Consider the following 72,089-nt stretch of genomic DNA (forward strand, 5'->3'; position numbering starts at 1 on the left):
CACCAGGCAGTCCTTTAGGTGTGAGAGTTGTCCCTGCTTGGTTTCATTTTGTCACCTACCACTGGACATGATGGAGCCTCGATTCTTTTGACATTGTCATATTAATTATCTTCAGTCATACCAAGTTGCCATAGCTGGGTTATCAATGTCCCTTTTATGATTTAGTATGACCACAATGAAATTAAAAATATTATTGCTGCAGAATGCAGCAATTAGCAGTCACCTGGATCATGCGAAAAAATAGTGCTTCCTATATAGATCCTAATATTGTAACATAATTTATAACTAAAGCTTGTCTTAAAATAGACTAGGTGTTTAAAACCTTATAGGGGCTATTCACACTATTAGCTGCCATTTGAAGTCAGTATGATTTCTTGTACAAAACAAAGTAAGCACATTTACTGGTGTCATATGGGGATAGACAGTTGCAGGACATTCAAAAATCAGCCTTGTTAGTATCAAGGTGGAACCTCCATTTCCTCTTCTGATTCTGTCTCTTTCACTTTCCCCTTTGAGAAACCATTTCCCATTTAAATGAATAAAGTTATTAATGCAATTTATGTTACAATGAAGTATAGTCGGGAAAAGTACCTCAGGGAGAAGAGAAAAAATCTGCCTCACGGGGCTTGTGGTCTACAATGGTTTCCTCTCATAAAAATATTAATTTCTTGCACACATTCACACTGCTTTGGGGAGATGCTGAATGGACCTGTCAATGCAATAGCAAAGGGCTTTCAATTAAAGCAGAATCACACCTAGAAATCTCCCACTATACATAGGCCAAATCTATCCTTTTAACTAATATGGTCATCCTCAGAAAAGACAGAGTTTTCATAAGTAAAAATTCTCCCTTCTTGTTTCTCCATATTTGAACAACTATCTATATCACAGAACCATGCAATGACCTGGATTGGAAGAGACCTTAAAGATCATCTCGTTCCAACCCCCCTGCCTTGGACAGGGACACCTTCCACTAGACCAGGTTGCTCAGAGCCCCAACCTGGCCTTGAATACTTCCAGGTATGGTGCATCCACAACTTTTCTGGGAAACCTGTTCCAGTACCTCAGCACCCTCATAGTAAAGAATTTCTTCCTAATATCTAATCTAAACCGATGCTCTTTTAGTTTGAATCCCATTCCCCCTTGTCCTTGTCACTACACAGCCTTGTAAATAGTCTCTTTCCATCTTTCTTGTAGGTTCCCTTTGGGCACTAGAAGGTGGCCCCAAAGCCCTCTCTTTTCCAGGCCGAACAATCCCAGTTTTCTGAGCCTTTCCACCTAGGAGAGGTGTTCCACCCTTCTAAAGAATTTGGTAGCCTCCTCTGAATTTGCTCCAATGTATTGATGTCCTTCCTGTGCTGGGGACCCCAGAGCTGGATGCAATGTTCCAGGTGGGGTCTCACCAGAGCAGAGCAGAGGAGTGAAGCAGAATCCCCTCCCTCACCCTGCTGTCCACGCTGCTTTGGATGCAGCCCAGGACACGTTTGGCTTTCTGGGCTGTGAGTGCCCATGGCTGGGTCATGTCCAGCCTCTCATCCACCAGCAACACAAAGTCCTTCCCTGTAGGGCTGCTCTCAGTCCCTTCATCCCCCAGCCTGGGTTGACATGAGGGTTGCCCCAACCCAGGTGTAACACCTTGCACTTGGCCTTGTTGAACCTCATGAGATTCCCACGTGCCTATTTCTAGAGCTTGTTCAGATCCCTCTCGATGGCATCCTGTCCTTCAGGTGTGTCAGCAGCACCACTCAGCTTGGTGTCACCTGCAGATTTACTGGGAGTGCCCTCTATCCCTTTTTCTTTGTCATTAATACAATGGTCTATCTATAGATCATTACTTATGATTACTCCCAACAGCACAACTGCACAAGCGAAATTATGAGGAAGGTTCCTTCTTCACTGACCTGTAATTTGTCCACTTCTTTAATGAGGAAGAGATACGATTTCTTCAACTGATTTAGTTTCAACTTTAACGAGTTTTTAACAAAAAAAATTACAAAACTTTACAAGAAAATTGGGGGTTTTGGGGAAAAGGGCTGTATTTTTTATCACAGTCCATTTACACAGTCCATAATGTATCTTTGACTAAGTGACTAGGTAAATATTATCACTTGAAGTAAAGTTTCAAGCTTGTTTCTAATGTTATTTTTACATTAGAATACATCATAAAGAATAAAGAATAAATACGTAGAGAATATGTCATCCTAAAAGAGAAGCAAAGCCTTATTCTGGCAAATCTGAGGCTTAAGCCAGATCTAACACCTCCAATGTGTGTAGCTTTTATACACAGCCCCTTGCCTTTGTGCATCATAGGAGCAAACAGCAGGCTGGCCAATGTTAATTACAGCTAAATGCACCCTAGCAGGGAAAACGGAGTACAGATAGTAATGCTGAGATGAGTAATGCTGCCAGCTCTCCACGTTTCAAGTCAGCACACAATTGCTGTGTGAGTCATCTTAGCAGAACCTCTAACCTTTCAACCCAATGTGAGAGGGAGCCCTGCCCAGCACTCCTGGCAGGATGCTCACACAGACCTCGCACACACTGAACCAGCAACAGGGTCTTCTTGAATGTTTGTAGCTGCACTTGGGCTTCCCTTTACTGAGCCCCTTTCAGCCCTCCTGACGGTGTCTGTCAGGTCTCAGAATTAAGGAAAAGCTACAGCTCACATCACAGATGAGGTCAAAGATTAAACCCTCCAGATAGCCACACTCCCCTGTGGTAGCTCACACAGTGTGTCCTGCTCCTGCCTGGTGACCTGACATTCCCTGGAACTCCATAGTACACTGGATGCTAAAGTTTGTGGAAATCATGGCTTGTAATGCACTCTATTTCTTCAAATTGTAGAGAGGGTAGACCACACAACTCGATCTTCTACCAAGATTTCCCCTTGTCAGACTATGCACTTATCAAGGGGATGGAAGCAAAAAATCTCAGAAGCAAACTTCTGAACCAAATTCTTCTCCTGCCAGCCAGGTCTTCTAACCTCTCTTCCTCATTCTCCTTTAAACTAAAGCAGAGAGAACACTCCTTTATCCATGTCAAACCAGCTTCTTATTATTAGTTAATTAACCTTTGTATTCATAAGGTTCTAGAAAACCACACATAGAATTGAATGTGTGGGAGGACAGAGTATAATTTGAAAGAAAAAACTTATATAGGTAAAATAAATGTGACAAGAGAGTGGTACTACATGCAGTGAGGCAAGAACAGAGAAAAAAATTCAGTTGGATACAGGATGAAGTCAAGGATGTTTGTTAACCCAGAGAGGGATATTGAAGAATGAAGACACTATTTCTGAGTAGCAGTAATGTTAGGAATTTATAGCGAGAATACAGGCAAAAGCCCACATCTTTCCTAAAGCTGTAGAGAATTTCATAGTAGTAGCTTTTAAATGCAACAGTGGTTGTTTGGGCCTTTGACAATAAAAGGGCTTGAGTCTGAGTAATCTGAATGCAAAATTTAAAACTCATCCCAACCATTCATGGAAATTTTTTAAAAATGCCAATCCGCCCACTCACTGTGATCCTCTTGTCCAAAGTCAAGTTATCAACCCAAGGGACAGAAGAAGAAAAACAGAGCAATGAACTCTAAACCCAGTACTTTTAGAGGTGAGTAGGTCTCTGGGGTTGATAAAATATAGCTGAGTGTCCTTGCAAAGACAAGAGAACTGATATCATTATACTTGCAAACTATTTTAAATCACAGCAGAGTATTAATTTTCTAACCTTGCATCTTCTGCTGTTGTTGGCTTGGCTGCTTCTCTGAACTGGTCTCTGGGAATTAAAACTGCTGTCCTTAAGAGTGGTCCCAGGTCTGCTTACAGAAACATGCTCTGCTGTAAAGTATATACAAAACATTGTTTACTCAGAGTTCAAGGAACTTTTGGGTAGGTATTATTTGGCACAAGGAGCTGACTGGCTGCCTTTAAAAAAGGAAGAGAAAGGAGAAATGCTCCTTAAAATTTGGCTAGGCTGGATACTACGAAAAAGCAGTTAATTTCAAATTTCCTTTAAGAAGCCTTCATTAAATTGCACGTTTTTTTAACAGCACTGCTTATCTTTCTTCACACATATCATGATCACTGTTATCTGGTGTTTCCCAAATAAGTGTCTCAAGGCACCCAGTAAAGTCATCAATAGACATGCAATAGATCTCATTGTCTGTGTCAATGGAAACACAAAACATAATTCTTAGTTCATATTGTAAATACTGGCCCTTGAAAAGCATAAAATCAATACAATATTTGTTGCATTAATGAATGTGACAAAGCATTAATTACTAATAGACAGTTTATTTGTCCTTGCAGAATTTTTCATTCCACAGAATTTTGTTCCAGAAAAAAATCACTAAATCTTGATTCAAATAATCTGAAGTCATTAAAATCAGCTTTTGTGTCCCACAAAATGTTCCTGGTACAACAAAAACAGCATTTGGTTTTCAGAAATACTTAAATTATTAAAAAAATAAATAAATAAAATCAGATTAAGAGAGAAGAACCAGAATGATGTTTCACACTGAAAATCTCAGATCATTAACTCACTACTAAATTCCACTGCCAAAAGGGCAAGTGAGTAATAAAAAATTAAAATCTTGTCATTTAACCTTTCATCTAGAATGGATACTTACATGCTTTGCTTTAAAAGCGGGGAAAGTATACAACAGAACAGAATTCAACATCTTCCATTTTCATTTCATCATAGTGTACTTGATGATACCATATTTGCCAGTAGACATAGAATCTCAGTTGTCAAGAAAATAAAATAGATGTGACCATTTAAATGTACTGAAACACAGTATAAATTAAGTGAATTATGGGTATGCTACATCTTCAAACTGTAATCTCATCTAAAAATCACCATCATACACATAAAAGCAAGAAATCGAGAAGGAATGACATGATGAAAAGGTTTTATTGGTTTTGGGTTAAATGGGAGTACTGTCATGAGAAACAGGCAACTTATGAAGACTGCTGCAAATGAGCTCTAATTAAGACAGAACACTGTAGAAAGACAAGAAAGACATAAAATATATAAACCTAATAAGAAAAAAAAACATCACAGGATATTTCATTTTATACTTAGTAGGCTGTTTTTATATATTTCCACTTATAAAGATAGCTGTGCAAATAACAAGCAGAACTGACATAGAGAAGCAATGAGCTATAAATATTAGCAAAACTTTCCAAAAGGCATTTGCTAATTGATAAATCTGTTATAACTTCAAAGCTCCTATAGAAGAAGAAAATTCTGTCTTATTCACTCTCCTGGAAGCAAAAACCCCCAGTGTATGGAGACTCCTGCTTCCACTTCTGTAAAATGCCAGGTTAGAACCCAGCAACTATCTAGATTTTCATCTTTTCTGTTCTGAAGCTCCATGAACAGCAGTTTGTGCTAGAGCTAGAAAGCCTAAGAGCACCACAGCATATTCCAAACTGTTGTCCAATGGACCTTTCTCTCTCAGTCCTTTGCATGGGCACACTTACATCACAGCCTTGCAACAGAAATCTCAGCAAATTCTCATGTGCCTTCATGGCATTTCAGTGAACCACAGATAAGAGCAGAAAGGGAGGCTGTTTCTCAGAAGTTTTTAAGTCTGCATCTTCAAAGGTGCTTGGTCACTATAAATGCTTGAACAAAGCTGAGTAGTAGGGGATGTAATCAGTGACTCCCAATTTTTAACTATATACCAGACTACTAACAAACTTCAGTCTTTCTTGTAGTCATCTGACACTCGTATCACACTTTCTTTGACAACATTATATAATTTCTTTCTGTGAAGCGGGTGGGGAACACCTCCAACCTCAAAACCATTTTTGGAGAACTACAGCGAAGGAGGCAGAGCATCACTGAAATGACCAAATATACTTATCAAACACTGTTTTCATGTATGCACAACCATGACCATGACCATCTATATTTAGAAACAGTTTCAGAACCTTTTTATATTGGAATAAGAGATACTGGAAGCAAATTCACCCTTTTACCTCTGTAAATGGACAGTATCAACTGGCAGCTATCAAAACCTACTGCCATAAATTACATTAGATCTTTTTGGGGTTTTATATTACAGAAAAAAAAAACCAAAAATCCACAAAGTCCTATTTCAGGTGACTATTTCCAGTTCTGCAGGAAGTTTAAACAAGATTAAACAGATAAACATGCAGCAATAATACCACCAACTAAAATTAAGAAAACCAAACAGCCCCTATTTCATTAACCCATAACTTTCCAAAGAATTGCTATTTTTATCTGAGGTATTCAAATTTCAATCTTTCCTGCAATTGTCTTTATTTTAAAATTTGAATAAAATGCAAAGAAATGAGCTCTACTCTTTTTATGTTTTCCTCACAAAGATAAAGCCTAACCATGTATTTTGGGCAGCACCGGAGAAGAGGAGACTGTAGTGTGAAGCCCAGGGAGGAAATGACCATTGGTGAAGTGTGTATGCTTTGACTGTGTTGAAACAGAAGTATCAGCAGTTGAAAAGTTATTTCTGAAAACATATGAAGAATAGATTAAATTAATCTCACTGGTTTTTTCTTTCTTTTTCCCCTTACATGAACATCCTCCCTGCTTACTGGGAACCACCTCATTAAACTCACTTCTTACATGTGTTTGTACCTAAAGTCAGTTGCAATAATAAGAACTTGGATTTGCCCAATAAAACCTGTGAACAGTGCTGAATATTTTTGCACGCCATCTACTGGTACATTTTACCAAAACGATGACGTCTATGATTAAAAAAAAAAAAAATTGCCATGAAAGAATACTTGAGCAATTTCAACCTTGCATGGAGTTCAAGTGTTTGCAGCCAAGCTGAAGCAGTTCTTACCTGCAGCAAGCTGAATTTTGCTGCATAGATTACCAATTTTTATGTGCTAAAGCAACTAGTCATCGAGTGAACCAGCAGCAGCTTCCCTTCACAAACCCCTGCTCCTGCCTATGCAGGGATAGAGGAGTTACTACCTCTATCCCTGCTCTCCTCTGTGATACTCATCCACACACAGCCTTACTCCCAACACATCAGCAACCAACTTTATTCTCACCAGCATCTTCTCCCCACATTTTCACAGTCCTTTACTGAGGATCGGCAAACAAACTCACCCCCCTACACAAACAACCCCCGCACGTACAGAATGACAGAGGCTTTTTAAAGCCTTTTGAATAGTTATTTGATCTCTGAGCTATGAGACTTCACATTAATTTCAGGCCCTCTCCTTAGCTTCTTAATGCTGCCAGCTCTCCCACTTCCATGAGCCAGTGTTTCATAAAGCCCCAGCTGCTGTAATCAAGATATCTGCAAGGGAAGCTCAAATCTTGTTTTTAAAGTAGATTTCCAGCCTTTGCTGCAGATGAAAAGTCTGAAAGCACTAGGGCCTCAGGCTCAAAAACAGGCAAACAAGCCCTAAATGTATTATTAAAAAAATAATCAAAGGCTTGGAAAGAATGACTCATTAGTTTTGAATTCTTCAGATAAGTAATACTTATTTTTGGTGAGCACTTCACTGCTCAGATTCCACTTTAGAGAAAAAAAAAAATGTTATAAAGACAACTTTCAAACTGACCAATACCTTCAGCCCTTTATTCCCTACTGCCCCTCCCAGCAGGCCATCAGCTCATCAGTTGTTGAGGTTGTAGGTCCCAAACTCCTGAGCTACAATGAGCTGAGACCTTCCAGAAGGTAGGCTGTCATCAGCCTGCTCTTAAATGGAACTGCATGTCACAGGCCTTTGAAATAAATGCCTTTATCAAAACATGGGACAAAATCTCCACAAATGTCTAATGCTGCTGTGCAGAGCAGGAGGAAAACCTGTGGTGTGGGTAAGAGTGAAGGTGTATTGAGGCTGTGTGCATCAGGTTTTGTTGTATCCCACACGGCTCTGCATTTTCTGTGCTCTCAGTTAATTAAAAGTGCATTAACACCCACCAGAGCATGATATACCTCTGCCACAGTTTTAACTGATTATTCACCACTTGTCTTTGTCAGACACACCTTCAGTCATAGTAACACTATGATTTCTGGGGTGGACAAATAAATATCTTAGGAGGTAAATCACATGTCCTTTTCCCCTATATTTAAATACAGTACAATTTCTAATGAATGAATATAATTTTGGTATTCATTATCAAGGAGAAGACTTACTAAAATAAACACAGAGATATTTGCACATGTCCAAGCTGCAGACAGAAAAGCCAAAGATGTGTATGCAAGATCTTTTCTTCATCAATCTGTAGTGACACAGGTGAAAACAAGTGTAAAAGGTGTAGCTCTTCAAGGGTATGTCAGACAGATTCTTATATTTGTACCAGGTTAAAATTTGGCTTAATTTACCACAAGAGCATCCAAATTCATGTAGATACCTGGAACAGTAAGTGTAAGATCAGTCATTTTTAACCCAGGATGTACTGTAGAGATGGGCAACATTTTAAAAATCTTTCTACCTTAAAATATCAATGTAAGCAAATATGAAACTTTTAAAACCACAGAAGCTGGGCGAACACACCTTCTGTTTTCTGCATAGTTCACAGTAGCTACCTCAAGCTTATTTTACCTATTAAACCCTTCTCCAACTCTGTACTGGCCCATCAGGCTGGCATACGTCCAGCCATGGACAAAGTGCCAGTGTCCTCTCCCTTCTGATCTTTGTCACCTTAACCTGCACTTCTGCCTGCAATCCATACTCTCCACTTTCCATCCTTGCCAGCCTCACATGCCTTACTTATCTCCAGTGGCTTATGTTTGCCTCTCTTGGCTGAAGCTACAAACTAATACGTGCAGAAATGTCAGTGTTTTTAAAGCTCCATGTAAACACGGTGCTTTATACTACAGATAGATTTGAGGATCCTTCCTCACTCCAAGCTCTGTCTCATTCTTCCAATAGTCCCATTCAATTCTGTGGGCCAAATTTTGTCACTCCCTTTGTCATGTAGAGTAGGATCTCAGCTTTTGAATAGTCTCACTGATTTAAATGGGACTTTTTCACACAATCAGCCACTAGTAAGAATGGAAAGAGAAGCTGATATTATACAGTAACATTTCTAATATATGTCTTCTGATGGAGCAGAACAACCTACTAATGATGAAACCTTTGCAAAAATGTAACTCTCATTGCTATATTTTTGACAAACTAGAAAAACCTTGTTTCTGTGAATCATATTAGTTTTAAAGACTATCATCCAAAGTATATCACAGGGATGCAGTGAAAGCTCAGAATATAGCAGACCTGTGCATCTGTTTTTACACTACTGTATAGCAGAAATTATATACTATCTAAAAGAAGAAATAAATTGTCTACAACTGTTTAACACCAATCAACCCTCCATTCACAAAACAAAGCTATGAGGAAAAAGAACACAAATAAATATGGACATAGCTGATCAAATCCACATACAGGTGTAAATAAAATTTAGCTGTTTAAAAATGCATTTCTATGTATTTTATACAGTATTTTAAGGTAATCATGCATTAACATCATTAATTTTCAGCACACAGAAGCTTCAAGCCACTGAGAAGCCTAAAGAGTAAGAAATGAAAGGTAAGGCCTCGAAACATACAGGAATTTAGCATTTTAAATGGTCATATATGTTGAATTAATGCATTCTCTGTGCTTCAGACCAAACCAAAGTTCTAAAATGAAAGAGCTCCTTTAAACAAGCTCCGTGAAAGAAACCGATCTGTTAAAAATAACATTGCAGGTGCCACAATATTATTGTGTATATATTGCTGCTGTATTTTTAATAGTCACTCATCCCTTTGGAGAGCAACTTGTAAAAGAATTATTCATTCTCTCTGTGCATACATTTTGAGAATAATTCACTGTACTTTTCCAAATTATTTTCAAAGTGTACACACTCAGGAAAGGATACAAAACTTTTCCCAGGCTACATTTGAAAGCTTGTCAGCACTCAGAGCTAAGGCCTTTAATCCCAGGCTTTAAATAATTTAGGTAACACTTGATTACTCCATTGCTGGAACATCAAGCTCTGCAAAATCTGGGCAACACAATATTTGAGGGGAAAAGAGAGAATACTCTACTTAAGTAAAATACATTTCCTGCAAACAAACTGCGAACTGCAGCTTGACGTTTGCAATGCAAACCGTGGTAAATCACCACTGAGGCTGCCCTCCAAATAATATTTTGTTCCAGTTTCCACTAACGAAACTCTTTAGTAAGGAGTTCTATGGTGCACTAGTCGCAGCTTACACACCATGAAGTCTGATATTCAGAAGACTTAAGGAACAGCTTCTCCTTAGGTTTATAATACTTCATGATGTACTCTAGCTAAAATGTGCACATCAACTTCAGACGAGCAAACCGCCCCCCCCGCGACACAACGCACACACATGATTTAGTCAGGAAAAAAAAGAAGGACGTTTTTACCTTTCTTGTGGACTAATTTTTTTCTTGAGAGAACAATTTCATTTTCTCAGGTAATCCACAGGGGATTCAATATTTGCTGTCTCTACGCATTTGCTAAATTAAAAAAAAATAGTAAAAATGGCTTTGTTCTCTTAGGTACATCTGTACGTGTACAGTTAACAAAGTCTGAACTACTTCATTTTTTCAGTTGTGTTCTCCATTTTAAAAATATTTCTAGCTAACAAAACTTCTCCGTAAAAAGTTGTTTGGATCATTTTCAGGGCAGGTATGAGTCATGAACATCGTAATGTGTGCTGTGTGACAATCTATGCATATTTCGTTACATAGAAATACCAACTTATTTAAGAATAATTAAACATCCTTTAAAAATTATCAGAAGGTAACAAAGAAGAAGAAACAAACAAACAAACATCTCCCCCTGCAAATTAAATTATCATGTATAAGGTCCTTTAAGATCCCTTTTCACTGCTACCTTTGAATCCTTTTTTGCACAGAGAAATACAAAGTTTTCCTCTTAAATCTATTAGTTCCTTTTCCCCCCAAAGCTCATAGTTTAGCCCTGTACAATGTATACTGCTAGAAAATTAGGACCAACAACAACAAGCCCATAATTGCCCTCAGCAGAGTCAATAAATGGCACATTTGACTCTCTCTCATACCATTTTGAACCAAGTCCTCACACAACTTCTGCCCTGACACCTCATCCATCAGCTCTTAAAGCACAAGAGCAGCACCCCACAAGCAAACCTCTTCTCTCCTACGCCATCTCCAGAGTGGAGGCCCTGATGAGAAACAGCCTTATCTTACAGTATAGCAAAGATACCCCTCTAAGATCAGACCTTGGCAATTTGACCTAAAGCCATCCTTACTTGCAAAACAAAGTCTCCATCATCTTCAGAGCAAGAAGGAAAGAGAGTGAGAGGGAAAACAGGAATGGGGGTAGGGGAGGAAAGTCCTCTCTGACCTGATTGGAAACTTTGTTGTGGCAAAAAGAAAAAAAAAATCTCTTTGGCCAGTTGAGAAACTGCCTATGGTTGCTCTTGTATTGGGAGGGTCTGTTCAAGGTTTCTCAATCTTCTTTTCTCTCTCTCTCCCCCTCTCTTTCTCCCCTTCTCTTGTTTCAAAAGGGGCCTCTGGTCAGCGCTGATTAATAAGTGTTTTTTGTTGTGAAGTGTTGAATAATAGAAGATGGCCAGTGACCCAGGAAAGACTAAACCTTGTGCTACTTTATTGTGGCAAGCTGAGAAAGGGGCTTTAGGACAGAGACCCCAAGCACTGACCCGCACACATCCTGCGGATTCCCTATTCATTCTCACAGCCTTCCAGTCGCCCAGAGCTCCCATTGTTTGCCAAGCAACAATGGAGATTTTGCACAGAAAGTAAAGCTCTCTTCAGATTCCTCCCTGATGTTTTGCATTTGAGGAAACAACGATCCTTAACAGGTTTTTTTTCCCTAAACTGAATTTCACGAAAACTCCTAGGATATGGGCTTTTATTCTCATTGCTCAAGACTTTCTAAGCAAACCTAAGAAAACAAACATTTTCTCTTAATAAATACTTATTTTTTTCTTTTTAATTACACAATACATTTTTCCTGGGGTACTGCCTCCCTAGTGATTTAAGGGGAAAAGTGAGGTTTCTTTTCTTTTATTTCTTAGCATATTACTGTGCTTTAATGCACACTACATATCATATTATTCCTAAAAATAACTGTATTGAAGTAGTCTCTGTTTGAGTGGGAGTCAACTGGAAAGTGCCGCTTCTTTCAAAAAAAAAAATTAAATGAAAGCAGAAGATTGAAATCTCTTGGTTTATTTCTGCCCTGATTAGGCAAGCATAGCTTTTATCTCCTCGAAGGCTGGCCTTTTCCCCACATCCCAAACAAAGAGTTCATCCGCAGCCACCAAGGAGGGCACATGCCATTCCATAGACTTGCTCTGATTTACCTGTAGGGTCCAAACCACATTTCTCATTCCAACCTAGACATCTATTTGCACTCTAACCATGTGGATAAATAACATTTGCATCTGTTGAGCCTTTGGGTAGGAGCACAGTTAGAGGGATCAGAGGCCTCAGGATCACCTGCTTTAATTGCTTTCTCTGGCCTGTTATACATGGCTTTCCATTCTTCTGAGGTATCCACTTACACATGTCACCAAGTGGCTCAGTTAGGGTGTTTGGTTGTGACTTGCGTTTGCAGGTTTTGTGTCTTGTTTTAAATTTATTAGGCATAAGAATAAAAACAAAAAAAAAAAAAAAAAAAACAACAAAAAAAACACCAAGAGCAGAAGAATGTTGCCATCAATAGGACAAATTTCTGCTAAACTGCTAAGAGTGGGATTTTTTCTCCCTCAGTTATTTGAATCTATAACTGACTGAACATTTTTATCAGGACCGTGGCTTTCTCTCGGCGTTTACACCTGCGTAGGGAGGTCTAGAAATCCACCCTTTGGAGTTGAGGAAGAAAAGACCAGTCTGTCAGAGAGACCTTTAACAACTGGAGCGGGAACAACAGTCTTTATTAAGGATATTGGGTAGCAGAATTACCTTGGCGGGGGCGGGAGGCGTTGTAAAACATCCATTTGCAAAAGGCTCTCAGGCTGAAACCCTTTCATCGGTGGCGAGGGGAGGGGGAGGCAGGGCGGGGGCTCGCAAACCCCCAGCTATCTCCATTTGTCAGCGCCACAGAGGAGGGGTCGTAAAGCCAGCGGTGCGGAGGGGTGGGCTGCCCGGTGGTCCGCCAGCCCCGCACTGCCGGCGGCTGACGGCCGGAGCGGGACGCGGCTACAAGTGCGCTGAGCACGGCGGGCTCAGCCCGGGGCGGTGCGGAGCGGGGGACCCCGGCCTTTCACTTTCATGCCCACCGCATCAGCGTTAGGAAGGGGGAAGTGGGGGGAGGAGAGGAGGGAGGGAAGGCAAGCGCCCTGCTGTATTGTTCCCCTGCCGAATTGATATGCTAATTCCCCTTGTGAGGGCATCACAAAGAACACCTTGCACTTCTGAAAGACTTTTGTGTCCTGGACGGAGAAGTTTATTATCAACTAATTAGCAACAACTTCTAGCAATGAGTTGGGTTACATTTTCATAAGCTTTGAACAAACATCCTGAGCTGCGTTGTGTCAGGATGATGATCTTGCTAAGGAAAATAGAGTCCTAAATAAGGGAATGAGCTTTAATAATTAGCGCCTGCTATATACGGAGCCTCTGTCGACGTAAGCCTTCCTCCGAGGCTTTTGATTCACGTTGCTTCCAGGATTGCAAAGGACCATGACAAGCACTCTACAAAATAAAATCTTACTCAGGGATGGATGACTAGCCATTTTTCCCCTCATATTAAGGCTCTTTTCTTCCAACCAAAGACTACCCCGAAAACGCACCAAGGATAATCAGTATATGAAGAAGCTCAGTACAATTAAGCATATTTATATTAAATATAATTTTGAGGTTGTATTCAGTCTAGCACTTTGAATATAAAAATCGTCTGGGAAAATGGAAGAGTATATTGACATTACAAAAAGAAAACATCTATAAATTTCACAGCTTTTCTATGGTGTTCGTTGGGTTTTTTGATTTTTTTTTTTAATTTTATTTTTATTTGGTTTGGTTTTTACTTCTGTTTTACTCTTCTTATAGTCTTTCCAAAGAAGGAGGATCGGGTCTCAGGTTAGCTCAGTTCTCTTATTGCAGACTTCCTGTATCTTTGGAAGGAAAAGTATACGCTGTTTCTTTGGTTGAAAGTGAAACTAGGAAGAAGCAAGAGGACTTTACTTTTATCACTATAGTAAGCTCTAGTTATTTTCTTCTTGGCTTTATGCAACCAAAGCAGAAACAATCCTCTGAAGATAGGCACGTTCTATGGTTTACTGATTGACTGGAATTCTTATTGACTGGAAACAACGTACTTACAGCTTCGCATTATGCTGTCAGGTTTGGCTTTTGAGGTGTGTGATGTGGTGGGGGGAGTGCGTGGGGGAGTGTCATATTGCAGTTCAAATCAGTACTAGGCTGATTTTGCAGTTTATACCTGGTTCTCCAGTATGGCCTTCCTAAACCCACCCTGGTCCTGAGGAGAGCACTGAGGAAGCGACAAGCCCTAGGCTCATATTGGGAAGCAGAAGAGAGCGTATCAGCCCTGGCTGCTTTTGCAATTCACCTTATCCTCTCCTATTCAGTTCATTTAATGGGCAAACATGGTCTCCATCACTCGGTCCCTTTCTGTCCCCTTCTCCAAGCACATTCATTTGTATAAAATTCTAAAACGTGGTATAAAGTCTTATTGAAACCCAGCAACGTAAGGGGTGGGAGTGGATTAGATTCTTTCATTTCCTTTTGGTAATCCTAAATGCAGCTATCTCTGGTTCCGTAATCTCCTCTAGAGTCGGATTACCACCCATTTGAGCAAGTGCAGCTGGAATTAGGGGATGACAAGCATGCAAAGAAAGTGCCAAGAACTCCTGAGGTGACAGAGATGTCGGGGTGGCCCTGGACACCCTGCAGCACCCTGGTGTCCCCCAGGGCACCCGGGCTGTGAAGTGGGATGATGGGGGCGGCCCTGGGCCGAGCAGTGCCCACCGGCCCCCGGAGCAGACCAGACTTTCTCCTTGCTGTGGCTCTGGAGTGGCAAGGACCATCACTGGGTCACTTTGGTGTTTCATTTGCCTCATGACAGGCTTCTGCCAGCCCTACGGCTTTCTGACAGGGCCAGGAGAGCCACACTCTGCCATACACAAATATGTGTTTTTACACACACACACACACACACACAAACACACACATCCATGAATGGATGTTCCTGCCTTCACTAGAAGAAAGAATAAACATAAAACAGGTGATGAAATGTGGAGCAAGTACAACCTTGGTTATGCCTTTCTCTGTCCACCTGGAAAAAGTAACCCTGCATGAAAACACACGTTTGTGTGTGTGGTCACTTTTTGAAACAATCCCTCATATTTGATTGAAGTGGAATATACCACGATGTATATTTAAGATTAAAGCTTTATTTTTAAAGGCCTGTAATCCTTTCAAGGAGATTTTGTTGATATAAGACTTCATTGGAAAGTAACTGTGGATTGTATAGCTCTGACCTTTGCAGAAAGCAGGGTGTGGGTCTGTACAGCTGAGAAATACTGTGCATCAATTCCTTGTGAAGCCCCTGCAGACCAGCTAAGTATGTATACAAGTCCAAGAATTTATTTAAAACGTTACAATTAGTGGTTCAGTCGTCAAAGTTGGGGATGTGGTATTTTTATATGGAGTGAAATACATTATTTAAATATATTTTTTAAAAAAAAATAATAATAAAAAAAAATAAGGCCAGGCCTTCTACACAAATTGGAGGCAGCTAAATGCTCTTTTGTGCCTGCAGCTCTAAGGAGGCTGTGATGCATGTGAAGAAAAGTGACTGACTTAACTCATTGGGATTCAGGGAACGGCCTGCCCTCTTTGGAAAAAAAAAAAAAAAAGAAAGAAAAAAAGCAAGAAGAAGAAGAAAAGTAAGTGTGTGTGTGTGTGTGTGTGTGTGTGCGTATTCGTGTTCGTGTATGTGTGTGTGAGAGAGAGAGAGAGAGAGGGAGAGAGAGAGAGGAGGGGGAGACTCACACAGAGTCCTGCTTTCCTGAGCTGAGAGCTGCTGGTTCCCAAGCAGAAAGTATTAGGAGAAACACAGCTTCTTGTGTCTTTGCTGCATTTACACAATGAAATCACTTCTATTTTTATTCCTGCTAACCGGCCGGTTTTGCTTGAATCCACTCCGAGCCAAGGACGATGGGAACAAAAAAGTACTTAAAAACAACTAGACAAAAAAAAAAAAAAAAAAAGAAAAAAAAGAGTGAAAGGAAACCCTAATAAACCCAACCACGCTGGGATGAGGATTACTCACTTTAGCGCTGCCTGTAAGTACAAAGTCTCTTGCTGCATTTCAGGGCGATAGTGACAGGCTGTTGTTTAGGCTGGGGTAGCTCGGGTTTGTTTTGATTTTTTGTTTTCTCCCTCTTTTTTTTTTTTTTTTTTTTTATATAAGACATCCTCTCTTTTTCAGTCTTCTGCCGATTTACTAAAATAAGAAAATAAAAGCGGGAGAGGGAGAGGGGCCGGCGGCTGAGCAGAGGGCACGGCAGCAGCAGGGCAGCAGCCGGGGGTGCGGAGCTCCGCGGGCGCGGAGGAATGCCCGGTGCCGGCAGTGCGAGGGGCAGAGGGCTGTTTCCGACATCACTTTGTGGGCTTGGATGGATTGAATTTTTTTTTTTCTTTTGGTCGTCCCGGGAATGTGCTCTCCTGTGTGCGTACATACACATCCCCAGGCAGCGTGGTCTGCTTGGGTCTGTGTAGTGCAACTTGAGTCCGCCCAGCTCGAAGGAATGCGGTGGTCAAAACCGCTTTCCAGCTGTTTGGTTTTTTGGGATTCCAACCCCCCCACACACACACTCCTGCGTGCGTGTGATGGTGGTACTTTTCCCTGGCAGGATTTGCTTAAAATAAACTAAGACCAAAACTGTCTCACTCTCGCCTAGCCTAGTCGCTTTTCTCCCCCTCCCTTTCCTCCTTTCTTTCTTTATTTCTGTGAGAGCGCTCCTGGGAAAGCGGATCGGATAGAGGGGAAGGCTTTTGAAATCGTGGGGGAAAATGTAAGAGAATTCAGAGGGTCCGGGCTTTCTTTGTGTGTAGCTGAAGCCGCGGAGCTGCTTTGTGCTTTGGAAGGAGAAAATGGCGAGTCCTATTGTGTTTAGGCCATTTTCTTCCGGTACAAGGGTTTTCCCCCAAATCCCAAATACTTCAGGGCTCTTTTGAAAGAAATCTCCCAGCCTACGAAGTGTGAATGGCTTCAGCTCTGCCTTTTCCCCAGCCAGTAGCACATCACATTCGAGAGAGCCCACACATTTCTCTTTGCAGGGCTAGTGCACAATTTCTAAAGCTGCTGCATTCAGAGCCTCTTGCAGCGTAGGGGCTATTTCAGCTGCTCTTTGCCCGTGTTATTCAACTCGGGGGACCAGGTTATGAGAGAAAGGGAGGGGGGACTGAAGAAATAATATTACAAGACCTGTCCTTGCTTTTAAATGCTAAGGAACAGCGTTAGCCAATTGTGTGTGTGTGTATGTATGTGTGATCTGAGAAAAGACTTGTCAACGGCGAGTCCTGACTTTTCCACTAAATTATTTAAACTTTGTGTATATATACATGTATGTGTACGTGAGAGAGAGTGTATCTCTGTGTGCATGCATGTAGCCACGTAGCAAGATCTTGCTTTTAGGACCAGAAAGAGGCCATATGTATATGCAAAGTGAGATTTTAGAGTATATTTAGCCATGGTGGGCAAGTTATTCCTGCTGCAACTTCTAATGAAAACAAAAAAATAGTTTGCAGTGTTGTCAGTTCTTTTCAGATCAGCCCGTAGGTAGGTACCGGTTACTAAAAACCGCGTCTGAATATGCACGTTAATCCATCTAAGGAAACAAATGGGAATCCGAGGTTTAGTGTCTGTTGTCCGATATTAACCACTTTACATTAGAATGTGGGTTTGCCCAGGCATCAGTGATTAAAAGCTCTTTGAAACAGGAGAGTTAACAAATAAAGCCCAAGAAAGGTAAACCCTCACTTCCACCTCTGCCTCCTTCCAAGGTGCTGAATTAAAAAAAAAAATAGTATTAATAATACCATTAATAACAGCAACAAAGCAGAGGTGCTGCTGGAGCTGTCGCGGAGGGGCCGCAGGCTCCCCGGCCCCGCGGCGGCGGCGGGCCGCGCGGGCGCGGAGGGGCGCGCAGGGCCATCCGCCCGGCCGCGGGAGCAGCGCCCGCTGCCGCCGGCGGGTCAGGACCATGGACAGGGACCGGGCGAGGACGGAGCCGGCTGGTGTCACCCCGGGAAAAGGGGGTGAGCGGGGCTGTCGGCCCTCACGGAACGCCGGGGGCCCGAGCTGCTCTGTCTTTCTTGTTATCCCTTTCATGTGGCTGCTCAAGATTCTAAGCAAAAGACTTGAGAAATTACATTTATAATTCTCCTGCAGGAGAGCAAACTCTGTTAAAATGCCATGCCAGTGATTTCTCTTCTTACTGCTCTCAAAAGAAGTAAAAGGATTTCTCCATTCTGCATACGATTGCTTTTTTCCCTTCAACTCCGAGCCAAAAATAAATCTACTGCTCGGATCGGCTGAATGACAGTGGTGTAAATTAAATTGATTTTATCAGTGACCAAGTTCCACAATTGGAAAAATTAAATGCCACCTTGACAGACAAGGATAATATGGAACAGATCTATAAAACAGCTCCTTTGAACAACAACAACATCAACCCAACAGGAGCCTAGATACTGGCGATCCCTTCTTCTTCATCCCGCTCCGTTATGTCACATCATCTAGTTTGCCTTTCTGCAGTACTGAAATGATTGAAACCATTGTTTGATGCAAAGGGACTAGTGATGATGAGTCATGGACTTTATGCCACAGCAAAAGCAACAGACGTGGTTCTCAGGCAAATTTCTTTTTTTATTTTGATCGCGCTTCTAATTGGATTCCCCTTTCAGATGCACTTTGCGGCAATTCCAACCCACCCTACAGCTCCATCAAACTCGGGGCTGAGCTACGGGAACGACAAGCCGCTCTGCCTCCACCTAAGAACTGCAGAAATGAAACCTCCAAGTCCTTTAGCCAGGAAAACCCTACTTCAGCGCCTGCCGCCGGCCCCGCAGGGCGAGAGGAGGCCTTGAGCCACCTCAGCGCTCCCTGCGTGCCTGACCTCGGCCCGGCCCGGCCCGGCTGGGCTCTGCTCGGCTCGCTGCCCGCCCGCTGGGGCCTGCCTGCCGCAGAGACACCGCGCAGCTCCGGGACGGGCAGCGGGCTGTCCCCGCACGGCCAGCGAGCCGCTCCGGCCCGCGCCCGCCGCTGCCCCGCCGGGACGGGCACAGCGAGAACAAAGCCGCGGGGCCTGGCCCGGTTCCGCCGTGCTCCCGGCCCGGGGCCGGCTCCGGGCTGCTACGGGAGGGAGGCTGGGGCGGCGCGGGGCGGGGGGCGCGGCGGTGCCGCAGTGAGAGGGGGTCGGATGCCGTGCGGGGAGGGTGGCCTCTGGGTGAGCCGGGGATCAGGCTCCTCTTCCTCGCTATGACTGTACAGATTCATGTGACATTGAGGTTGGGGAGGTGGGGGAGGGCGGGAGGTGGGGGGAGAGGACCCGGAGGGAAGGGGGAGGGTTGAACTTTCTGCCGGGCTCGGCTTTTCACACCTTTCTCTCCCGATGATGCGTGAGGACGTTTTGGGAGAGAGCGGCTCGGCGGGGTCCCCTTCGACCAGGTGCCCCTCGACCTTGCAGGGACCCGGCCGGGCGGCGCGGGTCTGGGATTGTGCCGGGTTTCAAGGACACGGGAGATGATCAGGACTTTGGGAGCCAACATCTGCCTGGCTGGTGACGTCAGCAACCCCGTGTAATCCTCTTGTACTGAAGGCAGATGCCTTATTTGTTTGGCTGGAGAGGCATTAATCCCTAATTCTGGAGCAGCAAGCGAGGGGGAGAGACCGGACCGCTTCCTATCCCCCGAAAGCAGCTAGAGGGGCTGTTCTCTCCTGCGCCCTGCGGCTCCGACTGGGTGGAGAAGCCGCCAGCCGTCGGCAGGTTTGACCATTTCCTTTTTGATTATGATTCTCTTTTTTGGTATTTGGGGTGGGTTCCTATTTCTTATTTTTATTTGGATGCTTGGATTTCTCCCTATGATTCTTTGCTCTGGTATGGTCTTCAAGACGAAAAACGTGGGGGGACTGTTGTTCCCCACCCCCCCTTACAGTCCCGTAATTTTATTATTTTCTTTTCTTCTTTTTTCCTTTTTTTTTTTTTTTTTCCCCAAAAAGTTGTCCCCTGTTCTTGCCCTCCGGGGATTTTTGCAGCGGTGGGCAGGGAGGTTGCTCTCTGCGGTTCCCCGCGGCTGGCCCGTTCCCACTGCGCTGCAGGGACCCAGATGCCCGCTCGCCCCAGCGCTGCGGTGGTGGGCGTTCCACCCTGTCCTTCCTCGGCCGCGGACCAAGCAGCCCCACAGGCTCGGGTCTGGCCGGCCCCAGCTCCGCGTCAGTCCGTGTGGGCCCCCCTTCCCTTCGCTTCCTCCCCTTCCCCTTTCCCTCCCCGCCCTTCTCCTGCTCTGACTCCCCCCTCTCTCCCTTTTGTCATTGGCAACCGCGCGGCGTGCGGGCTCCCGGCGCCCTTCCCTCCCAGCCTGCCTTTCCTTTCCTCCCCGCCTGCATTTCTAACGCTCTTGCTTTGTCTGTTTTCCAGGCGGCCGCACGCAGGAGCTGCGGTGCCAAGGGGGGCCGGAGCCGCCTTCCCAGTTTGCCCCCGGATGCCCCGGCAAGCTACGGGAAAAGTCTCTGAGAAGCCCAGCTCGCTGCAGGATCCGGCCGCCACCGCGTGCAGCCGCAGCATATCCCGCTTCGCCTCCTCTCTCTCTCCCGGGCCTGGCGCCGAGGAAGCAGTCGAGGTCAGCTGCCCGGTTCCTGGGGTCCGGCCGTGGTCGAGCCCGCAGGGTGATGCAAGGTGCCCGGCCGCTCCGCTCCTCCCCGGCGCGCCGTCCGCACCGAAAAGGAATGGTCCCGAACCTGAGCGGTGAAAGATGGCAAAAAGCGTAATAATAATAATAATAAAAGCTTAGGCTAATTTTATTTTTCTATTGTAATGACTTCACCCTCATTTTCTCACTCGCCAGTTCAGTGTAGGCAGGCCAGATGGGCTGCCCAGACCCTCCCGGGAAAGGGGCAGGTGCGAGTGAGTAAAATTTTTTTTTTTTTTTTTTTTTGCTTTACAAAGAAAGATGACACGTCCTGCCCTTTCATTTTTCATCGCCGAAAGATCCCCTCTTCCCCTCCCCCCGCCCTTCCCCCGGCCGAGGGGAGCTGGGATGCTCTGGGGGTGCGGGCTCCCCCCGCCCGTGCTCCAGAGGAGCCGCAGAACCAGGCGGACCGAGACAGCCGGAAAGACACGGTCATTCCTCTCAGCCAGGGATGCCAACTGACAGACGTCGAGTCGGGGAGAGTCAACTCCTGTGTTTAAAATCATGCGAAGACGCTGGTGAAATTAAAGCAGTCGTCTGGAAGTGTGCAATAGGCACACGCTTATTTTCTATCTCTTTTTTTTTTTTTTTTTTAATCGATTAAATACATATTTAACAGCTTCCTGAGCATTGCAAACAACAGACTGGCTAGTAAGAAAACTGGAGCATGAGTTATACGCAGCCCGGGCCAGTTTGGGACTAGGGCGGAGGGAAATTACCGGGTTTTTTTTCGGGGATCAGCTGCTGTTCTGCTTCCAGAGAGAGAGAGAGAGAGAGCGCTCTAAGGCTCTGACTCTCCGTGTTCACAGCGGACCTTGATTTAATGTCATACAATTAAGGCACGCGGTGAATGCCAAGAGCGGATCCTCAAAGCAGCATGAAAGATCTCGCTAGAACATACCATAACAATAACGTTAATAATAAAAATAATTGCAATTAGATAAAGAAATTTAAAAAAAAAAAAAAAAGAAAGAAAGAAAAGGAGACACAAAGCAATAAAGAGCTCGACAACCTGTACTCACCTACGGAAACCGAGACTAACTAGGACTGGTGGACTGATTGGCTCAGCCCGGTGGAAAGGAGACGCCGCTGCCACGGGACGGGCGCCCGCGGGGGCAGTTGTCAGCAGCAGGTAACGGGGCCGTGGGGGGCTACTGGAACGGTGCGGTAGCCGTGGTGGTTTTTCAAGGTAGTGGTGACTCGACCTCTCGCTTTCTTGGGCTGAACCATGTAAAGTCGATTAATGGGAAATAAATACATTTTCTAATATTATCATCGCGAGGATTGTTCTTTGCGCATCGCCCAGCCGGTAGCTAGGAGTGCCCGCTCGGTAATGGCTCCTCCTCTTGCGGAGCTCCTCTGGAAGCCGAGGAACGCGGCCCCCGGGGCAGCGGCGCAGTGCGCGGGGGGCAGCGGAGCAGCGTCTGTGCCGCGGGCCGGCAGAGCCATGTGCAGAGTTGGTGCGCGGGGCGGGGGGTGCCGGAGGTGCCGCGGGGGCACTGCAGCAGAGCCATGTGCGGAGAGGCAGCTTGGATGCGCGAAAAGAGGAGTGTGCGGAGGTTGCGAGGGAGAGGCGGGGAGGGGGAGCAGCGTATGGGCACGGTGTGGGGAGAGCGGCGCAGAGCGGTGCCGGCGGGCAGCGGAGCGGCGGGCAGGCGGAGGAGCGGCATGCGGGCTTTGTGCGCGGGGCTGGGCGGCGGGGCGAGGCGCAAGGCGGCGGCTGGCGAGCGCGGAGCGGGGGCGGCGGCGGGGTAGGGTGTGCGGGGCAGCTTACGCGCGGGGGAGGGTGGCGGGGCGGCGGTGGCAGGGCGGCGTGCGCCGGGGCAGGTGCGTGCGCGGCCGGCACTCTGGAGACGCGGCTCCGGTGGAGGCGGTGGCCGTGGCAGGGCCACGCCGGCGGGTGCGGGGAGGGTGCGGGGGCGGGGAGGGGAGAGGCCGGGGTCCCCTCGCCTCCGGCGGCGGAAGTCTTTGTTCCGCGGGGCCTCGCCGGCGGTGGAACAAAGGAGCGACAGTGCTGCTGCGGGCGCTGTCCCTGGTGCTGGCGGTGGCACCGCGCTCCCTCCGCGGGCCGCCAGACTGCTTGTCCCCGGTCGGGCAGACGCGCCCCGGTGACACCGGGTGGCCCTCGGGACGGGACCGTCCGCGGCTAAAGAAAACCCTGCATCCCGACGGGAGTGAGCGGCGAGCAAGGCAAGGGTGCGGGGACAAGCAAGAGAGCGGATTGGCCTGAGGCTCCGCCGATGCGCGGTGCACAGTCGCTGCCCCGGCGGAGTTCCCTGCAGGTTCCCCCCACGCATCCTTCCCGTCGAGTCCCTCCTACCCCCACTCTGAAACAGCCGGGTTGGAAGCAAGTCCTGCGGGGGCTCTGTCCCACTCCCATCCTGACTCCGTCCACAGCCATCTGCCGCGGCCTAATTCTGCTCTCCATCCGTCAAACAGCGGCCACAGCCAGCCAGGGCAGGGCATGCTCTCAAACACTAAATAAGGCAAAACAACTAAGTAACAGCAGTAGCCGCAAGAACTATAACGATAACAACGCTGTCTGCCTGAAGGCCATAGAGCTTTGTCCTCTTCCTTATTGCGCTCAGCAGACAGCCTGACAGCAGTGGGTTTTTTACCAAAAACTGGATTGCAGATTGGACTGATCACCCTTCTCTGCAAAGGGATAAAAGGGGAGAATTCCTGTCCTTTCCCCAGCCTGTCACCTCTTCATCCCCGTGTAATCATCCTTGCACTGTCCAGCCGACAGATGAAGCACATGGGCTACTCCTTTCCCTTCAGCTCAGTGAGCAGGGGTTGAGTTTTTTGCCTGCTCCTGCCGTGACACATAGCTGCTCTCATTTCTTCTTTTGAGATACCTGTTCTTATATACACATCCACCTATACACGTATATGCACATTTTGTGTTTTCTATGTAGCATCAGATTGTCACAATTTCTATTCATTACTGCTTCTTGCTTATATGTCCTTTGCCAGCGCTTCACAGGATCTCAGGGGACTCAAGCAGAGAACAGAGAAAAAGTCCATCTTCGCCTGCTCGTGTGCGAGCCAGGATGATGCACAGCAGAGATTGACCCTCACACAGGTAGAGAGCAGGGAAGTATTTTAAATGCCTTGTGTCCTGAGCAGCCTGAAGCACTCAGTTAAACTGTTTGCAGGATTACAAACATGAGCTGACCACCCCTGCGCTGAGACATTATCTTCACCACATTTTACTTTTATTTGTTTTCTCGGAAATCAGTGCTACAGATTTGTTATAAACATTCTATAGTTCTGTAGGAAAGGAAACATAAATATGTAAGTGAACTTTTCACCACCAATCACGCAATGTAGCTTTTAAGATATTTCTTAATGCCTGAAAAGAAATGGAACTTTCTTTGGAATAGATGGAGCTTTCTTTTGGAAAGCTTCCAGAGACAGGGAGCCTTGCTGCCTTCTAAACTACAATAGCAGTAATAGTGGTGGTGATGAAGATGACGGAGCACGTAAAAAATGGATGCAATGAAGATCTGAAGACCCAGGTGAAGGACTGTGCCATCTAGAGACGTGCGTTTCCCGTTCCGATGTCATACTGCTGTCGTAGGCGCATTGAGGTTCTGGTGGCGGCATTTGAAAGTAACCAGCATTTAATAGTCACCGTTTTCCTTCCTGCTCTGAAAACGGAATGGAAACCCTGCTCTCAGCAATTTTTCTTGGGGCTACCTTAGTCACGGCTCCCCACAGAGAGGAGTGGTGAGCACTGCCTGACAGCCTCCCCTTGAGGTAGAAGACAGCAATGTCCTGCCTCCCCCACGCCTTTTAAAAAAGCCCCTTACTTTTCCTTTTTCCCTGCTTAAGCGACGCCCGGCCGGAGCCCCGGGAGAAGAGCCTGTCCCCAGGGCTGCCGGGGCTGCCCCAGGCGGGGCCGGGCGGGCGGCGGGCGATCCTCCGCCTCCTCCTCCTCCTCATCTTCCTCCTCCTCCTCCTGCTCCGCCATCGCCCCCGCCCGGCCCCCGGCACTGCCGCACCCCCTGGCGGCCGCGCACGGCGCCGCGCAAATCCAGCGCCGCGCAAATCCAGCGCCGCGCAAATCCAGCGCCGCGCAAATCCAGCGCAGAGCAAATCCACAGCAATCCCGGCGCGGCGCGGCACAGCGCTGCCTCTGCGCCTCAGTGGCAGAACCTGGGAAACTTCAGGTATGAACCATTTCGGAACAATGTTCTGAATAAAAAATGACTTTAAAACGTCAAGCACACGTCATTCTAAATGTTTTGCAATGTAGAGCGTGAGAAGCGATGTTTTCATACCTTCCCGGTGGGAATCAAGGCTATCTGTCTCATTTAAATTCAGAGCTATAGAGTATCATCTGTGTCATGAAAATATGAAGGGAAATGAGGTACTACCTGCTTACTGCAGCTGTTGAGGCAGTCTGGGGCATCGGTTTCACTCAAGGACAAACTAGAGCAAGAGGCACAGTCAAGGTATGGTCCAGTTTACAGACACAGTCTCTCTCAAAAAGTTAAAAGCCTCTAATTTAGCTTTTGAATTAGGAAGATTAAATACCAACATTTTATTTTATTTCACTTGTCCTCCTGTACTCAAGGTGGTGGCTAAGAAAAGTGTAGAGCACAGGTAAGTCAGGCAATAAGCAAAGCAAGCCCTCCAGCAGAACAAGCATTGTCCCACTGTCTCCACCCTGCAGAGCTGTGCCAGCAGCAGGATCTTTCCCAGTCCCAGGGAGAAGCAGAGGAGAAGTGACTTGTCTGGTGCTTCAAGGCCTGGTGCACGGCAGTGACTGCCACAAGGCGGGAGAGTCAATGAGCCAGCCAGCGAAGGTATGACGTAAGACTCATTTTCACACTCTGCACAAAACTCCTCGCATTTCTTTTCTATTACTTAGCTCCTCTGATACTGATCAATTATCACAATAACTCAGGAGTGAGATAATAGAGATAGTAATTTGCAGTCTAATGTGAATTAATTTTTGCTTAATCTGGAACAGCTTTAATAGCATGGTGGGCATTAAGAGCACCACATTACTCAGTACTAAATATCTGTGTGTCTGAAATAGTCTTAAGAAAATCTTACTAGAGATATCCCACAATCAGAAAATGGGGAAGAAATACCAAATCTTAAATACACTTATAGGAAAAAATATTTCAAATTGTAAATTATGGACAATTTAATTAGCATCAAGAAACTATTAAATTAACTCATGTACTGTTCATACTAAGGTTGGTCTATAATTTGCCATATTGCAGTAATTCTGTTTATTAAGCGATTAAGTACAGGTTGCATGTTAAGCTATGTGGTCGAAAATACACACTTAACACTTGTACAAAAGTACTTAAATGCAATCTAAGGTTTTTAACTACATCACTAACAGGTTTTGCCTAAGTTTTCTGTACAAGGAAATGAAAAATAAAATACTCTGTACACAGGAATTTATTAGTGTGTATTTTAATGGATCTTAATGAATGCAGCTGGTAAAGGAGTTAGTAAGCAAGGCAATAGCATTCTTTTCTTAACAATTTTAACAAAGAATTACAGAATTATTTGAAGTATCTTTACAAGGCTTGGAACATGGAAATGTCTAACACCTGTAGGTCTTCCTGACTTCAGAGGATTATAGTTCAACACTATAACATTTTGCGCAATCTGTATAAAATAACTGTGCAATCTTTTTTGAACCCAAAAATTATGCTATACATCATTCCTATCTCACAAACTAGACCTATCAGAGATACTGAAAGTATTTTTGGACCATTTAAAGATTTATGATTTGATTTACTGTTCTACGTCCAGGGTATGAGACATTCAACTGAGAAAATGTTTTTTAATGAATGTACAGTCCCCTGTAAAATCTCTTCACACTGTTGTTTTTCAAAGCTAATTAAGAACTTTTTGCTATTTGTTCTTCTTTAGAAAATTTACGTTCAGTATACTAGTATTTGTGGAAAACACGAAAAGAGCAGCTGTGACAGAAAAACTAAAGGTACAACCTATAAATTTTTCACTATGGATACTTCCAGGTAATCTACAGACTGGGTGAAGTCCATTAAAAATCAAGGGCACAATTTCTTTGAAATTAGAAAAATGGCGATATATCTGACTTCTATTAAATTGAACAAAAGAATAAAAAAAATGTGGCTGTCACTAATTAAAGCAATAATTAGTGAGATTTTGACCTATTTTAAAGATTTATAGCTCCTCATCTCTCCTCTGTAGAGGATTCTAAAGGCCAAGCAGAAGAAATAATTTCCTTGAAAAGAGTGCCAAAACCCTAAAAGAAAACAGAAAAAATCAGTGGGTTTTTCTTCTTTGCAGTTCTTTTGCTCAATTCAAACAATTAAAATGTCAGATTCCCCACCTTAGTGAAACCAGTGACACCAGCTGGGGGTTTCAGGCCACAATTATTTAAGAAATACATAGAAACCTGTCAGGTAAGACAAAGGAAGTGTTAATTTTATCATGGTCAATATAACATCAAATCAACATATGCGCCTGGTCAGATAGATCTTCTGCACTTATATTTTGCAAGCCTAATTTTAGTAAGCTTGAGTTTTTAGTAAGATGTTGTACTCCTAGCCCAAGAGCCAGGTTTAAACGCACACAATGAAGCGCCTGAAGCACATCGGATGCAATACACCTTTGGAAAGTAATCCCATCCTTCCCTACATGAGGTCTGGATTTAAGATGGTGCTGCAGCACATGCTGCAGTCCCCAGCTGTGCTTCAGCCCCACAGCCCCATTCTGGATGGAATAAGAGCCCCTGTGTGCTCAGCACCCTGCCAGGACAGGACAGACACTTTGGGACTATGGAACCCCCTTGAACTGAAGGCTCAAACTGCTCACACAGCAACGGGTATGACCAAGGTCAGTGCTCACAATGTACACTTAAGGCAGTCAATTAAATGCATCCAGGGCCTTCCTAATAATATATGTACACAAAATAGAGCATTAATCCTACTTTAAAAGAAGAAACACATTATAATAGCACACATGTCCCAGAAACACTTTTCCACGTCTATGAAAAATACAGGACTTCTGGAATATTATGTAAGAAAAAAAGTATAATGACTTTAACAGAATTTAATGTCAATTGAGAACATGGGAGATCACACTCTGGAATTAATGAAACTGTTTCATGTTGTAAGTTAGGACTACCACTGGCTGGAGGCAGTAGGAGCAATAAGACTTAGAATATTGTTTTGTAATATAATATCTGTTATGCCAGATGTGTGATATGCCCTGGAAAAAAAAATTGGGATGTTATTAGAGGAAATTATTTTCTGCTATAACCCTAGGTATAGGCAAGCCTACATTGGGATTATGTACAGTATGATCAATTGTGGTCAGACAAAGGGCTGCCAAGACAGCAAAGAGAGTGAGTAATCTCCAGTCATGAGCTAATCACAAGAACTTAGTTTGTCAGCTCAGCAAAATGTAGTCAGAGGGGAGGCATGCCAACTCTGGCAAATACCAGAGAAGAAACAACACTAGGATAGGCAAAGCGGTAATTGTATGACTAGGATGTCAGCACTAATGTTATCTTGAAAAAAGATCTCAACCTTAACATAGGCATAAAGGGATATAAATTAATAAATAGCCTTCTCACAAGCTGGTGGAGGACAGGAAAAAAATTATTTTAAGACTGAGTAACTGAATTAATTTACTAGGAAGAATATTCTTATTGTTTTCTCTAACATGTCAAAATCGGAAAAAAAAAATAGAGGAGAGCCTAGCCTGGATCAAGAAAAAGTATTTAATTATATTTAAGAGCCCAAAGTCTAGGATGATTATATAAAAAAAGAAGGTTGATTTGAAAGGGAAGGAGAAAAAGAGAGAAAGAAAGGACGAGAGCAATAGACAAAGAGACAGAGAAATAAAGCCAGTCAAAAAGACATAGGAAGAAAGTGAGAAAGGGAAAGAAAGAGAAGTATTTTCAAATAAAAGAAACTATTCACAACAAGGTCTTTTAATTCATTCATTCAAAGTATTTTTGAATTGGGTAATTTAACAGAATGTACAATTTCACTGCTCGGTTTCAATGAATCAGCATTTTTTTCTTACAAATATTATTTTAAAATCCTAAATGCAGTGCTATACAAATAACTCTCTGTTCTTCTCTGAAGTGTTCCTCCTGTTATTATGCAAAACTTGCATAATAAGATAGACTTGAATATGTCAATAATATTGTAAGCTTACAGGAACAGAAAAACCAGGTATGTTACGGCTTCGTTAACACTGCTGGGAATGAATTCTCTAAATCAAGGGATTCAAAAGCTTTTCTCTTTATTAATTTTTCTGATTTTAAGCAAAGAGTTAAGGAAAATGCAAAGACAACTTGCTTATAGATTTTGTGGTTTGACAAAAGAACATTTAATGAGGTTTATGCTGTACTAACTGCAAGCAATCAAAGAACGGCACGTCCCGATACTTACGATTAAGAGACATCGGAGCTCAGATGCAGCGTTTTTGTCTGTATGGTGGTTCATGCACAGGTACACATAGATTAAAAAATATGGATAAATAAATGCACCCGAGATATCAACTACGTTATCATTAATCCATTGTCAAACCTTTAGCAGTCCATTACGTCATGTTACACCATATTATAAATTTCAGCAATATATAAAATTCATATCATTTTTTAATTATTATTTTCTCTCGCTTTTGGAGACAAAGAAGGCATGAGAGAAAAGCCACCTAAGGATGCAAAAGTTTGAGGAAATCCTAAATACAGGAAAACAAGAGGTTAGAACTGATTCTTTTTACCATCTTAAACTGCAAACACTGCTGCCTTTCCAGATACAAAGCATAAGCCTGCAAGATGAAGGCTATTCTGTGGCTCACGTGGATGTGAAAGAGCAAAGATGAAAGACTACCCAAGCTCATCTGTATGGAAACTGTGAAACTGCTTCGAAAATTTGAGGAATATAGAAGCTGAGCATTTATTAGGAAGCTTGCAGCTGATGCTGAGTAGAAATGAAGACTGAGATTCCCTACAAAGTTAAGTGAAGAGTAATAATACTCCAATTTCAGAAGTTTATATAGTAATATGGAGAAGCACACAAAGGAGACAAATAATTCAAAGAACAATATAACTGTGAAAATTACTTTGTTTTTTTTAACTTACAGCACATTTTCTTCAGTTGCATATGCTCATTGTTTTGTGTTCAGCTTAAGACATTTGTGCAAGCAAGCTTCTTTCCAGCAGACGTTAATATTTTGTGGGCAAACACAAAAATCATTAGATTTTCACGCCTCCAGGCGCACATGGTTTTCTTCAATTTATTCAAGCACTCACCCTCTCAGAAAGTAAGAACAATTCTGTCCAGCAAGCAAGAACAACCAACAGGTCCCAAGTGATTAAGGGATGCCTTTGAAGAGTATTTTTTTGATGAAAACTTGTCAGCAGAATCTGTGTTAGATTCCTGACTGCAGCGTATTTCTTCCTTGAGCCACATGAAGTAGGATGAAGGGCAGAGAAGACAGTGATTTGGGATAAACCTTGAGCCCTGGGACTGCAACTCCAGCACAAAGCCTGCCCTGAAGGAGGGGATATGGAAGTCTGCTAAGGAACAGGAGGACAAATCCTTCCTTCTGCTTACGTTATGCCCAGATCTGGAATTTAGAAAGACCATCAAAGGGAAGCAGTAGCTAAGTCCAGACAGGAAAAGGCAGTTACAACTCCTGTGAAGCAATTTCACATATCAGAGCTAAATCAGAACAGCCTTCTCAATGAAAGAGAAAGGTGGTTGATCTTTTAAAATGCCCTTGAAAAATCCCTATGAAATAAGCACTAGGAAGTTGGCTTTGAATCAGCTGGAGTTACAAGGCAATACTAAATTACTGTGTTACATATAGACTCCTTAAGTAATGCAAATCAACATAATGCACACTAGTATATCGTATGTTCCTCATCCAAAACTCCACATTTCCCTGTCATGTTTCAGGCTTTACATCCTGCAGCAAGTGATTCCTGTGTTTTCCTTAATTTTAGAAACCTAGCAACTTAGTCATACTAGGAACCACTGCTCTTCTGGCTGAGAAGGACAAGGTGAGGTTTTAACCACCAACACAACTCAGTATTAGGAGTAAAGCTGGGTGAAATGAACCCCCACCCCTAGGCGAAACTGACTGGAGCTGGAATGCCCAAGAGTTGGCATGCCCTGTCCCTACTGAGAGCTGACAAGCTTAGAAAGTGATTCTATTGGGAGAGAAGGATTAGCTGACATCACACTAACAGATCATGTTTTCTGAAGGTTCTGGAGGAAAATAACTTAGGAGATCTGGAGAGGTTCTGGGGACCCAATTTAGCAGAACTGAATTTCCTGCTTTTTCAGTTTGCCTAACAGTGAGAGAATATATATAGTGAAATAGGTATGTTAACAGGGTCAAACATTGTCTGAACTCTTCCAAACAAACATCTTCAGAAAAAAATAAAAAACAACCCTGGAATATTCACAGAAAAAAACTGGAGAATATGATCAAGATGAGTAAGAAAAGGGACTTGACATTCTGTAGTTAAAAGTCTTCTACATTCTGCTCCTGGTTATGAATTATTTAAAAGGTGTTTGGAAAACTTCATCACTTATGGAAAAAAATCTGCATCTCTAAAGAGATCACAGATTTGTGAACAGGATCCTAATTTATTTTTTCAATATACCATCTCAAGGGTGCCCAGCTACTGAAACAAGAAATAGCAATTTTAAGAAGTTTATTTATCCAGTTTTCTTTTATTTTTTTCATCCAAATACCATGCAATAAGCTTGACTACCCCTCCTCCAGACAGCTCTCAGGAGGGCTTGTGAAGACAACATGGCACAGCAGGGTCTGTAGAACCACCAGCCAGCCTCAGACACAGCAATTGCCAGACAACTGGTATCTAAATTCAACAACATTTACAGTCTTCCATCTAATGGCTGGTTCCCACCATGGAGAATTCCGAGGGTAGTCACTAGCTGGTAAGCCCACACTTCAGCACTGGAACTAAGTCCAGGCTTCAGTGACTCCCTATCTAAAGCTCTTGAGATCTGCCTACCCTGGCAGGAGTAGATAAACACACATATATATACACACACATCACACAGCCCTTGGGCAGGTTGTGTCCCCAGTTTGGGAAGCACCAGTACAGTTTCTCAGTTCCCAGTGTAAAAAAGCTGCGACCACCACAGTACTGGTTATCAGGGAAACTCTCTTATTCAAAGTGAGTATTTTTGCAGGTCAAGCCCTGGCAGGACAGGGGAGAAATGTTAAAAACATTACATTTTCAGGACCTAATTCAAGTGATTCTCTCTGCTGCACTCTATTACTTACATGATACAACTGTGTTTATAGCAAGTAGAGGCAGTAGGGACTACTTAATTGGGACAGTCTGATGTATGGGCAATAGTCCAAAGTGATACATTTTCTAAATTTTGTATGGGCAGAGATCTTAAGAGCTCTATAGGAATCAGAGCTGCGAAAGAAATTCTAAGGAGGGCTTTGGGTATTAGATGGGCATAATGAGAAAATCTGTAAATTCACTGTGAAGAACTCTGCCAGTTCACTTTAGCATTGGCATAAACTGTTTAACCTGTGATGTTCTCCCTTTTTTTTTATTAGTCTGTCTGAAAGTGGTTCAGAAAGGAGAGACTTTGGAAACCTGGTCAAGCATGCTATTGGGAAGAACAATTATATAGCCAAATTTTCCTGTCAGGGACCACCTCTTCAAGCTACAGCATCATGTCTGCAGGATACATGCTTATTTATTCCCAAGTGTTACATTTGGACATCATGTGCATATAGTACATAGAGATACATATGTGTGTGTGTGTGTATGTATGTATACATATATATATATATATATATATATATACACCTACCTTAATAGCACATTTACTAAAACAAGGGTACTTAGAGAATCAAGAAAGTTTAAAATACAGAATTTATAGAAGAAAAAAAAAATCTTTCAAAATACTTAATTCTAGGTTTCCTTCTATTGCTCCTTCCACCCAAGTAAAACTGCTTCCACTGTATTTAACTTACTAAAGCCTGAAGATATCCATGGTGTTTACTTTAAGTTCTAATCCATTTCCTTTGTTCATGAATCAGTTCACAAAAGCATTCAAAAATACATTCAAGTACATTCTTAATGGTGACTTCTTGAATCAGTTTAATAATTTAAAGTAGTATTAATAAAGATTATTTAATAAACAATTACATTTACTATCTGTTCACAATACAGTGATGCTCTTACATTCTTTCACATGTTTCTGGTTTTGCTACTAATGGTAGTAGTAATATTAGGATGCAAAAAGTTGACTTCATATTTCTGATAGTCAAAGCTTAAAATGGCTTTGAAGACCCTCATTTTCTGAAGCCACCACTTCAAAAAATCAGGTTCTCAACCCTACATCAGTGTTTTTTTGGGAAATCTTGGCTTGCTCTTCTAGGCAAACCATTATACTCGTAGCAACATACCATGGCTTCCAGTTTGACACTGTGGTTTCATAACCATTGGTTGTGTTGTGAGTAGGTTTTGGAACTGGTCACAGCTGGTCTGTGCATATGAGTATGCACGTGTGTGTGTGTGTGTGTGTGTGTGTGTACAAGGTAGGTAGAAAATAGTGCTTGCTCATGTGAGCTGTCCTCCCTTTCCTCAAGGCTCAGTCAAGACAAGTTTCCATGAGTAAACAGATTTTACTAAAACACCCTCCACTGCTTATCTTTGTTTTCTCCAAAAAGCATGTGTGCTAAATTCTGTGTCCAAGTGCTTCAGCAGTGGTACAGCAGAAGGACTGTGGGGACAGTCCAGCCAAGAACAGTGCAGGAGGGAGGAGGACTGACCACCAGCCTCCCAGTCTGATCCCCAACCCAGTGACTCCAGGTGTGCTCCAGCACAGAGCTCGGTATCATTCTCTTCCTGCCAGTGTGCAAATGAGGGCATTTCCACTTTCTACATCAACTACCCAAGCCATGCACTTCCTCTTCCCACTGCTCTGTCAGTGCTGGAGCTGCAATGGGAATCCCCTTTTTGAGGACCAACTAGTGACGTGCAGGGCTTAAGCGAAACCCAGAATTTTTCCTCCTACATTTCAGCAACTACCACAACAAGTTGAACTTTCACAAGGATGAAAACAAAAGGAAGCAACAGGGCACCGTGTATGAAGATGGGAAAAAAGCAACGCTGTTACTCAGAAAAGGCACATAGGACTTTAGTACAAAGCTTGATAACTGGTCACATTTTAAAATGGCCCAGGAAATATCTGCAAGCTCCTGAGTGGCATGGTTTAACAAATGCCCTGAAGAACAGGCTTAATTCAGAAGTGCTCAGAAGGAAAAAAGATCGAAGTGCATTGATATGTAAATCTAACCCGCAAGTAGAGCTGCTTATAGAGCCATACAAAAGGGATTTACCCTTTTTTAGATTTTTGGCTTTATAATGGCAGTGGCGATCTAAGGAACATCCCTAGTCAACCTCAGAACTCCCCATTTTGTATGAATATGCTAACTTAAAAGCAGGGCTGGCCAGAAGGAAAGTTAAAAAAAAAAAAAAAAAGGTGATTAGATTTCCAAACTCATCCTTGTTTCCAGTTGGAGGAAAAAATTTACTTCTCATACATTACTGGGGAGGGTGTAGCAGGGGGAGTAAGCCACCATACAGACATACACACACCCAAAAGAGCATCTTACTTCTGCAGTCTTGCTGCTACAGTTTTCTCAAACCCAATACAGCCTCCCTCCTCTCAGAAGGGAAAAAGAAACAATTGCAGCTATGGTTAGTTTGATGTTGTAGCTACACACGTAGACTCTCCTGTGACAAGGACAGCATTTGGCAAGTCCTTGTCTCTTGAGAAAATGCATTTAGCATGTGGCACTGCCACAAAAGTAGACTGCAAACACAGACCTTCTACTAACACACCAATAAAAATCCCAAGCTAAAAATGTTACAGATGACGTTGATCCAATATTCCTCCTACACACACAAAACCCAAGATTGCCATAAGGACGGCTCTTCATTAAAGTTTCATTAAATGGGCTGTTAAAATAAATAAGCAAATTACTTCTTAGAACCACAGCACACGGTTCCAGTCAGAATAATATGGAAGGCATGACTTATATTGAGCAGATTTTTAAGCCTGTTATCAAAACTATTAATCATGTCTTGTCTAACAAGAATACTCCAACATTATAATTTAAGTGAACATAGTTACTGTTACAAGGAATGCAGATTGCTTTTAAATTGTTGCTGTTACACAGAAGAAAGTTTGCATTGATGTATTGTATGCATCTCTACTGACTTCAGTGAAATCTGCAGGGAGATGTAAATAAGGTAAAGGTTGTCTGGAGCAACGTGAACTAACCAAAGATTTGCCTGTAGAACATGGGTCTACTCCATGCTTCTTTTGGTCTCAAAAAGACAGAAAAAGCAATATTCCTCTCTTATTTTCATTAGAGGAGCCTGGATGAAATCATCTGAGCTGGATTTAAAATTCTCAACCAAAATCAAAGAAAATATTTGACTCAGAGATGTTCTTCAGATTTACTGGCAAACTCAACTGGGAAACCTCCTCAGATGAAGGTACTAGAGGCAGAGCATTAGCTATCCCTCTAGCCTAAACCATCTAGATAATCTCACACAAAACCACTAAAATCTGCCTATGAGATATGGTGAAAACATATAGGTTTATAGGAAATTCAGATCTACAGTGCTTATGCACAGGGCCTACTTGCATTCTCTGGAGGACAGTTTTTTTGAGAAGAAAAAGCAAGACAGTCTGTGTCCTGCTATGGTGCTAAAACCAGCTCATGTATAAGCCAATAAAGTCTGAGCAGCACTTACAAGGTTACCCTTGCTTTCCCCGTATTGACCCTGTGCTTTTGCACATGAGAAAACACGTCCAGGTGTTGTTTGTGATCAGCTTATAGAGCATGTATGGACTGGGATGACTTAAAGAGCATCAGCTCCTAGCTGGTTACTGATGGAAAAAACTGTTTTCTAACCAAACCCCTTGAGAGTCCTGCCATTTTCCTTAACACGTGTCAATAGGATAACCATGTCAAACATTCCCTATGAAAAGGTGGAAAAAGACTCGTAGAACAATGTTAGCATATGCTGTAACTCTTTTTTTTAAATCTTAGCCATGGAAGGTCCTTCAAAGCCTAGGTCCCTCCCTGCTAGGCACTGCATGTGTGGGTTACTCTCAGGAGCCTCTACTACTATCTTTAGATGGAAAAACTGATAGATATCAAAGCTGTGAGGAGATGAAAGAAATTATGGTAAGCAGCGATCACAACCCAGCTCATTCATAATCCTCGTAACTTTTTTTGGAGAATTCATTGATGGTATGCACCCTCTTTCTTCTGCAGATGAGTAACAGATCTTCTCAATCAGTGGGACTTCAGGAGACTGAGTGAAGCAGATAATGTGGTCTTGTACTGTTCACCGACTTCCCATCCCTTTTTGATTAAACCAATTCTTTTCCAGTCCTCCTCCTCACCTGGCTTCTGCCTGTTGACCTCTGATTCAAAGATGTATTTGGGCATCTAAATGCATGCATGGGAAATTCCTGGGTATAATATTCTCAGGGCAAGCTAATTGCTACTTTTAAGACTACAGGGGAAGCACAAACACCTTTTAAAACAAACAAACAAACAATTAAACAAGCAAACAGAAATATTAAAAGAAAATAAAGCCCAATATTTAATCCAGCACACTCAGTTTGTACTGGAGCTGAGATCACAGAGTCTCAGCCAGAGGAAACTGATGGCAGGCAGGCAGGCACCAGGCTTGTAGCTCCTTTCCTTACGCTCCAAAGCGGTTATCCCATTTGATTTAACTTAACAAGCCCCACATTTGTTTACCTGAATGCATCCTTGCATGGCTTATCCTTTCTCAGACAGAAAAATAGTGGTAATGGAGATGGAGTTGGCAGCAGAGTGGAGAGCCAGGTATGTTTTGACACTCCAATAACCTGGGATGAACCACAACCATGCAGCACTACGGACATGAGTTTCTAAGACATTTTATAAGCAGCCCAGATCTGAGGGAGGTGTTTTGCTTCAAAGGGTGAAACTGTTGCCTAGGATTGAAAGAAAGACTTTGCAAACAATATTAAAAGTGGCAATGTAAAGAACAGTTCTTTAATGAAAGCCTGCAGGTGCACAAATATAGCTGTGTGCACACGTGGCATGAAATCTTCACAATTTTTATAAGTCTAATTAATTAGTATATTTAGCAGGTACGTCCAATAGGAGAACAGTTGACCTGGTAACCCACCTTTGGGTCTGCCCCTTGGAGATTCTGCAGGGGGTTCTTTGCCCTATTTCTTGTTATGTCTCTGAAGTCCTGCTGCAAAACAGAAATTATTTTCTTGAAAATAAGACTAAACAAAATTTCAAGAATGTGACATAAAGGGTTAGCTGCTGTTCTGAAGTGTGACAAAGAGTAAGAAAGTGCTAGAAACTATACAATTATATATTAATATCTACAAAGCTACAAATACATGAAAATGTTGAAAATCTTTAGGCATCAGAACACAAACAAATATGTATGGCACTTTTTGTAAAATTGGAACAAATTAGAAACGCTCAGTGTCATGACTTGCAGGATAATTGTGAAATTGTCTTTTTCCTGAGAGGTAAAGGGAACACCCTCCACTCAGTTCTGTAGTTTTTCATCACTTGCATGAAAGGACAGAGATATTAATCTTACTTAGATTTGGCTCCCCACAAGAAGCAATTTGTCCACCACTCTTCGGGGAAGAACCTCCTCCCAGAGGTGCCTATCTCTCTGTATCTGCTCTAGAAGAACTCCATCTCAGGCTGAATGGTTTCCAGGCAGTTCAAGTCCAGAAAGGGGGATCCTGGTGGTTTCCCTAAACCCCATCCCCTGGGTCACACCTAGGTCTAAAACCTGCAAGATTCAGTGGCATTGCACTGGGCACAAACATAGGAAGAAGCACTTTAGATTCCAGGGCCAGAGGCTTAGTATATCTTCTAGCACAATTTCTAACCTGACAGTGCTGTCTTTGCTGCTTTAATGACTTTTATGGAGATGTGGTCTCTGCAGCTACTGATAGGACAAGAACAATTTTCTTGGTCTTGCATTCACAGCACTTCCTTTAGAGGAATTATGTCTTTTCCTGGTTTAAACAAATAAAACAGCATTTGGGCTATATGTTTCAGATGATTAAAACACATTCACTTCTGGTACTGCTTATTCCCTGCAAGAGGGAGTGAATGTTTTCGGATTATGCACATAGCTAAAAACCCATAAATTTTGTCATTCATATCCATAAGCAGCATGGCAAGCTCGCAAAAGCTATTACTTTTCAGTTACACAAGTGTGTTAAATTACTCAGTCAACTGACATCTGGCACAAGCTATAAATTGCTCTCAAAATTCTTTTAGAAAGATTATTATATTATTATTAATTTTCTGTGTATGTCAAAGCATATCACACACACAGCAATCCTGAAATTAATTAGCATTTTCAAGGATCACACTGAAAAGCCCCACAAAGCCAGCAGAAATAATCTCCAAGATACTAGAAGGTTAAGCAGTGCTGGCACAACTTGTCTTTAACATATTTCCTTCAATCCATCTTAAAGAATAAAGCACTAAAAACTTTTTTTTTTAAAAAAACAAGCTCTTTGTCACATGTCCTTGACTATTACAAATTAGGCTCAGAGGGTAAGATTTCATTGGCAATTTATAGTCACTAAAAAAAAAAGCATTTTGAAAAATGTCAGTATTTTTTACTCATTTTTCCAGCAATTCAAAAACAACCTGATAAGATACCTAGTTAAATAAAGAAACACATCTTAACTATTTAAGCATAATTTTGGATACAGGACCCCTTTCCAGGTTTGCTGTGGTCCTTCAAAATACCTAGACAGGAAAGCAGAATATTTAAATGAAATTCTAATTTGATAAATTTTTATTCAATGTAATTTCAAATAAAAAACTTATTCACAGCATAAAAACAAGACTAAATTCAACAATGTTTTATGAACATGATTACTTTTCAGCACATGAGCAATCCTGATGAAATCTTACTGAAATTTTTGTTTTACCACTTCTTACAATTTTTCCATAAAAACACAATGACATCTCACCAAAGACCCTCAATTGAAGGATTAAGAGCTGCAGTAAAACAGTCAGACACTTGAAGAAGTTGGAGTAGGCTGGAATTACAGTTGTCTGGGAAGCCTCACTACATCCTCCATGCAGCATTGGCAGCACAGTCATGGAAATATCACAAGAAATCCTTTTCCCAGCCATGAGTGCAGGAGACAGCTCAGCAAGAGTGAAAGTAATACAGGAAGCCCAAATTTGGTAGTTCCTGCTTCCAGGATTTTGGACTTTGCAAATTCCCTTAAATGTATTTTGCAATGATCCTGGAATATGTTCTAGATAGGAGGTGTTGGATGCCCACACACCAAGTTGTTGGAGTCTTCACAGCATTTACCACCCATCGCTGTGTGCCACTGAGTATAACTTTACATGACTATAGAAAACATAACCTTTAAATAAATTCCGGATTATTAACTCTCTTTTACCCAGCAACTAAAACTTTCATTTCCAGAAATATCATATTTGAGGGCTGGCTATAACAAAAAATATCAGTGTTAGTAAGCGATGCCAGCTTGCAGAATGAAAACACCACCATTTTCTAGATCTCTGTACTTGGAGAGTTTTTTTCAAAGGAGTGGGGATGAGAAAAAATTTCTCAATGTCTCTCCACAGCTTTTACTTTGGATTTAAAAGAGGAATGGCAACAAGCTTAAGGCGGGGGTGAAAAAAACCTTCAAAATTGGCATAACTCAGCACAACTCACACAGAAACACCTGCCTGAGTCTGTGGGAGGCCTGAGACCATGCCATAAAAGTGAAACTACAACGCAAAAAAAGAATTTATTTCCTGAATCTCTTCTCTGAACAGCCAGTAGTGCAAATTACAAGTGGCACAGTCAGCAAGATGCCCACACTGCCTCTGTGTGTATGGAAACCAGAAGCCTTTCATCACTATGGGGTTTATCCATATCACCTACTTGACGCAAAGGCAGGTATCTAAACTGGAGGCACTCATTTTCCCCTATGGGCCACTATCTCTGTCAGCTGACACTACAGTGGGTTTAGGTTATGTGAAAATTAACACTTATCACAGCCTGAAAGGAGTGGATCCATACAGTGAAACAGCTGGAGCCAAGAGCATCCACACTGAAAGTTTTGGAGGGTGTTTCTTCAGTCAAACCTCTAATCTTTGCTTGGGGTCTGAGGGTCTTTACAGTTGTAGCAGATGTGTTTGGAGTGTGACTGTCTTCTGTGCCTCTTGCATAAGGATTTCTTGATCTCATCCTAAAGAAAGCAATTTTGTGTGCTCTGAGACCACCCTGTGGTGCTTAGGTCATAATATCCTTCTTGATTCAAACTAAAACACTGGAACAGAGGCTCTTGTCCTGCAGACTGTCAGAAAGATCAAACAAGAAAGCATTTTGACAACATGAACATACTCTTTGGCCAGCAACCTTCATTCGTCCATAGCATACATACCAAATAAACCGGCTAATGCTGCGCCCGTCCTCACCTTAGTGATGGATGTGAAAGGGAATGAAAGAAGCACGTTTCTGCCTGCGGGAAGTTTCTGACAGGCTGCCCCTCAGCCAGACACACAGCGCTCAGGCGCAGCGCACGCTTCCCCGCCTGGCCGCGGGGTCAGACACACCCGCAGCCCGGAGGCCTCAGTCCGCAGCCCGGAGGCCTCAGTCCGCAGCCCGCAGCCCGCAGCCCGGAGCCCGCAGCCCGGAGCCCGGAGGCCTCAGTCCGCAGCCCGGAGCCCGGAGCCCGGAGCCCGGAGGCCTCAGTCCGCAGCCCGGAGCCCGGAGCCCGGAGCCCGGAGCCCGAAGCCCGGAGCCCGCAGCCCGCAGCCCGGAGCCCGCAGCCCGGAGCCCGGAGCCCGCAGCCCGCAGCCCGCAGCCCGGAGCCCGGAGGCCTCAGTCCGGAGCCCGCAGCCCGCAGCCCGGAGGCCGGAGCCCGCAGCCCGGAGGCGTCAGTCCGGAGCCCGCAGCCCGGAGCCCGGAGCCCGCAGCCCGGAGCCCGCAGCCCGCAGCCCGGAGGCCGGAGCCCGCAGCCCGCAGCCCGGAGCTCGCAGCCCGAAGCCCGCAGCCCGGAGCCCGCAGCCCGGAGCCCGCAGCCCGGAGCCCGCAGCCCGGAGCCCGCAGCCCGGGCCGGCGCTGGGCCGGGAAGCGAGGCCGCCGCACTGCCCGGTCCAACGGCGCCATCTGCTGACCGCTGCTCCGAACGGCAGCCGCGCCTCGGCCCCGGCTGGGGACGCGAGCCCGCCCACGCGGTGGCAGCCCGACAACAGCCAGCGGACACGGCACGCAGGTAAAGACACAAAAAGCCAGCCTAGAAGGGAGGCCCCAGAAACACCCCAGCGCCAAGGCTAGCCGGGCTCAGAACAATTACAAATCGCAAATTTTGCACACTCCGTCTGAGCCAGGATTGAGGCAATGGGGCAGGAGAAGGTAAGAGGGGTTTATGTTTATATAGCTCTGGCTAAGCCAGTCAGTTTCTCACGGAGACAAACTGTCCAAGACAAGTTTTTCTTACTGGACTTCATGGACACTTTTGCAGTTTGCTAAGTGATACAAACACCCAAGTACTGTCAACCAAAATACCCGAAACCATGAGTGAGAAGCCTGACATTAGCCTAAAAGTTGTAGGACATTAATCAGGTGGGAAGGGTTGTTTAACAACAGTCTGCCTTTTTATGTCTACAGGATTTACATTTTCAAGCCACACTTCAAACATTTATTTAAGTGAAATATTATATATTCGTATATTCAAGTGACGTCAGGTACTCAGGCTTTTTAAAAGAGGAAAAAAATTCCTCACAATCACAAAACCAGAAGAGTTTGTAATACTCAGTTTGGCTTAAAAGACCAGGACTAGGGAAACCAAGTGAGCATGCCCTTTTACAGGAGTTTAAAATTATCCATCCATGGCCCCACATATTCAGGAAAGCCTTTCAAATTGTTCTCCCATAAGCATCAAAACAGCTACACTTCACAGTAGTTTTTCAGTGACGTTTATAGAATTTCGTTATTTGTCTGACTGTCAGCACACAACGTTCACCCAGGAGCAGCAAATACATTAAGAGAAGAAAGCAAAATTAGAGAGTCATGGAGAATTGAGAACCCAGCAGCTGTTTCCCCTTGAATTATCTACTTAGGAGTCCCTTCTCTGCATGCTTGACATGGAAACAAAAGAGGCTGCCGTCCCTCCTCCCAGCCGTGGCTGACAGCCTATGACAGACTATCTGGCAAGCTGCAGATCCATTACTGGCTTAGTGGGAAGACTCGGGAGACATCTATGATGCCACTTTCAGGCAGGGCCCTACACCTGCTAAAAGGCTGCATAATTCCCATTCGGGCTCTTTGGTGAAATGCCCTCTTGGGGCTTCTGTATGTTTTATTTAGTATTTTCACGTCAAGTTGCTTCAAGTGACTGTACAAGGACATGAAGCATGTCTTTATCCCTTGAGGGACACGTCTCCTGAGATCACCGTTCAGGGCCCTTCAAGCTGTCCTGTCTTTCATAAATAGCTCATCTCTCAGCTGGTTATGATGGGTAAGCTCTTTTGGCACTTTCTTCCTCTGATCCGGACAACCCTGGAGTACGCATGAGTTAACTTCCTGCAGCTCTACATCCTGATTGACACTTTGTTGCATCAACTGGATCCTCCCCTCGAGATATGGAAGACTTGTCATATGTTGACAGACCCTATTGTTCCACAGAATAACCTGAAATTTTTTCTGAAAAAGATGCTTTGTCTCGGCCAACACAATTAACATGAGCAATGGCCCTTCTGGGCAAAAATCAAAGGCTTTCCAAAGTTGCAAAGTCATCCAAAGTAATTTTCTATTCTTACCTTTGAAATTGCAAGAAGAGGATTTTATGTGAATTGTTATTTTGTTGTTTGCAAGAACATAAAGAAAACTGGGCCAATCTCTAATCATTAACACTGCTCAAGTATGACCATTCACTTGAGAAGACAAAGGGAAGAACAAAAGCATGAAGAAATTCACCATTAGAAACCAGAGTAGATTACAGAGTTCACAGAAATCACCAATTATTCAACAACAGAGCCAAACTAGGACTGTTTTTAACTTTTAGCCATCTGACAGACTTTCATGCAGAAAATAAAGGCACATTTTGCATTGTATAGCTCACTTGACCCAGTGATGGTGTTTGGCCTCTGCAGCAGAAATGACATTGTTTAACAGGGGAATATGAATTGAAGGCATCTTCCCTGGCCACCCAGAGGACAATGGTGCTGGTCATGCAGAGAGCCAAGCACCGGGCAGTAAAATAGCCTGCAAAGGGCTGCTACCTGGCAAAGGTGGGGTGCTGTTGTACTCACACCTGGAGACCAGATAGAATAGTATGTGATGCGCCAGCAAATAAGGATTCTGCTCCTGTTGGGATACTTGCACCAAGAAGAGCACAGAAAAGGCAGACAAGAGTGAAGTAAACTAGGCAGGCATCCTACACTAACAACGACTACACTCAGATACACTCAGTTGAGGGGTTTTATGTGCAGCCACACAATCACACAAAACAACTGCACGTTGATATTGGTCACCTGAGCTTTTTGATATTACTGTCTTAAAAGGTTTCAACCTTGCCACCAGGGATTCAGAAGGATAAGTCAAGTATCTAGACACAAGTTTTGAGAAATATTTCTGATTCTGATTTGCGCAATTTTTAGATATTCCTATATGGAGACCTGATAAGTTCTCAAATACTCAACAGAAAAGAGACCTGAGTAAAAAAAAAAAAAAGACCGTGGATATATATATAGTCACAATCAGAGATTACTTAAATTATTTGTTTCTACAATTACCTCAGCATAAAATTATGCTGAGAAGAACTGATGGTAAAGTTTAAACATCCTGAAACACACAGTCCCAGCAAATGAACTGTCTTAAAACTTGTTCTACCTAACTCAAAGCAAATAATCAAATCTACCTAATTTCTAAGAGCAAACAGGGAGGGCTGAAGCTCCCCTCTGGCCTGCATGTCCTACCATTCTCCCCTAATGATTCACCCCAGAGATATCTTGCCTTCTTTCCACCTCTACTTTGTCTACCTGTTCATGTTCAGATGAAATGTCAGTCTCCTATTTTAAACTGCAGTTTATGCAAGATGAACCTTTCTGTTCACTACACAGCACTTGAAAGGACAGACTTTAAGAGGATTCCAGGTTCTCGTCCTAGATGCCCCCCCCTTTTGCCCCCCTCTTCCTTATTTAATCAAGTCTGTAAAAAGAAAGTTCACAATGTGATAACTATGTTCATTTTGGTCACACCCCACCCAACCATATGCTGTTGTTTTTTAGCACACATGGAATTTTTGCACGCTAGCAATATGTTGGAGCTTTTTGGGCTTTAAGTGCTGAAATTAAATTACTTCTGGTGTGAAAACTAAAACCACCTCCAGCAACATGCAATAATTTCTGAAGTTGTCGCAGATTCCACAATATTTTGGGTGTGGAAGAGAGGAGGTGTACCTCTCCTTTCCTGCTTCCTTAAATCAGCTTACAACACAGAGATACTTCAGCTAACTTGCTTATAGGACACATCTATACAGCACATTGCAGTGTGGCAGGAGCGTGGTGCAGCTTTGGGAAAAATTAATTGTTGAAGGCAAGCAAAGACAAAGACAAAGCAGTAACATAGCAACATACAGCTCACGATTGTTTGATTAAAACATACTAGCAGAAAACATGGACAGCTACAAGTTGTTTACTCAAATCTCCTGAATTCCTCATTTTGCATGAATAAGGTAATGCTTGATGAAAGCATCAAAAGAAAACCCAGAGGTTTCAGTGAATCAGCTAGAGTTTAAACACATCCTTATATAATCCAATGAGGAAGCCGAACGAGTACTGCAGTTCACATCTTCAGACACCAAGTTTCCAGTAACAAAAGATTAATAAGTCATTGCTTACTGCAAATTGGCTGCCATGTTTATCTTAAAGATATAAATTTATCTTCAAACTCAGAATCCATAAAATTACATTTAAGTGTTTTTTAAATGTATTTTGCATATATTGACAAGAGAGAAACCTTAATTATGGAGCAGCTTCTACTGGGCAGCCACATATAAAATATACTTGATCATTCCATTTAAAATTTTTAAACAGACAGTTGCACCATATCCAGATAACTTACTATTTATAGCTCAAATTACACATATATAAGAATTTTATAAGCTTTATTGTACTTACTCACCATGGAGATGCATTTAACAAGTACTCTGGGACAGAAAGAAAAAAAGCTTTCCGTTTCCTAAGACAGTAACCGAGTCTGGACCAGTCTTTCCTCAAGTTACGGCACATTTTAGTAGGAGGCTGACACAGAGCTCGTCTTTTGAGACAGAGAAAAGAGACACACAAAAAAAATTGTGTTTCACAAAGCTGCTGTTCCTCACTTTTGAATCCATCCATCCTGAGTCGCACAGGAGCATCCCTCTTCTGTCACCTCAGCTCTTCCCTTCCCTTTTGTCCTCCTCCATCTTTGATTCCCACCACCTCCAAAAACAGCAGCTTGATATTGCCACCAAAAGAGACTTGAAACCTTTCCCCAGCCTCTCCCACCTGAAAACCAGCAAACCTACTTATTAAATAATCCTGCTGGACAAAAGAAAACATGTTCCATCCCCCTTCTCTGAGAGTCCTCTCGGAATAATGAGCTGCTCTATGAAATATGGATTTCTACCTCAGTCAATGTAATATGGATTTCTATCTTTTCCCTGCTTCTCTTTCTTGTCCTGCTGGATACACAAGACCTAACTTCTCCAGTTTTTGTCCTTTCACCATGTGGGACCCACAACAAGCTAAGGCTCTGCTTAATCTCTCATTTTCTTTGATTGTGGTGGTCCCTATCTTCCCTTTAGTTAGTCCATTTCTCCTACACCATTTTAGCTTCATATACCTAAAGGTGCCCAAGATTTATTATACATAACAGTATTCTTGGCCCAGCCAAAACCTGGGGTCCTGCTACACCGTCTTTCCAGTATTCAGCAACAGCCTTTCTGACATCAGATATCACAAAACTAACCCACAGGCATTATGAACAAGATTTCCATTCTGCTCACAAATAAAACAGAGCTCTCCCCAAAAGCCAGACAGATTGCAAGGAGTCAGAATCAGTGTGCTTACAAATTACCATCACTATATTGCTATTTATTACAAAAAATTGTCTTCTTGTGTGGTTGGTTTTTTTTCTGATTCAATGATACACCATAGAGTAAATAGAATACTTTTAAAATCACAAATGGGAATCGCCTTAATACCATCCAAACAACAACAACAGACAGCTAAAAAAATCCTAAAATCCAGTGTGTAGAACTAGGGTGTCTGTCTAAAGAGGGTTCAGTAAGCAACAATGCACAAACCTAAATCCTTGGTACTGCTAGCATTGTACCATTTAAAGAACCATCAACAAAGGAAAATATTTCATGGGAATTTCAATAGGAATTCCAAACTGAATCTCATATTCACTACGTGTGGATCTCTTTTGTCTGTCTACAAGATCAAGAACTGAAGCAATCCTTGACTGAACACTCTCAAAAAAAGTGTATTTTAAATTGGGAATGCTTGCACTTCAATGACAGTGGAATTAAGAATTATTTCTAGTCACATTTCCAGATGTCACATTGAGTGAAAAAAATATCATTTGCAGTTTGTAGACAAACTATGAACTGACAAAAAGGAAAAAAAGTAGGGGGAAAGTGTATCTTTGGGACCTAGTCAGTGAAACTGCTTAGGGTAGATTAGGGGAAGTATCAATTTCACGAGCTCTGAAAAATGCAATATGCTCCAGGTAAAGCTTCCATCACCCTCCGAGGAGTGTGATTTCTTTTTTAAGAAGGCAAATAAACACTTTCCTCCCCCAAAACAAACCTTAAATTAAAGCTTCTTCCCAGCAGCTCAGCTATGCCTTGTTTAAGCTTTAACCATGTACAGCTATGTATTTTTTAGCCTGCAGACTCTCACCAGCCGCTTCTAGTATTCCCTCAGTATCATGATCCAGCAGGCATCAGCATGTGACTCAGGGCAGGTTGGTAACACCTGCTTTGGAAGGTCAGGAAAACTGTGGCATCCTGTTCCACTTCCAGGAAAACCCAAGCATGGGTCTGAAGTGTTTTGCCGACCCTGAAACATTATTTTATGGGATTCTAAATATAAATGTTTATTATGATTTGTAGTTTCAAACAAGCAGCATTTTGCACTGGCGTGTTACAGAGCCAAAGGAAGGCCTACTGACGATATGGCGTGGTATCTTTCCTCTATTTGAATGTTCAGAACTACCTTTGGACAATTAGACATAAGACTATATTTCCTAAATTTGCATAAAATGAGAATCACACAGATGGACAACACATGCTTCCCATAAGTCCAGTGTGAAAATTACTCTATCACTTGTCGTTGTACCCAATCTTTCCACATTTCTGGCAATTCACATCTTAAACAAACAAGAATTGTGACAAGCAAAACAGATGGTCTCTCCTCCTCCTTCCTAAAAAGTTCCAAAGGCACATTTCCCAAAATTCTTGCTTTATAATGGTGCTGTTCTACTTGTCACAGCAGTTTTGAAAGAAGTTTCAGTAATACACAAATAGCAGGCCTAAGCTTCTTTTACACCAAGGTCCTGGAAAACTTGCCCGGGAGTGCAGAGATCCACACAGGCAATGAGCTAAAGCCCACAGACCTTCTAAGTGAATTTAAAGAGATGACAGTCAAGCTGTTTAAAACAGGCTTGCTATTCAAAGGCTAAAAGGCAGATTCTGTTTCCTTCTCCATTTATAAACTAGACTATTAATTGGTGCTTGGCCTTGGGTCATTATTCAGCATGTGGGAGCTTTATCAAACCTACATATTTGCTAAGGAAAAAATGTCCTGTAACAAAGGGCACGCCTAACCAGTGGCACAGGAGCCTCTTCATTGTGGACACTCACAATGGATATAGAGCCAAGAATGCCTGTGCCTCCCATTGTGGCCTCCCAGCATAGCAACCTTCTCATTTCCAGAAGTATAATTACTCCACAAAACTGAAAGGCAGCTACGCACAACCTCTGCCTTTCAACAAATACATCATAGTGGAAGACTGAAGGCAAAAAGCAAGGACATGTCTGGGAACATGGTGACCAAAACTGCAAGAGCATCCTCCCTAACTCCGAAAGCTCCACATCCTTCCTGATAAGTGTGCAGGAATCTGCCTGGCTGGAGGGAACCGAGGACATTGCACAGAGAAAGAACAGCATAGGCCAAGTTCTTTAAAACTAATCGCCGCAGTCTGGCAAATTTTTGGCATGCAGCCACTCCCAGCAGCCATTCAAAAATGCCAGGTGGCTCCATCTTGCCAGCGAGATAATTTGGCAGAGATTTTGCAATGAAGCAATTCGAAGTGAAAATCATCTGCCCTTTCCAAACAGAACTGTCTCAAACACTTGATTAGATTTCAATCCAAAATAGATATTTTTCTGTTCAAATTAACTTACTGCAAGATAAGCCCTTTTTGTCCTGGTCTGTCTGGCTGATTGTGCCCCATAACAAACAATGGTATTTCTGCATGTTACCTTTGCTCAGGAGGGGGCTCTGTTATGGTAACAGGCAGGATGCATTTTGTTATGGTAACAGGCAGGATGCATTAGGAACTTCAGATTAATAAAAACTCTTGTGAGCCACAATGTGCATCTGCCTGCAGCATCTTGCCACGTAGTGTCTCACCTTCAACTGCAAGACTTACTAGGAGAAATAAAACAATCCTGACTGCTAAGCATGAGCAGGGGTAGTTGAGAGGCTGTTAAGACAATTTTTTTTTGGTTTCTAAAATACTGACTAGTTGAAACTGGACCTGAGCTAGTTTTACAAATTTTCTGATCTCAGAAAGAATTCCAACCTTGAAACTGCTCTAAAATTTTATTTATATGGGGTTTAACAACAAATAATTTTATTCCCAAGTTAATTTCTTGATTTTATTTACATCACAAAGAACTTAAACGTGTTAAAAAGACAACATCCAAGCACATTTTAATTGACCTGATGCAAGCTATCTTTGTTTGTTTTTCTGGAGGAGTTTTTTGGCATTCCATAGTACCTAAGTATCAGACATTTACATGGTTTTCACCATGCTACAAAGCAAAATGTTTAACTGTTTCAACACCATTGTCATGGTTTTCACAATTACTGCAATACTGAAAAAACCTCTTCATAGATATTTAAAGACCAGTAGGGAGCTCTCTAGGCTTGTCCTCTTGCAAAACAGTTTGTAAAGTTTTTTCCTAGTGAATCATCCACCAAACTCATCCGTGCTTTAGATGTAGCAATTTTCATCCATTTTGACTTGCGCTTTTCAAGGAGAAGTGTTAACTTCTGTCAAGCCTCCAGGCAATAAAGCTGCCTTTTTAAGCTCTCCTTTGAGATCTCTGCAAAATAGTCCATAGAGACCAACAGCGTCCTGTCTAAATTGATTAGAGCTTATTGTGTTCACTGTTGCAACTATTTGCCTTCCTGTCTCCCAAGAGCTACCTCTGCTTGCAGACCCAGACAAACCTGCTGAGAGCAGCAGAACTTCTAGCCAGATGTGATGTTTAAGGCATGGAGGAGCAAGGGAAGGAGATTCTCTCTACCACCTGTTTAAGTGTGCCACCCTCGGGATGGTGGTCTGAATTTTCTTTTTCAGACCACCAAAATCTTGAGACAAATAAAGTTCAGTGGGATCCAGCAGGTTGCACACTTGAAACAAAAGCCACCTGCATCTGTATAATACTGAGTTCTGCTTAGTCCAACCAGGAGAAAAATGTAAGTTTCATGATATTATCTCTATAGCCCATTCTAAAAACACACTGGATCCTGTGACATCAAGCATTTCAATTCATTTTCAGATATCAAAAGTTTATGTAATCTGCTTCTGCCTTTGGACTACTTGTTTGTAACTGTTACAACCAGAGATGTGAAGCAGCACTACCCAACTCAGAAGATGTGCTAGCAGGCAAGGCTTTCAGAAGTAAGGCCCTGTTCCTGTCTAATTAAATTTTCAGTTAATTATTTTGTTCATTGTAGGGTTTACATTTTGCCTCAGCTCCCCTCTTTTCCTTGAAAAAAAAAAAGCTGGATAGTGCTATGGAACAGAGGGTCAGTTTCCTTGTGGGGACTGCACAGGGTATTTTGAACCCTACCTTGTTCTATGCAGGAATCTTTTACAAAGAGTACCAAGGCAAAATGTAAATTGTCTCATAGAGCAGATGGCCACAAAATCACCTGAATGAAGTAAGCACATTGAGCCTCCAGGTGGGCAGCAGACAATATGAAAAACTCTTCTCACCAGGGAGACAAACCTGCAGTCCAGGTTTCTCTCTGTCCTCTCCTACTACCTTGAAGCCTTAAACACTATAGATTGATTTTAACTATTTACTACAGTGTTCCCAAGCCAGGTCAGACTATTCCTTTTTGAGTGAAAACTCTTGGTTTTGTTATTAGATCCTCATAATGGCATCTTACTCATAGTTCTTGGAAACAATGTTCCTCCTTGGGCAATTTTATAAATGATTGGATTACAAAGGACTGAATTGTGATGAAAGTGCTGCATAAACCAGGTTAAAATTGAAAGCTGCATTTCAAAAAGCAATTTATCTAGTGTTTGATAGATTAAGAAAAGGAAAAAAGAAGAGAGATCACTACTGAGGAAAGCATTCTCAGAAACACTTATTCTCAGTGGACAGTGAATTACCCAACACCCTGTTCTTAGGAAAGCAGGATCTGCCTTCTCACAGTTGGGCTGTGAGATTAAAAATCATATTAAAAGAAAAATAAATTAGAAAACAAGAGGAAAAATAAGTTGCCTGTCCAAATTTCATCCAACCCTATTGTCTATAAGCACTGTGAGGTGAAATACTCTATTCTGTGACAGAGTACACAATGTGCTATGGCCATAGAATCATATGTCAGGCTCATTTAATGTGCAAAACAGCTGATGTGCAAACTTTTATTCAACCTTTCTACGTACCTCCTTTCAAGGGATGGCTCAGACTTTGTTTGCAGTGCCACAGATCAATGTTATATCAAGTATGAAATTATTCATTACCTCCTGGAATTTTCTGTGATGATGTCATTTCAGAGCAACTGGTCCACAGCCATTATGAATTTATCTCTCTAGTATGCCTGAGAGATAAGAGCAAGGACAATTTGCAGTAGGGATGGAAGCTGAGACACAGAGACATTTGGGTTCTGTTTAGTTGATTGCCCTTCAAGTGGTTTCCCAAAGTGTTTAACACTTTACAACATCATGTAGCAGAGAAAACTAGAAAAAAATCATATGCATAATTCTGGCAGCACAGCATCTTAGCTCTGTAGCAAAAATAGAGCTTCCACCTAGTTCTCCAAATTCCTGAGGTGATCTTATACAGAAGCCATTAAGTGGCCATTACCAAGACTTCTAAATATCCATTAGTGAATGATGTAAGGTTTCAAAGGCAATGCTGATTTAGGTATTTCCCTACAGTAAGCTTCCTTGCACAGAAGTGTAATTTTTTCTTGTGCATGAGTTTAAACAAAGCCAAGGATTTTACATCCATTGTAAACACACCTAACAATCATGTCCGCTATCCCTGCACTTCCCATCTCTGCCCTATGTCACCTGAGGTTCTCCCTCTGCTCCCAGCCACAGTCATTGCCATCTCTTTGCTGCAGGTTAGCTCAGATTTTCAGTCCTTGCCAATTCTGCCTTCTTTTTTCTGCCTTTCTATTTCTTCTGATGCCTTAAAGTGGCTACTTGCAAACAGAGGCTAGTCAAGGTTAAGAGAATAAAAGTGGGTATTTATTGAAGGGCCTTCAAAGGTACACCTTGAGCAGTCAAAAAGCTCCCGAGGGGATCCACCCAAGATAGACCCTGGGTCATGGGTTTTTCACACTTTTATAAGTTTGGTCCATTTGCATATCAGGGTTAATTCTCCAATTACAATTTCAGGTAATGATGTCATTACCCCAAGTTTGCTCCCCCTGTCCAGAGTCTCAGTTTACATATTTTGGGGCCTGGAACAACAAGGTGTCCTTGAGTCCAGGCCCAGAGAGAGTTTGTTATGTCTAACCAAAATGTGAGAACAGTAGCTAACAGGCTATGGAGTTTTAGAGTTACACACTAAACCAGTACAGGATCTGAAAAATATAAAAGCTAAATCCTAAGGCATCACTTCTGCAATCCAGTCTGAGAGACCCCTCTTTTTATCATGCAGACACATTAAGGGAAAGCACCAAGGGAGCAAGACAGGCGTGTAAGTTCAGCGGATATGATCAGCTGAAAGCCAGAGACTTAAAATGAAAAGCATTAGAGAAGCTGAAGTAGCCAGCTACTTCAGTAGCAGCTCTGTCTTTAATGGGTGCTGTGGTGGCTGCCACAATTGTGTCCTTTCATTTTAACACACCAATTACTATTATCTCATTGATACCAAGCTCTTGCCTCAGTTATGGCACTGGATTCCCCAAGGTAGCAACAATAGTGCCATAAGGTCAGGCCTATGTGTCAATGTTTCATCTGTATATTTGCAGTAGTTTAAAGTTCAGAGGAAAGGGAAACTGAATGTGCTAACAAAGAAGTTGCTGCTTGTTTAAATTGCGTCTCCACCAAGAAAGTTCTCAAAGACCTCACCAAAGCTGTCTAGCACAGATACACACACCCTTAGCACATAACAGAGATAGACACGGGGGTATCCTCATCTCGCAGTGCCAGATAAAAATCCCAGAATAATCCTGAGAAGCAGTTTAGGGTGATGTCTATCCTCTGTTTTTGAGGAAGAACAAACAGTATATAACAGCGACATCACGAACAGGAGTTTAGCTGCCCACACAAACTCTTATCAGTAAAATACTACTTTCTGCAACGCTGTGCCACCCGTAGCACACATAGCAAGGCACTTGTCGTAGTGTGTGCTGTAAAGCTTTCTTTTTACAAAGCCCAAATTTATTCTTTTTCTCTCTTAGTGATGGAATTTAATCTATCAAACAATCAAGATTTTTTTTTCTGGTTAAATCAGAGCTAGGAAGATCTGCCACAACTTCTTTTTAACACTGTGCTGAAGAGGGAAATGGTTGAAACAAAAAGGTAAAAATGTCAAAAGATTATTCAGTGTCTGACACTCAGTGGTCAAAATCTAGTACTGCAGCTACAGAAATAAGAACTGCATCAAAAGTGACCCAGCTCAAAAGTGACCCCATTCAATGAACCAATAGAAATATTAAAGGACACATCATCTTCTATTTTTTAATTTGATTAGCATATGCTTTTAAAACATGGGATTAACACAATGAGAATTAAAACCAGGGTTTAAATTACAGATAACTGAACCTGAATAAAGGGCACAAAATTTAAAGACTCTAATTTAGTTACTTCAGAGTCAATGAGATTATTTCTATTTGATCATTAATTTCTGAGAAGATAGATTTTGGGTTCTTCATTTCTGTGTCTTTAAAAATGCCGGTCACACTTCTGGCATATTTTAATAAAAATGGCAGTTTAAGCCTTTCACTTTGGGAAATTTTAGAAAAATGATATGAAAATGCAAAGTTAATCCCCTGAAAAAATTATCCACATGTAATCAATGAATTAATCTTAATTCAAAATAAACCATCAAACCAAAATAAATAGATACAGCTAAGAATTACTAATAAATTTCACAAAGATATTTAACTTGCTGCAAGAGAAATCATAATGCCACATTACATTGGTGTAAGGTAGGCAGTGAAATCATTTATAGCATAACACAATGTAAAAAATACATTCTAAAATAGAATAAAAATAAGATGTCCCCAAAAAGCTTCTCACTGCATGTTATCAGAAACATAGAGGCTTTGCTTTACATCTGCAGACTGAAATCCAAGCCAGACTGGTGCTGAACCCCAGCCAGAGGTGGTAGGCTTGAGTACATCATGTCCTGAGCATACTAGCTGTACTGCCACACCAACTAGAAAAAGTGGTGTGACCCAAACACTCTGACCTTGGCTGGGGTGGTGGGGACCAGAAATGCAGGTTTAATCCTGCAGATTAAAGGACTCATGAACTACTCCAAGAAAATGGCAACACAAAACAAGAGACAGTCCATACCTTCTAGCATCCCATTTCATTTAGGGCATAGAAGTTATCCAAGAAAAAAAAAAAAAATTAAAAGAGCTTGTAACTGAATGAAGGAGTTTTAGGTAAATTCTTATAAAATCCTTTTGCTTAGCAAAGGACAGGGTTTGAGCAAAGGTGTATGATGTTGTCAAGGAGAGACATTCCAATAAAGACATAAGAGATGTCAAAGGGGAACGCAAAATCAGAGATAAGTTTTGTCCTTCACTCCTTGAGTTTATGGACCAGAATATTCTAGATTAGTTTCAGAGCACTGATGGCTTGGTAATGAAAGCCAGCCATGTACATTAGAAACACTTCTGTGTATCTTTTCAAAAGTTACATTTCTTTGCACAATAGGAACTTTATTATCCCAGATACGAAGCTGGATATGCATGGTATTTTTGACAAAAACAAATATACTATCTTGAACCCAGAACATTTTGCAGACATGCCTTGACCCGAAAAAGAGAGACTGTGCAACCTCACTGTTAAAGAACATAGGATGGTCATTCCTTCAAAGAAGAATCCTCACGTTCACAGGTCCTGGCCTTCTTGGATATCCCATTTTCTGCTGAAAGGCCAAAACAGCAGTGCACAAGCAATCCAGGAGGTTTCTGGACGGTACTGATAATAACTTCCTAAAACAGGTTGGTGCCTTAAGAGGCCTCCTAGAAACAGAGGCTAGACAGGAGTAAAGGAATAAACGCAGGTATTTCTTTGAAAGGCCTTCAAAGGTACCCCCTGGGGAGCCAGGGGCCATTGCCAAGATGGACCCCAAGATGGACAAGAGGTCACGAGTTCTTCACACTTTTATAGGTTTGGTTCATTTGCATATCAGGGTTAAATCTCCAATTAAAGCTTCAGTTTAATGATGTAATTCCCCTCCGCTTGCTCCCCTCTCAAAGGCTTTTGATTTATACTTTTTGGGCCTAGGACGGTCTGGGTGTCCTTGAAGAGGAGGCCCAGAGAGGCTTTGTTATGTCTACCTAGCACAAGAGAGCAGAAGTTAACAGGCTACAAGAAACTTCAGAGTTACACACTAAGCAGTACAGAATTTGAAAAATATAAAAGTTAAAACCTAAGGCATCAAGGTGATCACAGAGCCAACAAGGAGACGTGCTCTGCTGCACCTCATACTTACAAACATGAGAGAGCTTGTTTGGGATGTGAAGCTGGGAGCAGCTTTGACTGCAGTAATCACAGGATGCTGGAGTTCAGGATCCTGAGGGGAGGAAGCAACATAAAAGGAAGAATTCCCAGCTCTGGACCTCAGGAGAGCAGCCTCGGACCTCTTCAGGGAGCTGCTTGGAAGAATCCCATGGGATAAAGCTCTGGAGAGAACAGAGGTGAAGGAGTACTTGTTGATTTTCAGGGACCACCACTTACAAGATTGGAAATTATCCCAATTATTGTTCCCGTGTTTGGGAGGTCAAACCAAGGTGGCAAATGACCTGCATGGTTGAGCAAGGAGCTCCTGATTAAACTCAGGCTCCAAAAGGAAACATACAAGGTTGAAGTAGGGCCAGGTTATGCAGAAGTATAGGGACACTGTCTGAGCATGTAATAGGGTTAGGAAAGCCAAAAATCCATTGGAGTGAAATCTGATGAGGGATGTGAATGGCAACAAGAAATGTTTCTACAAGTACAGAAACAACAAAAGGAAGATGGGGGAAATGTGGGTTTGCTGCTGAATGGGGCTGGGAACCTGGTGACAAAGGACAGGGAAAAGGCCAAGATACTGAATGCCTCATGCTTGTATCAGTAAGACTGGCCTTCAGGAACCCCAGACTCCTGAGTGGAAGTCAGGAGCAAGGCAGACTTGTTCTTGGTAGAGAAAGGTTAGGGAATATTTAAACAAACTGGAACTTACATGGCATTGTCACGATGCGGTTTAAACCCAGAAAAGCAAAGAAAGCTAAGTCTCTGTGCATAAACTGGAAAGAACTTAGAGAAGGTTCAAAATATTCCCAAAAGTGACATTAAAACCAAATGAGGTTAGATGTCGGTGCCAAAAAAATGATGTATTTTATTTAATAATAGAGAGGCAAAGAGAAGGAAAAAGAAAAGAAAGAAAGAAATGGAAGAAGTGTGCATGGGGTTTGGGGGCACAGGGAGAGGTGACAGGGGTTAGGTGGAACCATATCACCCATCCAAGGGTCCCAATGATGTCTTGTTGCTCCCCTCCATCTGCTCTGCTGGTGGTGAGGGTCCCCCATCGCCGCCGTGGCCACGCTGCCACACGGCGCCACACGCCAGAGAGTGCAGAATCCCGTGGATTAATGCACACTTTGGGCCAGGTGGGAACGCCCACGTGTCTCCCCTTGCAGGGTCCAGCTTGACACTGTCCCCTGCAACACTGAGGGTCTGTTGCATCATCTCTGGTGCTCTGGGGCAGGGTCTGGGCACCCCTTTGAGGGGGGCCCCTGTGATGGGCCATGGCACCCCCTTCTGCTGTGGATAAGCTTCCCCCCCTGGTGAGCACCCTCAGCTGGGCTCCTCTGCACAGTGGAGGATGGGCAGTCTCTGCACCTCTGACCACAGGCTTTTCCAAGACACCCAAAGCCTCTCCTCCCCCCCACCCTTTGGTTCGAGGGTCTGTGTGAGCCTGGCAGCTGATAGCCCTGGGGCTGTGATCTCCCCCTTGGAGGTGTTAAGCCTGTGCTTTGTGAATGTCCCCAGGCCTGAGTTGTTCCTTTATCTTATCTTCATTAGCAAGCATTGTAAGGCCTCAGACAGGGCCCCATTCAGGATGTGGTAGTCTTCTCTGCAGCTTTTGTAATACAGTTTTAAAAGTCCTTCATGAAAATATTTAAGTCACAAATTATAATATCTCAGTCTCTGACAGACATCTGGCAGGATGCATCTGTGGTGGCGCGTGAGTCTATGGAACAAGGGACAAAGAGAGTCCACTGGTGGACAGTCCCTCGCACCAAAAGATCCTCCCCAGGTTAGGGTGAACAGAAGAGGCTTCCCCCAGGACGCTTTGCTTTGGTATGCTAATGTACCCCAGTTCTGCTTCCGTGGTTGGCCCCATTGGCCTCGTCGCCCTTTGTTACCTTATATGTCCCTGCCCTAGAAGGTTCTCCACTCCAAGTTCCCCCCATTGGCCCTTGCCCCATTGACACTCCCCCAGAGTTTCCCTATTTGTTCCTTTACTCTAGCCCCACCTGTGTACTGCCCCCATGCCCTCAGATCATTGGTCTCTGATGCTCGCCCAGCTCCCGTATATAAACCTGGGCCCTCCTGTGTTTTTGTCTTCATCCCTTAATGCATGTGGCTGCAATAAATCTCATCTGTAGAACCCCATATGGAGACCCTTGCTGCCTCTTTGCTGTCAACCCATTTTAAGGAGCTATCCGTGTGTGTGTGTGCACGCGTGTGAGTGTGTGGTGGTCCTGCCAAGCGGCTTCGCCTTGGAGACGCTTTTTGGAAGGTCATGGCGCCTCATTATCCGGCACCACCAAGCTGGAGACCGTGACATGCACCCACAGGTTCTGAGGGAGCTGGATGATGTCATTGCAAGGCCACTCCCAATTGTCTTTGAAAGGTCCTGGTGTTCAGGGAGATTCCTGAGGACGGGATGTTGCTTCTATCTTCTTGAAGGGCAAGAAGGAGGATCTGGGGAACTACAAGTCAGTCAGCCTCACCTCAGGCCTCAGAAGGTGATATCTTCATTAATAACCTGGAGAACAAGACAGAGGGCACCTTCAGCAAATTTTCACATTATACATAATTGGGAGGAATGGCTCTCCATCAGGAAAAACGTTGCCAGCAGGTAGAGGGAGGTAATCCTTTCCCTCATGTCTGCCCTGGTGATACACATCTTAAGTGCTGGGACATGGTTTGGGCTCCCCTGCACAAGAGTCTGAGGAAGGGCCATAGAGATGACTCAAGGATCAGAATATCTGATGTATGGAGAGAAAGCTGTGCCTATTCAGCCTGGAGAAGAGAAGCCTTGGAAGTATTTTATCAATGTGTGTAAATACCTGGTAGAAGGAAATGATAAAGATGGACCCAGCTCTTTCCACTGGCATCCAGTGACAGGACAAGAAGCAATGGGCACAAAATGAAATGCAGGAAATTTCTCTTCAACATAAGTTTTACTTTCTGCCTTTTTCCACAGGTTGCCCAGAGAAGCTATGGGGTCTTCATCCTTGAAGGTACTCAAAATCCAATTGGACACTTCTTGAGCAAGCTGTTTTGGGTGACCTGATTGAGTAGGAGGTTGGGCTAGATGATCTCCATGGGTCCCTTCCAACCTCAACCACTCTGTGACTGTGTGAAAAATGTGGCTTTGACTTCGTTTTGGCAATGGACTCCCACACAACCCTGTTTCTTCGGCCATGCTTGAAAGGCACTTAGTCAAGCCCAGAACAAACAGAAGTTACAAGAGGTGGTGGAAACAAAATTTTTCTTTCTAGCCCAGGAACCCTAAACATGCCAAAACAACCTACAAACAAACAAACAAAATGTTCTTGAAAAGCTTTAGGTACTTTCAGCATCCTGAGGAGAAGATTCAGTGCACCAAAATTAAGCTGTTTGTGAAATATTCTATAGAAGTGTCTTTATCCTCTTTATCATCTTTAGCCTATAGAAGTGTCTTTATCATCTTAGAAAGTGTCTATAACAAGCTTAGATGACAGTCCCCAAGTCATTCACCCAAGGTGAACCAGGCAATGTACAAATAGTTATAAACCTAATATTTTTGTCTCAATAATTCAGTTATAAATAATAACTGAGTACTACAGAAGGAATGAGAGAGGAAATTTCATTACTGCCAGTAATGTTTATTCTTACCCCTATTAGGCATTACATGATACCTTGAGCAGCAAAGAAATATTCCACATTAAAATAAAATATCTCTGTTGGCTTTAGCTTTTCGCTATACCGACAGCATGAAAGAGGGCAGTTATAAGGTAAATTTTTCATTTGATGAATGACCTGCAAATGTGGTAAGTGCTGCACATCCTCAACATCTGTTAAAACTGTTGTACTGTTGTACAATGTGCTGTATGTAAGGAACAGATGTAGCAAAAGCATTTACTGGGAGAGCTTTGTAAAAATCTTCAAATGTCTTCTGAGGACTATTTGTCATAGTTTTTTTGTCTGTGAAGTCATGTTCTTACCTTTAGAAATCTATCCAAGTAGAGTAATAACTTTTTTTTAAAAACAGCTTAAAATCTCTTCCTTAAAAACAACAGTAAGAATAGGTGATGTAAAAAACACAATTTAAAATGTCATTAGGTAGGATAGGTTAAATTTTTTCTCTTTGCAAACTTTTTTCATAAATAAGAGATGTTTGTAAAAAGTCAGGAAAAAATGTCTAGGTATTTTTGAAAAGCAAAAATACAATCAACTAATACACAAACAAACAACCATTTATCAGCCAAGACAGGACCTGGGGACTAGTATAGTCCTCTAACTCTCAGGGTAAGGGAGTATAATTCTGGAGATAAAATCTAATATTTTGAGGACAGAATTAAAATCTCTACCTGTTTAAATAGGTGTCTTTCTGGATTCTTACCAAGGCACTTGGATTATTGGCTAGGTAAAAGTGAGATGACGAAAGAGAATGCTGCTTTGCAGTATGTCCTGTTCCCACAGACATAATTGTTAAAATCAGACTTACATACATGCCTGAATACATACATGTACATGTATTGTATTCCATGTATCCAACAGCACGAAAACAAGTTTCCTCCACATTAGGAGTGAAAATGCACTCTGAAAATCAGGCTACAGCCTTTTCAACTGTTTGAAGATAATGTAACTGAAGTTACATCCAGATCTCTAGTTACCAGCTTCTGTGTCAAGAAAATCAAGGCTGCTGAAGTCTGCTGTGATATCACAGGAATATGTTTGGAGGATGCTGTTTCACCAGTAGCTCTTCATCTTGAACTGACATTTCTCACTGTTCATATCCATCAACGTCAAAAACTATATCAGGTTTTACAGCAAACTTTCTACACTTGCCTTAAAGGGTGTCAGTCAGCCTATGCTGTGCGCAGTTAGATGGGCTCAGTGGGCAGCAGGACTCCAAACTGTGCTGAAATGCAGCCTGCACCAACACTCGTGTGAGACACGGGGCTGTCCTGACAGCAGTGATGCTCAGAGGAGGACATGCTGCTCCCCACACAGCTGATGCTTCCCCCTGCCATGACTGCAAGAGCTTTCCACTGGAAGTGGGAGTTAGTGTTACTATGGTAAAGTGGTTTTGCTTGTGTTTGTTGAAAGGTATTTAATAGTAAGTGTAGGGTTGAGTGGATGTGTCATCTGCCAGTCTCTGTACACATGGAATAGAAGAGAGGGAATCTGAGCATTCAACTTGTGTCCCCTGATAATTACCTGAGGGCGAGGGGCGGGTGACTGGCTGCATCACCTCATCTCATCTCATCTCATCTCATCTCATCTCATCTCATCTCATCTCATCTCATCTCAATACCTTCTTTTGAATTTGGGCCTTTGGAAGATAGATTCTGAAGACAGGAGATATAATGGTAAAATTAAGATCTCAAACAGTTTGCAGATCAGGTCCTACAAGTAGAAGAGTATTCTCCTCTAGAAAGGATACTCAATTAAAACAGCTCATGAGAGAAAGGACTGCAGGACGCTGCAGGATTGTGTTCTGATGTTTTTGTAAGTATCCATCTATATCGTCTCCACTTGGACAGATTCTTCCAATTCTTCTTTTTATTTTCTAAATATATCATTGGACATAACAATCTGATAGTGAAAACACTATATAGGTCCCAAAAGGGCAAGATGTATTGTGCTTGCACATTTAAGTGGGTATAACTAAGATGATGATCATTCCAAGATTTGTAAGTGAAACTTTAGTACTGATGGTAGTAAACCTCCAAACCCTGAAAAACTACATAAAAAGTTCAAGTTGATTTCCAGTTACAAAAAGCAAGAACTAACTGCAACTAGAATCCTCTATAACACGACTCAGTTCCATCCATCATAAGACTCACATTTGACCATTTGTATATTTGAGGATGCTTAATGAGATCTCAAACCAGAGATGTTCTTCTAACATTGCTCCAGACAATAGCTTAGTTTTCCTCTCCATGAACGAAATTTCTAGTGAGTTAAGTCCTGCAGCCTTTCACTTGCCATAAACACCCGAGGCAGTAAGATAACCATCAGACCTCTTCCTGATACAGAGAGTACAGGGTATAAGGCCTCTACCATGGCTAATCAGAGGAGAAGGAATAAACAGCTTTCATCCTATAATTAGAAGTAGGCTAACTATAAAGATATTAACAAAACACAGCAATTAATGCAATGAACAAACAAGATTAGTCTGCTTAGAAGCTATGTAACAGGAAATTAATTTTCTATCTTTTTCATGGCAAAGAATTGTCAGAGGGAAATAAATAGGAAATAGGAAGATCCTACTACCAGTTTGGAAAACTGGGGGCATAGCTGCCCTTTTGTTTGCTCCTTTAACTCCTTTGGGAATAAAAAGAAGAGGAATGCACGCAAGATGAAGAAAAATGTCCAGCTATAATCAATGCAAAGGTGCTGAGAAGATCTATTACAAATGCAACTGAACCACAAATTTCAACACAGCTTCTTCCACAAATCACATATAAATTGGGGGGTGTTCACAGTATATATTACAGTGATTTTAAATCACATTCTACAAGAAATAGTTTTTTCGGCAAGTCCCCAGTTTCTCTGCTGTTTGCACTGGTGGTGTTAAATTCCACCTTTCAAAGAACCAACAGCAGCTACAGAGTGCAAAAGCTTGAGAGCTTCAGAAAATGTCTTGCATGCATAAGAAAGTGTACACTGTATGACTGGAAAATGAAATTTGGTAGTTTTTTTCTTCCATCTTATTTTTGTGCTCCTATCAAGAAGGGACACAGATTTTCATAAAGGAAGAATAAAGTGATCTCTTCCTATTTATTTGTACTATTTGTAGCATACTTATCTGTTTCCTCTCCTTCCTAATGCTACAGATTTATAGTGCCAACAAAAGTAATGAATGACCTGAATTCACCTTAAAATCCCAGGAAGCTTGAATAGTCTTTATCCACTGAAGTAACACTGCTTTGGATAATAAACTCCTAACTGGACTGACAGAAGTCAAGTCTTTGTTGAATTCCTCCTCTAATCATCTCAATACAGAACAAGCTGTTTACTTTAATGTTTATTTTCTTGTAACACAACAAGACTTCATTGTTGGAATTACTGCATAAATATGGAGCTGAGAAATAGTCACTAGTGAACATTATTCATGGATGTAGAGGTCTTAAATGATTCAGACTCTGATTCACTCACATCCTCAATAATTATCGCCACAAAAGCAAACACATTTTAAAGAACAGGTTGTGAAATTAATGTTCTGAAGAATTTATAAAACAAAACCTCTACAGATTTTTTTCAAGTTCACTATGAATTATTACTGACTTCTAATAGCTCAATCAGGAGTCTTTCTTTTTCAAGCAACCACAGTACATGGATTTTTTTTCATTATTAAAACAAAAGAGAATTGTTAGGTAACTGGAAACTTTTAGGATTACTTTAGGTCAATTTAGGCCCATTACTGATATGGTTCTGCTATCATTGAGCATATGTGTGGTTTAAGTCACTTATAAGTGAGGTTTAAGATTATTTTGTAGAAAGCAGAGCAACTCTGTGAACATCCATAAGAATCTTCACTCAGCACTGAGCCAAAGACTTGGGGAGATTTACTGTAAAATTCTTGGGGACATCTATCTAAAAATTAGCAGTAGGTTTATTTCCTTCTGTTTTCAACTTAAATTAGCCCTATAAGAGAATTTAAAAATATCTTTAAAAGCTCCATCACATGCAACATAGAGAGCAGCCAACCTGAGATTTGGAATAGGTAACTGACAAACATTTCTGTCCTCAGCCATGGCAAAGATGTTCTAAAGAGCTCAAGAGGTTCTTGGAAGTCTTAGCTAGTTGGCCAAATATTGTATGTTGCAGTCCTATCTCAGAACCCCTGACTTCATTAATTGACTGTACCATGTGGCATTATGATTTCATTGCAATATTGTGTTTTCCTAGCTTTGGTTTTCAGTCACGGAAAAAAGAGTGTTTGCAACACTGGGTGATGCAAATCAACCACAGAGCAAAAGGTAATTGAAGAACAATTTGATGAATATTCCTGAATATCAAATATGGTTGTGCAGGTGAAAATCAGATCACAATCCTATCATGAGTGAAGAAAGGGGCTAATATTTTGCAAATGGTATGAGGCAATATTCACTTTCAACTTTAGTATTCATTGGAACCTTTGAATGCCTACAAAATCTGAAGAAATTCTCTCAATCTACTTGATGTCTGCCGAGGTGTAATGGACTGATGCTATACCTAAGGTTTGCCTCAAAACTAGAAAAGATTGGTCTAAACAATGAAGTAACTATCTAGTATTTTTTTATATTTGCCTGGGTCACCAGGGAAACAGCAACTAAAAGTTCTGTTTACTTCTTGAAAAAGGTCTTGAGGAGCAGGTTGGACTAGATGACCTTCAGGTGTCCTTTCCTACCTTCTTGATACTTTGATTTTATTTTCAGAGATAGCTTGCACCAAGATCAACAATTAACATTTAACATAGAAACCTTATGTTTCCTCCTCTAGACTTAATGATGTTCTACCTGATTTGCACAGGTTGCACAATCATAGAAAATAGGGCTAAAAGAAGAGGGTGCATATAGTTGTCTCCCTTCATCTAGTCCATGATAATAATTTAATTATGAGTCTGGTATCTATAATAATTTAATAATGCAAGTTCTGTTAGTGCCATAGGACTCCAAATGGGCAATCAAAGAGAAAGTTTATTCCATGTAGAAAATACATCCATCCAATTTCATACATTTTTCAGTATAGATCTTGGTCTTGAAAATCTTGGGATGATACAAGATTAAGTTATTGACTAAAGATTATGCCCTAGGAACCATCCTATCACCATTCCAGAGCAATAATGCTACAGCTACTTCCACTGAGTGCATGGAGATTTCCGATGACTGAAAATGGATGGTGTTAGATTCTCTTCAGTGGTACCCAGTGACAGGACAAGAAGCAGTGACCAGAAAAAAAACCACAAGTAGTTTCACCTCAACATGAGGAAGAACTTCCTTACATTGAGGGTGGCAGAGCACTGGAACAGGCTGCCCAGGGAGGTCATTCCAAACCCACCTGGACTCATTCCTGTGTCACCTGCTCTGGTTCACCCTGCCTTGGCAGAGGGCTTGGATGAGGAGATCTCCAGAGGTGCCTTCCAACCCTAACAACTCTGTGATTCTGTGAAAAGGTGTTGGGTTTGAGTAGTTTTCGTTGGCTGGTTTTTTTTTTTTTTTTTGCTTTGAGAACATAGTCAAAGCAGAGGACAGAAAGTAAATGTCATGGAAAATAATGAAGCAAGAGAGAAAGAACATATAAGGCTGGAGTGCAAGAGATAAAGAAGAAAACAGTTGCAATTTTTCAGGAGAAAAAAAGTAGTAAGGGAAATCAAACAGTCATAATGAGCCTCAGATAAAAAAGTGGTGTGAAACTCTTAAAACAATAGATGTAAAAAAGACTGTGCGAAATCTTTGGCAATGCATCCAGTCATTCCAGAATGTCTAATCATCAGGCAAAACATTTCATAAATTATTTTGAATTATTATTTTCATACATGATTTCTATAATTTAAGATATTTGGATAGTTCAGTGAAAAAAATAAACATGAAAACAAAAACAAAACAAGCACACACACGCACAAAAAAAAAAAAAAAGACAGAAAAACCCCCAAAATACAAGTTTTGGTTTTAGCCCCAGGGTTTGTGATGTTTTGGTTTGGTTTTTTTTTTTTTTAGGTTTTCTAGGGCTGGCACCTCACTGGGACAATGGATCCTTCCTGAGTGCCTCTGTGTGTTTTAACATTGTGTTCAGATGCAGGCAGATGTCATCTGTCATTCATCTATCTATCAAGGCAGACAACACACAGGAAGATAGGAAGACGTGATAAACTCAAAAATTACAGAATGAACACCATAATTCAGCTTTAGTTCTTCACCAAAAACATAAGCCATACCTTTCTCCCATTTTATTTCCCTCTTACTGATCCGAGGACTCTTTGTTTTGTATGAAGCATACAAATGTGCTGAATTTGAAAGCTATTCTAAATAGCTATTCTGCTTCTAAACTTCTTAGTCTCATCAGATTTTGAAAATAAAATAAATACAGTCTGCACCCACTCTTCCAGTGATTAGAGAAAGGATAAACATTCAGAAAACTTGGGAGACTTACTTCTATGAAAATTATGTCAACTTGTTCATGGATATTTATAAATTCAATTCAGATTCATTGCTTTGAAAAACCCTATTTTTGTTGTTGTTGTTGTTGTTTCCACATAACTGTTGCCACTATGAATGCTTCTATTTTGAACAAAACTGCAATGGATCAATAGCCATAAGGTTTAACAGATTCCTAACAAGAAGTTACACTTTCTGTGCTTTTATCCAGAATTCCCAATCTGAGTACATCCAGAAAAGACACACATCAGCCAAGTTTCCTGGACCAGAACTGCAGACCTGAATGTTATCTAAAGTTAGATCATCACACTACACTACACAGATTTTGTCATCCTCTCACTCCTCCTGTTCTGAGGTAGTCAAACAGTTATTCCAAATCTAAACTGTTAGTAGGCAAATTATGGAATTTACATCCGATACCATAATCCTGTTCTTCTTTTTGGAACTTCAGAAATTTGCCTCTAGAAAATGTGGACTTAGAAAAATGTGAAGATGTTGACTATGTAAGATCTTCAACCTAAAATGTTGATCCTTAAGTGAGTTAGTTGCCCATTCCCTTAGAGGTCATGGAAGCATCCTGGACTTGTATTATTTGCTCAGGAAATGTAAATGGAAATATTTTGTACGTTTGAAATATGTTAATATGTTTGAAAACATCTTACTGAGGTGAAATGTGTCACAAAGTGATACAAAAGGACATCAGTGGATAAGAAGAAAGAAAAATTGAACGGAACAACTAATTCAAATTCTTCAATGGAAAGTATATTTAAACTGTACCTGTCTGTAATGATATTACTGTTGCTTTTACTGAACATTCACACATCCCATTTTGTCAGTAAAATAGCAGCAGATAGAAGCTTCCCCTGATTTTCACATTTCTCCCATGCCTCTCAAGCCTGAGGGCTGCTTTTCCCTTCCCATACAACCGTACAGGTTGTTCTGTCTCTCTAAGCAGGTACAAAACTTGGGCTGTCAAGTCTTCTTCCACCCGCTTCTTCAGCTGACAGTACTTCAGCTACAATTCAACCTCCAGCAGATGAACTCGGATTTGCCTGGAACCTACCTCCAATTTTATACTATCTGTTGTGGGTTTTAAAAAAAATATAGAATTTGAGGCAAAGTTTTCAGAGGGGATCTGTACAGCAGGACAGCTGATGCTGCCGTCGTTAGTCCTCGTGTGACAGTTTGTGCTTCACTCAGCCTTAGATCATTTTCTTCCACAAAGCTGCACCTAACAATTACTTTTGGTGTCTGTTGCAGAGCTGTCAGCTCCGCATCAGCTGTCAGGAGGCTGAATTTCACTCCGTCTGTGTCTCATCCCCATGGCCCTGACTGACAGGCGTCCTGCAGTGTGTGCATCTGACTGCCCCAGTGTGCTGCCAACCTGCTTCTCCCCCAGATCAGGCTCACACCCTGGGGGCTTTAAGCTGCCTGGTGATGGAAAAATGCAGGTTGCAGTGAGGGCCAGCAGTGCAGGGAAGGAAGCACAAGCTGCTGACAGAGGATCATATTCCACTCCTAGATCCCTGGGTATCAGCTTCCCTTTCCTCCCCATGGGACTCCTTATTACCTCAACTCTGTCAATCAGGGGCACAGACCTCATCTTTGTCCCTCCAAACAGTGCCAGGACTAAGCACCCAGCCATGCCACCCTCTCTGCTTTATCTTGGAGCTGTACATCATAGTGACACAACATAATATTTTGTGTAGAAATCAAGACAGCTTTTAAAAAGATCCAGTATTAAATGTGCAATGATACCACAATGAAGAGAATACTCTAAGTAACTATATGCAATATAGTCCAATTCCTTGAAAAACATTACTTTCGTCTTTGAGATGAAACAATCTTCTTTTGTAACTTGCAGAAAATATGTGTGGGTTCTAAGCACGTGTATGCACAATAAATCTTCAGTATCAAGTCTAGCTACATGCATAAACCCCCCCACAAATTACTGGCTTCTTGAGCCAATGTCAGTCCAAAATGACCCTGCCGAGCCACAGTACCTGTGTGACTGAAGTGACTCCTGACTGACCCAAGAAACGTGTGTTGCTCTCCATTTTTAACAAGCAGGTTTCATTTGGCTGCTAACCAGCCACAAAGTGAGACATTAACAGAAAAAAAGCCACACAAAATAACATAACAATGCTGCAAGCTTGTCCTCCTTTGTTTATATCTACTACAATCTAAAGTCAAGATGCAAAAAGTTGGGTTTAATTTTCTTTTATATATCAGTGTACATATGCACACATACACACATTCCAGTTTCTTTTAAGACTGTAAAATAACAGGTTATTTCTGAAAATTGGTCATTAAGTACTTAAAAAAGAAAAAAATAGTAAGACAAATTTGTCTTCCACAGCACAGCTGAATTAAAAGACATGGAAAGGTCCTTCTCTAACCCCCCAAATCTCTTTGCTTTATTCTACAGTAACACTGGAATTATTGTTTCCCAAAAGCATCTCAGCTGTTATAAGAAAAGTCATAATTCTGTATTTTCAGATATAATTTTGATGTCGTTATTTCAGAAGTTGTTTGAAATAACAGGAGAGTGCCCATTTTCAGCATTTAGTTACAATTGCTCCGGAATTTTCTCACAAAAGAATGACACCTGCAATAAAAATCATACTGGTGCCAAATGCTTTTATTGTTTGATTTTTTTTTTTTTTTAATCTCTTTCAACTGAGAAAAGTAAGGCTGAAGTTGGGGAAAACATTTTTTTTCTGGTGTGTATGAGTGGGTGTGAAAATTACTTCTCACTCTTCCCTAAAACACATTTTCCCCTCCCTTTTAAATGTGATGGGAAAAACCTTAAAACAACCAATGGACAGGGAGATATCAACTCACTTTTTTTTCCACAGTTAAACAAGATTCACATTTGACTTCATCTCACAAATTCTATATGGCAGCAGGGGTGGAGACAGCTCACACATGGGACAAGAACGGGACAAGTCAGGGCTGGGCAGGTGTGATCTGAGATCATGTAAAGCAATGAGCTTGCCACCCTGGGAACAGGATGACCATGCAGGATCAGAGTTAGAAAAAAGGCCCAGACTTGTCAGCTGCAGTACTCTGACTCCGGCACAAGAGAGTGAAAAGCAGAAAAGTCTCAGCATCTCCCTGGAATCACAGGGAGGAACTCTCAGCAATTCCCCTGGGTGGGATAGCAGAAGAACCTGAAGCTGCTGAGCAATCCATACTTGATCTACACTGAAATCATACCTTATCTATAACTGAAGGGCTGTTGTAATGCTAGGTTTAGTTTAGCAAGATGCAGCTTTCCTGAGAGCTCAGCAGAGCTGCTTAGGGCAGTGCAACCATCGTTGCCCTCCCGTAGTCCATTTCGGATGGCTCCGTGGTTTTGCTCCGGCAGCTGTCAGCGCTACAACCAGTGATGGAGAAGGAGGCGAGAAGGGTCTCTCCATAAGGTTTTAAGACGATCTTTAAAGTTACATCCCTTCCCAGCCATCCCCAGAGGCAGAGAGACCTGGTGATCTGGCACAGGGGAGTTTTGTCAGGGGCTCAGGGGCGGTACATGGGCGGAGTTGGGGTATAGGAACCAATAGGGAGAGTCCAAGGGAGTGGCCAGGGCTAGGGGCAAGGAACGGGGGGAGGAACAATGTGGGATAGGAAAAGTAATGGGTGAACAGATCACCACATCTCCCCCTTTACATATTAAATTGAAAAGGGAAGGGCATAATTTTTATACAACAGAAAAAATGGTAAAACAATGCAAAATAATTAAATTAAAAATGATGAGGCAGCTGCTTGTTGTTGACTTTGGAGATTGGTGCTGGCTGAGTTCTCACACAACAGCTGCTTTTGTAGCTTCTTCTGCTGAGGCTGCTGGGATGGCATCTTTTTGGTTGCTACTCACTGCTTTCGCTCCAGGTGGCATGGCAAACGGGGAAGGGGGGTGCTGCGCCGCTGTTTCTATGCCAGGGGTGCACAGAGCCGCCGACACCCTCGGGTCAGGCCGGGTCGCACGGTCCCCATGCCAACCCTGCCCCGCGGGTCCGGTCCGGGGCCAGGGCTCTTCGCTGGCACAGCCGCTGCTCTCACACTGATACTACTTGCGGCCGGGCTGGCCCTGAGCAAAGAGCTGTTTGATTATTTTCACCTTGAACAAAATTGGTGCAGTGGAAAATGCTCAGAGCCCTCCAGGAATGCCTCTGGAATTTCAGAATAAAAACCCAAACCACCTAACATACAACCAGTTTGCAGCAGACCTTTGGTGAATACAACACTCTTGCTGTGAACTGGTGCTTTTCTGGTCAGCTGAGCTACTGATGACAGGGAGATGGAGGTGGTTCTTAGTCCATGCCCCTTTCCTAGCTCTTGCTCATCTCAATACCTGGTTTTTACAGTGCTCTGCACAGGTTTTACTATCTCATTCTTGGAGATGGGGAAAGCAAGGCAAGGGTCAGCAGGAGCACAGGTCAGCAGTGGGCCTTCCCCAGCCTCACTGTGCAGCTGAGAGTCTGGTTTTCTCACATGCAGACAAGCTGGTGAGATCAAAACACTTGTCTATTTTTTCTAGCTATGCTAATCTGGGCCCTTACAGTTCATTTATCACTCTTACCAGCTTTAAATAATAAAAGAAACTCTGAAGCTCTGAGGCAGTGATGCCCAGGGCTGCTGTGTCAGATGGATCTGGAACAGCGCTAGAGAGAACAGAAAAACAGGACAGAACAACATGAATAGAGCAAATTATCTATTCTTCTGGAAAAAAACCCCCTCACACCGGCTTGCATAACTTTATTTTTAAGCTGCCTAATTAAAACAAACTAACAAAAAAAACAAATAAAAACCTTACTGTTTATTGAATAGCTCTAGGCACCAAGAGCTGCAGTCCTCAGTTTTGACACATTGGGAAGAGAAACACTGCTTCCAGATCTTTTCAGTATCTCCTCTCTTGACATGTGGGACACTGTGCAAAATGGATGTGAAAGGGTCCAGAGCAAGAAGTTGTGGCCTGAAGATGTGAAGGTCTTCTGAGAGCAGACCTGCAACAGCAGCACTTCCCTGGGGCTCTGCAATTGCCATCCCACATAGTGATCCTGAACACCGTGGGGTGTGTGGGGCCACTAACTCACCAATCCCAGGAAGCCAAGGCACCAGGCACCCCAAGCCACAGCTGGAAAAGGGCCACCAGGCAGCATCATGAACCACCAAGGGGGAGGGCAAGACTGAAGAAAACAAAACAGGAGCTAGGAACATGTGTGTCAATGACAACGTGCAAGATCTGACAGGCCTGTAAATTAATCAGCATCACATCACATCTGGGTGGGGTCTTCACTTTGCAAGGTATTGCATTGCTTATTAGAGGGGATAATAAAAGAAGGGAAGCATTGCAGCAGGAGTTGAAGCTTATTCAAACTTCAGAAATGACTTGCATTTGGGAACTACCATTAGATTTTTGCCTCAAATAGGAGCCACTCAGGTCCCCAAGAGTGATGTGGTTGCTCTGAAACACCAAATCAAGAGTAGGTGGTGGGTTTTTTTGAAGAAAGTCCAACCAGCTTCTTCACTGATCAGGAAAGAAACTACTAGGTGAAATTCTGGGCTGGCCAGAAAAACTGATTCTGAAGATTCCCTAGTGCCACTTCTTTTCTTCCTGGCCTTGCCTACTGGATTTACTCTTTAGTTCTCTCCCAGTACAGAAAGAGAACTCTCCAGCAGCTTCCAGAGAGGAGGACTTGGCCTTTCCTCCAACTGAAGAGATAGGTTGGAGCTTTAGCACCAGTCACTGAAAGGCCTCTGTATTTGGAATGAAGACAACCCTGAAGTGAAAAGCAGTTGGGAAAACTGAGGTTCTATAACCCCTCAGCCTCCTTGCCACTGGACACACAGAAGAGGACAGTGCCCCTCTTTTTGCTCCCAGAGGAAAATGCCCATCAGAAACTCTGATCTGTGCCTTGCAGATGGTTTTGTTCATGCTGGGTGGCTTAGATTCTGTGCTATAAATAGCAGAGGAAAAGGATTTCAAACAGTGACTCAGGTATTGAGTTTATATTTCCTCTGCCATCAACCTGCCAAGGACCCTTCTTAATTATAATTTTGTCTGGAGTTTCAAGTAAGATTGAGACTACAGTCAACTATTTTCCAGGGTCCATTCCCTCCCCATCTTCTCACCAAGCTGTGACCTTTAGAGAATAGGCTTTAGAGGCTCTTAGAACAGGCTGCCCAGGAAAGTGGTGGAATCACTAGCTCTGGAACTGTTCAAAAAACATGTAGATGTGGTGCTTAGGGACATGGTTTACTGGTGGACCTCGCAATCTTAGGTTAATGGTTGAATTCAATGGTCTTAGAGGTCTTGTTGAACTTTAATGGTTCTCTGAATAAATGCAGCGGTTTTCAATAGAGAATGGAAAGAATGAGGCTGCAACTTTGTGAAAGTGTCAAGAACACTTTGTAATGCCTGTGCAGCTTTAAAATGGCAAGGAAAGGAGAATGCAGGAATATAACATAGAAAATCAGCTAGCTGCCCTGCAAACATCTCATAAGGCTGCCTAGCTAGCATGCACTGGAAGAGACAATTTACAGCATGTGCCAGAATTTCCTAATCTTGGTCTGGTTCCACAATATTAGTCCTATTTATAGATTGCAAAATTAGAATAGACCGGAGTGATTTTTTTGTCTGATACTCTGTTTAAGAGAGACTTGAACATTCCCCAACATTAATCCAAGAGTCAATTTAGCTAGTCCATTAGTTTTCAACCTTTTACAATTTGCATACCTTTAAACTTTCCAGTAGATTTGAAGATGCTGTATG

The sequence above is a fragment of the Coloeus monedula genome (assembly GCF_965178545.1).
Source record: "Coloeus monedula genome assembly, chromosome: 1".
NCBI classification, from domain to species: Eukaryota; Metazoa; Chordata; class Aves; order Passeriformes; family Corvidae; genus Coloeus; species Coloeus monedula.